Source organism: Nuphar pumila, chromosome 9 (genome assembly GCF_984573655.1).
Source record: "Nuphar pumila chromosome 9, dmNupPumi1.hap1.1, whole genome shotgun sequence".
In the NCBI taxonomy this organism is placed as follows: domain Eukaryota; kingdom Viridiplantae; phylum Streptophyta; class Magnoliopsida; order Nymphaeales; family Nymphaeaceae; genus Nuphar; species Nuphar pumila.
The window spans coordinates 113896785-113968873 of record NC_143257.1 but is presented as its reverse complement, the minus strand read 5'-3'; the positions used below and the strand labels follow the sequence as shown (position 1 = coordinate 113968873).

At 38.3% G+C, this 72089-nt stretch overlaps 2 protein-coding genes across 4 annotated transcripts; both read right to left on the bottom strand.

Annotated features, from left to right (window-relative positions):
- Positions 1 to 30614: 30614 nt before the first annotated feature.
- LOC149828936 (1-acyl-sn-glycerol-3-phosphate acyltransferase PLS1-like) lies at positions 30615 to 67869 on the bottom strand. Of its 2 annotated transcripts, none has more exons than XM_090017808.1 (11): positions 67649 to 67869; positions 67318 to 67440; positions 59253 to 59292; positions 59074 to 59147; positions 58929 to 58988; positions 54520 to 54597; positions 54258 to 54416; positions 53566 to 53691; positions 50965 to 51057; positions 50685 to 50768; positions 30615 to 30806 (listed from the first exon to the last, which is right to left on the bottom strand). In XM_090017808.1, exons 1-11 carry the CDS (start codon positions 67727 to 67729, stop codon positions 30705 to 30707), a joined length of 1020 nt encoding a protein of 339 aa, XP_089873934.1. In that variant the 5' UTR covers positions 67730 to 67869; the 3' UTR covers positions 30615 to 30704. The 2 variants fall into 2 exon arrangements, with proteins under 2 accessions (XP_089873934.1, XP_089873933.1); XM_090017807.1 differs by lacking the exon at positions 30615 to 30806 and adding an exon at positions 49291 to 49696.
- On the bottom strand, positions 34616 to 39716 carry LOC149828937 (uncharacterized). Of its 2 annotated transcripts, none has more exons than XR_016434091.1 (2): positions 39678 to 39716; positions 34616 to 34818 (listed from the first exon to the last, which is right to left on the bottom strand). XR_016434091.1 is itself a non-coding variant. In XM_090017004.1 (2 exons), exons 1-2 carry the CDS (start codon positions 35870 to 35872, stop codon positions 34732 to 34734), a joined length of 309 nt encoding a protein of 102 aa, XP_089873130.1. In that variant the 5' UTR covers positions 35873 to 35877; the 3' UTR covers positions 34616 to 34731. The 2 variants fall into 2 exon arrangements, 1 of the variants encoding a protein (XP_089873130.1); XM_090017004.1 differs by lacking the exon at positions 39678 to 39716 and adding an exon at positions 35651 to 35877.
- Positions 67870 to 72089: the final 4220 nt, after the last annotated feature.

Genomic DNA, 72089 nt, shown 5'->3' with positions numbered 1-72089 from the left:
TTTTGAGTTGTCAGAGGCGGACCTGAACCTTGTTCGAGCCACCCAGACTAAATCAGATCCGTTGAGGCTAAACTCGAGCTTGCTAGGTCATGAGGAGGACTGAGTTGGATTGGTTTTAAAAAAATAAAGGCAAACCGGGTAAGGAACTTGGCTAAAGCTCAACCAAGCCGGTCTCGATTGAGCTCAAGCCGAGCTCAATACCAATCGCTTATAAAGGAGCCTAGCCAAAGGTCTGGGGCCTCTTTTTGAAAAGCTTTGACTGAGTCGGGTTCTGTGTCTCGTATAGGGAGTGAGCCAAACTCAAGTTGGATGAGCCAAGCAAGAGGCAGCACAAGGTTGCATTTGACAGAGTCGGGCTATGACCAAGGGAGAACTAAGCTCGGCTCGATGTTAGCTGAGCTCAGTTGTGCCTATCAAGACAGGCCAAGGGAGGGGGTCAATCATGACCGAGCTAAGCTCGATTTTAGCCAAGCTGGACAATGTCATGCACGCAGCATCAACAGTTGTTGTTGTTGCTGCTCATGCAATTAGAGAGGGAGGAGGAGGGCGGCACGGCAGTGCAGGTGCCATTGTGGCTCCTCTGCCACTATCGAAGGCCCTTGCCCGCCTCTGGTGGCACGATAGGGTGGATGGAACCCAAGTCTAGCTTGGGTTCATGCAGACTGGCGACCACCGCAGGGGTGGTCGAAAAACACTGAGTAAGGGAGGGAAGGGAACCGTCCTTCCCCATTAGTTGGCAGTGGCCAGCAACAGGAGCTCTGACTACTGTTGCAGTGGCAGCCACATGAAAGACAAAGGAAGGGGAGGGTGACGGTGATGTAGGTGGCCTCTGACGATCTTGTCTTCGGCGGCGATAGAGAGAAAGAACAAGATGATGATAAAGAAGAAGAAAAAGAAGGAGAGAGAGGGTCTACCTACAGTGGGGGCACAGGTGCCCCAGTGGTGGTGGTGGTCAGGATTCGGCTCTGGTGGAGGCCCGCTGTAAGTGCTCAAAAGAGGAGGGAGGTTTCGAGGGGTTGAGGAGGCACAGAGAGGGAGGCAGTGAGTGAGTGGAGTGTCAAGTGAGGGGGGTTATAGAGTTGCGTGGGGGCTCGATTGGGGGGTAGTGGATCAGTTTGGGTTGGATTCGGCTGGATCCAACCCTAAACTGATATCCATGGGGGGTGTTTGGGTAAGGATCTAGGTTGGATCCTAAGTGGATCCAACCTAAGATCTTGGTATATAGGGGCGTCGGCTATGGGAGTGGATTGGGTTGTATCCATTTTAGCCCAACTCAATCCATATATATATATATATATATATATATATATATATATAAGCTTATTCATATTGTTTTGGACTGGGTCCGAATGAACCCAAAATCCTAAATCATCTTATGTGAGGCCCATTTGGGCCTTGTTTTGGATTTTGGATCCAATATATATATATATATATATATATATATATATCCTAGCATGTTTGAGAATTGATCCACTTTTCTGGATCTGATTATGGATTTATAATGTTTATCACTATGGTTCTTATTTTGATCCAATTTTGTTTCAAGATTGGATCCATCTAATAGATCCAATCTTAATACTTAAAGGTTTTGAGTGATCCAAATCTCTTCAGAGATCCGTCTCTAAATTATTCTAAACCAAGACCAGGTCCACTAAATGGATATGAGTCCTTATCATGAGGTTACTCAGATTTGGATCATGCACTGGATCCAAATATGTCCAAAACAGAAAATTGAGTGGATGCGTTGTATTTTTAACGTATAGTTGGAACTAGGTTTCAAGGGGGTTGATCCTTGCAGATCTCCTATCAAGATTCAGAGCCATAATGAGTTTATATACACTTGATACCTTTTTAACATCCAAAAGTTCATCGATTTATTCATGGTTGATGAATTTCTCATAAAAATAGCGAGAATAATCCTGTATCATTTTTGAAAAAACCAAAAAATTTGCGGACTTTATATACTACCCCTCTTAAAAAGATTTTGCCTTCGAAAATACAATGGCTGGGACTATTCAAAGAGGTCAGGGTATTTTTCCTTGATGCTTAATTCTAGTTCCCAAGTACATTCTTTGATTTTCTGATGTTGTCATCAAACCTTGACTAGAGGAATGATTTTCGTCCTCAGTTCTTGTCAGTCCATGATTTCCACCGGTCTTTCTTTAATAGTTAGGTCATCACGAACATCTACATCCTCATATTGAATGAAATGTGATGGGTCGTGAATGTATTTTCTTAATATGGATATATGAAAGACGTTGTGAATTTGCACATACTATAGAGGTAATGCCACGTGGTAGGCTGTTTCACATAACCAATCTAAGATTTCAAATGGTCCAACGAATTTGGGACTTAGTTTTCCCTTTTTCCAAAATCGAAAAATACTTTTGGTCGGGGATACTTTGACAAACACTCTATCTTCAATCAAAAAAGTAAGTTTTCTACGCCATTGATCAATATAACTTTTTTGTCGACTCTGGACGGTTTGTAGTCTTTCCCGAATTATCTAAATTTGTTGGGTGTAGTGTTGTGGTATGATTGACGAGCTCATCATTCACTCACCAACTTCATCCCAATAGATAGGCAATCAACAGGGTCTTCCGTATAATGCTTCGTATAGAGTCATCACGATGCTAGCATGATAGCTTTTGTTGTAGGTAAACTCGGCAAGAATTGCATGTAAATCCCAATTGCCTTTTCAGTCTATCATACATGCTCGAAGTGTGTCCTTCAGGGTCTATATCGTTCATTCAGATTATCCATCGGTTTGGAGATGGAAAGCCATACTGAATTTTAACTTGGTACCCATGGCTTTTTGCAATTGTCCTCAGAATTAAGAGGTGAAATGAGGTTCACGATCAAAGATGATTGGGACTAGTACCCCATGTAACCTAACGATTTCTCTCGCATATAGATCTGTCAGACTTTCCAATGATTGATTGATATAAATTGGTAGAAAATGAAAAGATTTAGTGAGTCTGACAATGATCACCCAAATCACATTGTATTACTTTTGAGTTTTTAGTAAACCCACAATGAAGTTTGTGGTGATATACTCTCAATTCCATTGTGGAATTTCCATTTGTTGCATTACTCTGCTAGGATTTGATATTCTATTTTGATATGCTGAGTGGTTAAGCATTTTGCGACAAAAGTTATCACTTTTCGCTTTATATTGTTCCACCAGCACTTTCGTTGAAAGTCCTTGAACATCTTCATTCCTCCTGGATGAATGGTGTACATGGACTTATGAGCTTCTTTCAATATTTTTTCTCTTAACTTTGGGATATTTGGTACCCAAAGTCGATTCTTCAACCAAATGCTTCCACCCTCCTTAAGACAGAAGGAGGTATCCTTCTGTTGGGCTCATGCTTTCAGTTTCTCATATTGCATATCATCTTTCTGACCTGCAATAATCCTGACGAGTATCTCAGGTTGGACAGTTAGATTTGATAATCTGATAGAACCCTGATTGTTTTCAAAATGTCTCCATGTGACAAAGTCTTCAACTAGCTTATATCTTGTACATGTAAGGCTGGTCAAAGTGCCTCGAGCCTTGCAGCTGAGGGCATTAGCTACGACATTCGCCTTCCCCAGATGATAGGAGAGGGTGAAGTCATAATCTTTGAAGAACTCCAGCCAATGTCGTTACCTTATATTCAACTTTTTTTATGAGAATAGGTACTTGAGGCTCTCGTGATCGATAAATGCTTCAAATTGTTTTCCATACAAGTAGTGTCATCATACCTTTAGTGTAAACACTACCGCTGCCAATTCAAAGTAATGAGTAGACTAATTCTTCTCATAAATCTTTAGTTGTCGCGAGGCATAAACAATGACCTTGTCATTTTGCATTAGTACACAACATAAGCATGTTCCTGAGGCATTTGTGTACATCACATAACCACTCTGACCAGATGGTAAGGCTAAAATAGGGGTGGTCATGAATCTTTTCTTCAAAATTTATAAACTTTACTCACACTTGCCATTCCATTTGAACTTAACCCCCTTTTTAGAAGTTTAATCATAGGAAAAACGATCCTTGAAAAATCTTAGATAAATCTTTGATAATATTCGGTCAGACCAAGGAAACTCTGGATATCATGAACATTCTTTGATTACTCGCAAATTAGCATGGTGTCAACCTTGGCAGGATCTATGAATACTCCATCTTTTGAAATCACGTGTCAAAGAAACATAACTTTCTCAAGCAAAAACTCTTACGTAGAGAATTTAGCAAACAATAGCTGCTTTCTCAAGATCTCCAGAACAACTCTCAAGTTCTCTCGATGTTGCTCCATATTCTTGGACTACACCAAGATATCATCGATGAATAATATCATGAAGGTGTTCAAGAATGGATTGAATACCTTGTTTATTATATCCATGAAGGTTGTGGGCGCATTGGTGAGTCTGAAAGGAATTACTACAAACTCATAATGTTCATATCTTGTTCGAAATACCATTTTTGAAATATCATTATCCTTAATTTTGAGTTGATGATACCCAGATCTAAAGTCAATTTTTTAGAACACTATAGCTTTTTGCAGTTGATCGAACAAGCCTTCGATACGAGGTAGCAGGTATTTATTTTTTATGGTGGCTTGGTTGAGCATCTTGTAGTCTATGCACAACTTCAATGATCCATCCTTTTTCTTCACAAACAGAATTGACGCTCCCAACGTTCATATGCTAAGCCAAATGAAGCATTGATCCATCATCTCTTATAATTGCTTCTTGAGCTCTGTAGGCACCATTCGGTAAGGTGCTTTAGAGATTGACGCAATTTCCAGCAATAACTCGATGTTAAATTCTACCTCGCTAAGTGGAGAAAGTTCTGACAATTCTTTCGAGAATACACCTGAAAATTCCTAGACTACTTCTAATTCCTCGATTAGCACAGTTGTTGGTTTGGTTAAGATGACACTGACTAAGAAGGCAGCGCATTCGTTTTGCAGGTACTTCTAAACCGTTAGCATTAATATTACTCGATCCTTTAGGACAGGCCTCGAAAGTTTGAATTCTACTTTAGAGGCATTGGGCTGAGACAAAATAATCTTTCTTTCATATCATAAAACCTTAGCGTAATATTTATATAACCAATCCATATCCAATATGACATCATATTCAGTTGTATCGAGTAGGATCGTATCTACAGGCAGATGTTGCTCTTCTAACACAACGTCAAGGTGGCACCACAATAAAACATTTAAAATTGAATTGTTTTCAACTGGGTTGTACACTTTTAAAACATTTTTTAGAGATTTCATGTGTATACTCAATTATTTAACAAAATTTATAGCGATAAAGGAATAGGTGTCACCATAATAAATAAAAAAAGTACAAAAGTTGCTTGACTAGCGACTAAAACCATACCTTGAACGAGATCTCCTTTGGTTAACTGCTCAATCGAGGTGGCATAGACTTGTCTGACCGACTTCTTTTGGGCAGCCTGTTGCTGCTATAGTGGTTGAGGCAGTTGAGGAGGTTAGGGTTCTCTAGTGTTTCTCTTTAATTCATTGGTCGCCTTCTTGTAGCACTCACGGACATAGTGGCTCATTTTTTGCAGTAAAGGCAACCTCCCGTTTCATGGGGGCATGGTTGCCTGACGTGCGATCAGTTGCAGCTGGGGCACATACTCTTGGACTATTGATGGGATTGGGGACCACCATGTGATCTTTGCCTTTTGGCTGGAGGAACAAACTTTTTCCTCTATGATTCTTCTTTTGAAAAGGTGACCTCTAAACTTGGCCGCCTATGGGTGGTTTCTATAAATTTTCACCAGTTGTAGCTGGCTTTTTACTTAAAACACCCCTAGAGCACTCCCATTCTTTGCTCAAAAGAGTGGTTGTTGTCACAATGATGGGAAAAGTTGAGGGTATACTAGTCAAGACTCTCTAATAGTGTCCTTCCTTGAGCCCTCGAATAAACTTATTCACCCACACACGGCCGTCTACAAAAAGGTTGGAGTAATACTGCTCTAGGTTCTGAAACTTGGTGGTGTAATCTACCAAACTTAGGTTTTTTGGACACAGTACAAGGAACTCTATCTTCTTCTTGTCATGGGCATAGACGAGAAAATAATTCTCCAAGAAAGCTCACTGAAAAGCTTTATAGAGTATAACTCACTTTAGAGAAATGGACTCCTTGAGTCGTGTCCCACCATTTTTTGGCATTATCCTTAAGTCGATAAGTGCCAAAATTTATTTGTTTCTCTTCTGGCACTGACAATGCCCAGAAGGCTCGTTTAATTTCCTCAACCCAACTCTCGACGAGCTTTGAATCGGCCTTGCCTGCGAAGGTCGGGGGTCTAACTTTAGAAACTTTTTGTATGTTACCACATTTTGATGATGGCTTATTTTTGTAGTTGTAGCATGTTCCTGCTGGGCACGTATTTGACTCCTAATGGTTGTGGCCAAGGTGTTAAGAAAATCCATGACGAATCTTCGTTGTTTTGACCATTCGTTAGACGATTCACCATTAGTACGTTGTGTCATCATTTATTTGCATCAAAGGATGATTAAGTCAAGATTAGATAAATCATTTTAGGCATACAGAGAACACAATATTATATTATACAACCAAACATGTTATAAAAACTCAACACTACTGGTTGACCTTTTAGAAACAAAATCCACCCGACAAAAGTTCACTGACTCTAAAAGAAAAACTAAAAGACCTTACATTCCATACTCCTAAGAACGGTTCGAGTACTGCCTAATATAGTCCATCATATTACTCATGAGCCTAAGTTTGCGTAGGGCAGAGAAAGGCAAGGTTGGATTCGTGTACATAATGAGTATGAAAAGATCTCAATAAGTCTGAGTATATAGAGAGAACCTCTAACTAAGGAAGCTTCATTCTCAAGGCCTTGCACGACCAATTGCCTCTTGTCGTGGCCTTGCTTGATATGGCATTTTTCCACAAAATGGCCTACCTCTCTGCAGAAGAGACAATCTTCTAATTCCTAGGGGCACATCTGACCCAGATGAGCTTGGCTACATCAACGACATTTCATTCAGTCACCAGATCATTCTAGGTTGGTATTTTTGTGAACCAACCTATTCACTCGATGATCTATGTTCTAGACAAAAGTATGTAGTTGTTCAAGAGCCCGGTCAAGGCATTCATTGCCCCGGCCAACTCATTGTATATCATCTATTCCAAAAGAAAATTTTCTTATCAAGGACAGATACAAAATAATGATACAAAAATACTTACAGTGCAATGTGGATGTCGAACGATCAAGAGTCACAGTGATCTCTGTCGCTCTGATACCAAAGTTGTAACGCCTCAGAATTTCTAACTAGTAAAATTTTGGAATAATTAAAAAAAAATAGTCAGTCTTTTTTCAAAGTTAAAAATGATAGTTTAGTAGAAATAGTGGTTTGCAAAGACCAAGTCAGCGAACCCTGGGCAGATTACAAGAAAGATTTTTAAATAAATGAATTAGGTCATCAAATGTCTTGGATTTGGATCTGCATTTTCACAAATTTATTAAAATCATGAAAATTCAAAACAAAGCTATATACTGAAACAAAGATATACAAAAGTTCTTTCACAAAAAGTCAAATTGTGCTTAGGAGCTAACAATAAATAATGGATTCTTGATAACGTTATGTCTACACGTCACCTAGATCCAATAAAATAAGTCAGACTCATGAAAGCCTGGTAGGTATAATGATATTAGACAAATAGAACAAGACAAATACAGGTATTTATCATGCTTCAAAACATTGGATCATATGCAATTGAATGAACCATGAATTTGTATAGATGGGGTATCATTTCTATTTTGATTATGCAGGTTATACATTACATCCTTGTTTCGATAATTACCTACCTGTGGATACTCATAGGATAAAATCGTAGAAACAATGGAGACCATTCAGGGGTTTATTATTCTATATGAATTGATAACCCGAATGACTAGTTAAGTCTGATCCAAAGAAAACAGTTTCAGCGACCGAGAGAGAATTCTCTAGAGGCAGGAATAAACAAGAAATGCATCATAACTTTTGCAGAAGTTGTGGGATCTACCATCTAGGATAATAATTAGAAGTCATGTCCCCTAACTCCGATGGCTAGGATGTTGAGTCATTGCCACATGAGAAGCGTAGTTGTTAACAACATGGTCCATCGGAGGTTGTACCTCCTATCCTCTCCCTTGATAGAACTCAAGGAAGAATAGGTGTGTTGGGTCTTCTTTTATCCAACAACCTATTCACCATGCTTTGGTCTTTTAAACTAAACGAAACATCTTTTTTTATGAAAGGGATCCAATTATTTGTATGTGATTTTCTCATAATATTGTATGTTATCGTACAACAAAGTTTGTTATAGACCTCAATTCATTTATCGGCGTACGAGTATATCTGGCATGTCTAATAGTACCACTGTGATGAGAATAATCTTAATTTATCAAAAAGAAGACCAACCAGGAAATCTGAAAATTCAATAATTTTCCATACCTAAAGTTGAAAGCATATATGGGTCATGGAAGGACTTGATGTAAGTACAACCAAAGATTGCATAGTCGAAGTCTCGTGTTTGTTGGTTCGAAGAGAAGACTCGGTTGCAAACATCTGAATCATGACAATCTCATCTTATTTAAAGTTTGAACTTGGTAGGAATAGTATTTTGAAGAACACTCCAATATTTGGACGATGTCTGATGCATATAGACGTGAAACTTTAATGCATTCGAGCACGGGAGTCTTATTTTATTTGCACGATAAGTGGCACATGTAGACATTGATTATCTTACACATGCAGACATAAAACCTTAGTTTTATTTTGCGAAACGTCAAAGGCATAAGGACTTAAACTCTTGCACGTGAGTCATTTTTTAAAAAATTGAATTAAAGCAGAAGTGCATAAAACTGTGACTTTAAATAAATGCTCGTGTAATTTAAAGTAAGCAGGAGTGCACAAATTGTGTATTCCAAATAAATGCATGCCTAATTTAAATAAAATAGGAGTATGCAAAACTGTGTACTCTAAATAATTATATACATATGTATAATTACACATATATCAAAGTAGCATCCTCCAAAAGGCCATCGTAAATCAAGTGAAATTATGTGAAACTACATACTTAAAATAAATGTGTAATTCAAATAAGATAAGAATACACAAAAGTGAAGACTCTGAATAATTATATATGTATATATATAATATATATATATATTAAAGCAGTGTCCCTTAAAAGGCCATTATAAATAAAGTGAAAGTATGAAAAACTGTGTACTTGAAATAAATACGTAATTTAAATATGACAAGAATACACAAACCTGTGTACTCTGAATAATTATATATAATACACATATATTAAGGTAGCATCCGCCAAAGGCCATTGTAAATAAAGCAAAAGTACACAAAACCGCATACTTGAAATAAATATATAATTTAAATAGAATAAAAATACACAAAATTATGTACTTTGAATAATTATATATGTATATATAATACACATATATTAAAGCAACGTCTACCAAAAGGCCATAATAAATAATGCAAAAGTATAAGAAATTGCGTACTTTAAAATAAATGCATAATTTAAAGAAAGCCAAAGTACATAAAAATGTGCACTTGAAATAAGTGCATATATATATATATATATATATATATATATATATATATATATATATATATATATATATATATATATATATATTTATATTTGACATAAATATAAATGCATATATCCATAATGTTCATATGACGTAATCGTATGCAAATCTCCCCTACCTCGAAGATAGACTGAAATCCTTGATGATTCTGAGCATAGGAGTAAGCTTGTTTGTGCCTCGGTATTCATGTCAATGGTTTTTTTATCATCAGAGGTGAACCCGAACCTTGTTCGAGCTGCCCGAATTGAATCAGGTCCGTCGAGGCTAAACTTGAGCTTGTTGGGTCACGGGGAGGACCCAGTTGGCTCAATTTAAAAAAAAATGAAGGCAAACCGGGTAAGGGATTTGGCTAGGGCTCAACCGAGTCGGGCTCGATTGAGCTCGAGCCGAGCCCAATGCCAATGGCTTATAAAGGAGCCTAGCCAGCCCGGGGGCCTCTTTTTTAAAAGCTTTGATCGAGCCCAGCTCAGTTTAATTAAACTGAGCCGGGCTTGGACCAAGGGAGAACCGAGCAGGACTCGGTGTTAGCCGAGCTCAACTGGACTGTGCCTATCAAGGCAAGCCAAGGGAGGGAGTCAAACATGATCAAGTGCCATGCACGCAGTTGTTGTTGTTGTTGCTTGTTCAACCAGAGAGGTTGGAGGACGGCGCCATGGTGGCACAGGTGGCATCATGGCTCTTCCGCCACTGGCGAAGGCCCCTGCTCGCCTCTGGTGGTGCGACGGTATGGATGGAACCTGAGCCTAGCTCAGGTTCATACAGACCAGCCACCACCGCTGGGGTGGCCGAAAAACACCGAGTAAGGGACGGAAGGGCACTGCCCTTCCCCCAGTTGGGCCACTGTCAAAGGCAATGGCCACCAATATCAGCTCTGACTGTTATTGCAATGGCTACCACGAGCAGCCACAAGAAAGACAGAGGAAGGGGAGGGTGACGACGGTGCAGGTAGCGCCACCGTGCCCTCTAACGGAGACAGAGAAAGAAGAAGAAAGAAGAAGAGAGGGTCTGCCTGCAGTGGGGGTGTATGTGCACTGACGCTGATGGTGGTCGAGAGGCAACTCCGATGGAGGCTCGCTGTAAGTGCTCAGAAGAGGAGGGTGGTTCTGAGGGATTGAAGAGGCACAAAGAGGGAGAGGGAGGCGATAAGTGAGGGGAGTGTCGAGTGAGGGGGGTTTATAGAGTTGCGTGGGGGGTCAGTTGGGATAGTGGATCGGTTTGGGTTGGATCCAACCCCCAACAGATATCCATGGGAGGCGTTTAGGTAAGGATCTAGGTTGGATCCTAAGTGGGTCCAACCTAAGATCGTGCTATACGGGGGGTCTATGGGAGTGGATTGGGTTGGGTCCATTTGGGCCCAACTCAATCCAAATATAAATATATATCATATATATAAGCTTATTCATATTGTTTTGGATTGGGTCCAAATGGACCTAAAATCCTAAATCTTATGTAAGGCCCACTTTAGGTCTCGTTTTGGATTTTGGATCCAAAATACAAGTATCTATCTATCTATATATATATATATATTTAAATCCTGGCGTGTTTGAGAATTGATCCACTTTTCTGGATCCGATTTTGGATTTTTAATGTTTATCACTATGGATCTTATTTGAATCCAATTTTGTTTTGAGATTGGATCCATCTAACAGATCCCGTCTTAATACTTAAAGGTTTTGAGTGATCTGAATCTCTTTAGAGATTTGCCTCTAAATTATTCTGAACCCAGACCAGGTTCACTAAATAGATCCGGGTCCTTGTTATGAGGTTACTTAAATTCGGATCATACACTGGATCCAAATCTGTCTAAAACAGGAAGTTCAATGGATGCTTTATATTTTTAACGTATAGTTGGAACTGGGTTTCAAGCGGGGTTGATCCTTGTGGATCCCCAATCTAGATCTAGATTCATAATGAGTTTGTATACGCTAGATACCTTTTTAACATTCAAAAGTTCATCGATTTATCCACGGTTGATGAATTTCTTATAAAAATATCGAGAATAATCCTGTATCATTTTTTGAAAAACCCAAAAAAATTGTGAACTTTACGTATGGCCAAGTGGAAGATGTTGGATCCATATAATAGATCCAATGTGGCAATCGGGTCTCACAACTGGAATCCTAAAAGTTACAAAAGTTGGTGGGCTCGTAACTCACGAGAAACCCAAAAAACATATGCATTGAATTATAAATTAAACATGATCTGAAGGTGAATAAATCTCTCTGCGGATGTTTCCAAATCTCCTTCTCTTCCTCTTCTTTCCTTTATAATTCTTCTCTCTTTCTCTCTCTGCACACCCCGGTCCCAAATCCAACAGTAATCAGTTTCAGATAATGGATATCCGTTAGATACCGTTATGAACATACCAATCAATTTTGTATCCGATTGTTAATGAAATTCAGTTTTCTTAACCGAACCCAAGTAATCAGATTCAGATTCGGGTCAGATATCGGTAAATCCAATCCATTGACATCCCGGCCTATATCAATGGTTATTTCACCAGAAGGGAAATATAGTAACATTGTTTTGGTTAATAACTACTAGAATTACATCAATTGCTATTTTACTAAAAGAGAAGTTCAGAAACGTTATCTAATGTTAACCCACAGTTAAGAAATAATTTCCAGAATTGACTAGCAGAGTGAGCTAGCTGGATGATTAAGGCCACACTATTATAACCAAGGGTCTTAGGTTCGAATCCCACGGAGTATGTCCCCTAGCTTGCCTATCAAATCAGTCATTAAGAAAGTTAACTCACCTAATGCTTTATTTCATTTTTACTAAAAGAAGGTCAATAGCATGAATAAAAAACAGGTGCAGAGGTGTAGGTCAGTTGGAACCGTTCGAGCCAAGTTTCAGCAAACCTGATTTTGAATTGGGCATGGTGGGAGATTTTTTTAAAGAATCTCTCTCTCTGCAAAATTTTCAACGCTGCATATTTTGTAATCTGATAAGATTAATCATACGAAAAAGGCTTTGCTCAAATCATGCCTATAACTTATTAGTCAATATATATATATATATATATATATATATATAGAGAGAGAGAGAGAGAGAGAGTAATGCGCTGGCTCTGCCCACTTTATGGTTCTGCCCCTTCAAAATAGTGACTTTTTGGTATTTTTTCTCACATCTAACACCATAAAGGTGATCTATAGGTTTTGTTTAGTGAGAACAGGCTTTTGGATCACCGGAATCTGACATGTATACAGGTTTTTTCCTGTGATCCAAAATCAATGGCTATGAAGGCATCACTCATAAAAATACATTTTCTTTTAAAAAAAAATATGATCAAAGAGTCGATTCTCATTAAATCGAGCATACTAAACACATCTAACAGTTCAAATCTTTCATAAAACACTTACAACTAATATATATATATATATATATATATATATATATATATATATATATATATATATATATATATATATATATATATATATATATATATATATATATATATGTGTGTGTGTGTGTGTGTCTTTTTCACTAAAAGAAAAACTCTAATTAGCGACAAAAATTTGCGACGGATTAGCTAGAGAAAACTATTTGTCGCTAACATTCAAATTATTTGCGAAATTAGCGATGAAAAAAATTTCGTCGAGAATCTGTTGTGAATTAACGATGGATTCACGATAGAATAATTTTGTCGCAACTTCGCGATGACTCAGCAGCAAAAAAAATTTGTCGCTACTCCGTCGCACATTTGCAATGGCGTTTGCGACGAAATTTTTCCATCACGAATTCATCGCTAAAATTTTCATAAATCCCTAATGTGAGCCTATTTTCCCTTTTTGTTTCATCAGTCGTTCGCCCGCCACCCGTCGACCTTCCATCGCCCACCCGTCGTCTGGTGACATCCCATCTCCCGCCCGACCGGTGACCTCTCGTCGCCCGTCGACCTCCCGGTGCCCGCCCGACTACCTCCTCTCTCTTTCCCCTCTCGTTCTCTCTCTCTTGTTGCTCCCCCTCTAGGTTTTTCGACAAGCCTCGCCCGCAGGTAACCCTCCACCTTTCCCCTATGTTGTAGCCGCCCCCTTCCCCCTATGGTTGTCGGAGGGCCAGCAGAGGCCCTGATCGCCTCTGCCAGACCCTCCCCTGGCCCTGATTTCCGGTAGGACAGAGGGGGGGTTGTCCTCTTGACTTTGCCGCAGGGGGCCCCTGTCCGCTATCGGAGAATGATCGACAAAGGGAGAAGCCCCCTGCCCTTTTGTTTTCCCTAGCAGGGGGTGGCTTCGCCTCCCTGCCCTCGATAATTTCGACAGAGGGCGAAGCTCCCATGCCCCTTGTCTTTTTTGCCCGGTAGGGGGTGGATCCCTCTGCCAGGAAATTTTGCCTCGGTAGGGGGCGAGACCCCCCTGCCTCATGATTGATACGGGAGGGGGCGAGACCTCCCTGCCTTGACCTTACTGTCAGCAGAGGCAGCGCCCCTGTCTGTCTCGCTTTCAGCAGAGGGTTGCGTCTTCCTGTCCAGGCTCGTTTCTGACAGGGGGCGTCGCCCTCCTTGTCATCGGGTAATAAACTTCATTTTAACACAGTGTCTCTTGCAAATTTCTCAACGGATCTCACTTGTGCCCCATGACCCGTGGTAAATAAGTGACAAAAGCAATGCAAATCGGGTAAATACTCGTGGTGAGTAAGTGATGCATGTGCATCACAGGTTATTTAATTTATTAGATGCAACACTTTCTTGTTCACACACTCACTTAGTTGTGGATAACTAGGACTGCTTTGATGGAGTTTGAAGATCATGCTGAGCATGATTTTAATTTATGAAAATAGAAGTGTTCTTATTTTTGGAGTTCGGATTGCATGTTAGTCATGGTAGTAGTTAGCGGAATATTGGAGTGTGTTTGCTGCAGGTATATGTTTGACATTGTTTTGATATGAATAATTTGAATATATTGCAATGTTTGATGTGATTGTATTCATGCTTACATGAAGTTACTTTTAATTTGATTATGACTTCTATGTAAAATTATATCATGAAAACATGCTTCAAATGAATGTATCATGTTATGAATGAGTTTGCACATGAAAATGAATGATAAGTTATCAATGCTTCAAACATGATTTAAATGAATGGTTTTGCACATGAAAATATTAAGTTATCAATACATTCATCATAGTTCTTGTGATTGTATGACATTATATATATATATATATATATATATATATATATATATATATATGTGTGTGTGTGTGTGTGTGTGTGTGATATATATCAAATCATTACATCTACCACAAATGCATGATAAATTTGATATTTTCTTCATCATAGCATTCTAATGATTCTCTTTTAACTAGTCAGGATAATATCTGTAACATCATAGGACAAAATGACTGTAAACCGTGAATTGATGTACCGTAGGATAGTTGACAATGAGGTATTGCTTGAATATATGAATGGTGTTGACAGTTTTATTAAATTCGTAATGGCAAGTGTCAGTACAATGGATCCCACCGGTCGGATCAGATGCTTTTACACGAAGTGTAAGAACAATCGATTTGTAGAACCTCATGGCGATAGACATCACCTATACATAAAGGGTTTTGTGAGTGATTATCAGAATTGGATGTTTCATGGTGAAGAATTTATAAACAATTTTGATGCATGGGTGGATGTGGTGTACGATAATCCATATGTAGATTTGATATTTGATGTTGCAGGACCAGAACTGGGTTCTACTATAGGTCCTAGTGATGTACCAACTGGGGTAGATGAAGAAGTAGCAAACGATGCAGCTAGTAGATTTTATAATTTACTTAGAGATACTCATGAACCACTTTAGAATGATTGTGAGAGTCACACTATCTTGTTTGCAGCTCTTCAACTACTGAATCTAAAGTTTGAGTTTAATTTGAGTCAATCATGTTTTGACCATTTGTGTTCTATTGTGAAGAGTATATTGCCTAAAGATGAGAAATTGCCACAAAATTTCTATCATGCGAAGGTTATGGTTAACGCTCTAGGTATGAGTTATCAAAAGATAGATGTTTATCCAAATCATTGCATGTTGTATTTCAAAGATCAGGAAAATAGCAGATCATGCTCCTTATGTGGGCATCTTCGATTCAAGCCAAAGACAAGAGGCAATGGTAGCACAAGGTCAAAAGAAGTGTCATACAAGTCACTCTGCAACTTCCCTTTCACCCCTAGATTGCAACGATTGTATATGTCTTCGAGGAGAGCTAAACACATGAGATGGCATGCAAATAAAGTTTGACATAATGAAGACAAGATCATGCATCCTGTTGATGTGGAAGCTTGGAAGCACTTTGATCGTACTCATCAGACCTTCACAGTGGAAGTGAGACATGTTAGACTCGGTTTATGTATAGATGGATTTAATCTATTTGGGAGTAGATCAACTCCATACTCGTGTTGTAACGACCTCAATTCATACCTCTTGAAAATACAGAATTTTTTTTTTAAACAGTGCGGAAAACCTCTCAGAGACCTGGGGTCCTCACAGATTTAATTTCAACTAGATAGCCAAACACCACAAAGGAACTTACAATCATCATCCATAAGAACCAAGACAACCTCTTTATTTATGAATCAAAAATCAATCTCAAAGACAGTGTTCTACTCAACCAAAAGTAACGTAACGACTGACTGAAACAAAGAACTGAAAAGAACAGTAAAACTAAAAGACAAAAGAAAGAGTTACTCTATCCACTAGTGAAGCCGTCAAGAACCAAGTGTAACTCTTGTCCCCTCCCAGTAGCTAGTCAAACCTCACTGATCACCGGTTCCTGTGAAAAACCAACAAAGTAGGGTATCATAACTGAAATTCTGAGCATAACTGCTTCTAAAAAAACCAAGTGAGACAAAAAACATGAATAAGATTTTATATAATAATTTGAGTAAGTGCAGATATAACAATTTGCAGTATTTAAGAAATCATACATTCAACAAGTTTCGTATATTCACCAGGAAGGAACAGTAGAGCAGTAGCTATAGCAAGAACTAAGTAACCAACTCTTTCAGCATGCATTTAGAAAGTAAATAACATACACCTACCATCATATCATGATTTAGGGAACAATTCAAATATGCATGACCAAGTGCATAACAGGAAAATGCATGATTTCTTTGCAATGTACGAATTATTTTATTGTCTTACCTTTAAGTTCATTTTCTTTTCTTTTCATATGCATACTCTATTAAATGCATACAACTTTAAGTTTCCTCTTTTTAATTACTATTGCTCGCGGATACACCAAATATGTACAATCTCCGAGGTTAAGTTAAATACTCACGGTAGCTTAGCACATAATTTGTATTTTATTATTGGGTTTCAACTTAACCCTCGACCAAATCACCTTCAGAACATTAGACCTCCACATCTAATGTCGGGGACATAAGGGACACCCCACGCCTATATGTGTCGCATTCTTGGTACCAAAAACAACCACAGTTGTGTCAAACACACCACCCTCAGGTAAAGTGGCGGACTCTCCCTAAAACTGTGGCCAGAAGAAGAAACTTCAATATCGGGTTCAGGGGACCAGAATTTAAGCACACAGAGTTTTTGTATCCTCACAATCTCCTCAAGACTGGATCTCCAAGATCCCTATTCTCCAGATAAAAGATCTCAGAACATATATTACATTATTCTTTTTTACTATATTTTTATTGAAGTCAATTCTTTAAGTTTGCAACACCATATGCAAAAGTAAAGGGAAAACCCGCTTCCTCCCATGTGAGGACTCTTACGGGACTCCAGCCCGTGAGGACAACTAGAACAGTGTAGTAGTGTGCCATATCAACTTATGTGGTTTAAGTGATGCAATCAAAATACACATGAAAAGCAGTCAAACTCACAACTCTCCAGGCTGGTGATGGTCCATTTAGGCCATCGATGCATCACATAACAAAACCAAAGCGGTGTTTCATTCATAACAATAGGCCAAAGTGCCAAATATATGTGCACTCATACAAAAATAAACCCAATCATAAGCATGTCATTTCTCAATCATATGCATCCTTACTATGTGTGTTACCCACATCACATACGTGTATTCACCAATGCCTACCTCTTTTGAGTGTGTGAGTGTGTACATACATTACACATTCTCATCAAGCATACATGCTCACAAAAATATCAATAATTGATCCATGATCACATTCATGATTGCACAACTAGTACAATGAAATGCTAAGATAACATTTTACATATTCACCAGGCAGAAGTATAAGTTTCTACATATGCTAGAGAAGTTGGTCGGGCTTATCAACCCGGGACCTAACATCCTTTGAGCTGAATATCCAACTCAGTCCAGCCGACTGAGCCTGTCAACCAACCCAACTATACACATGTTGTAGGAACAGAACTGAAAAAAAAATCAAGCATAAGCAATATTTCCATTTATTTCACATGAATGGCATTAGTATGATGGACAACACTAATCATGGCAAACGTAGTTAGCTTAATGCTCGTGTATCAACACACATTCCAACTGTCTATCTCATGATTTCAATGTCAGAATAGCCCACACACATATGCAGTTTTATAACAGGAATATTATCTTTTGTTCAGCACTGAAGCACCCCATAGAAGTGGGTACCTGAAACATATTTTCCCAGTCAAAAATTTCAGTTGGGCACCATTCAGATTTCCCTTTTCTTAATTCTGGACAGAAAGGTAGATTCTTTCTAATTTAACTAGGCCATGAACTATACCCAGCATGAATCTCAAACAAAACACGATGCCCAAATTTTATGCAGCAATTTAATCTAAGCAGAACTAAGCCTTCAACCAAAATAATAAAAAAAATAAAATCAACCCCTGTGGATTCCACATGCACAGCGTACCTATTTTTCTTTTTTTTTAAAGAGAATAATAAAAATAGATACATAGGTAAGGAAGCGGGTCATCTAGTTCCTTTGCGGCATGCAGAGATACAACACAACATAGATAGGTTTTTCCATGGACTCTGCTATGACCAAGCAACAACCCTCTGTTTGAATCTTCCAATATATGTACCTAGAAGCAAAACACTCGGTCAAAAAGATGTAACTGAGAAACACCACCAAAATTGGGAAACATCACAGGAAAAACAAATCCTAGGAACCTGAAATTGAAAACCATCAATGAAGTTGGAGTCTACATTATCAACTTGTAACACCATCAGAATGGTTTTAGAGAAAGAGCTGGAAGCAAGGTTTTACCTCAGGAAACGATGATCTAAATTTTGTTTGATGTGATAAAAATAACACAAATATTGAAGCAATAAGATGGAGGTGATGAAATAATAAACCCGACAACCACAACCCTCAACAAAACCAAACCAACCACTTTGCGCCCCCCATCCAGTAGTTGCACAGTTTACGCAACAAAAACTAGAGGAAGCAATGTGTTCTGATTCTCTTATGGTAGACTTATGTCTCCTAGAATCCTAGACAAAGTCCTTTCAAATGCCTTAAATATTTTGAGTAATTTAAAATATGAAGGATTTGAACTTATCCATGTTTACATGAGAAATCAAAAGTTTTAATTGCCCCTTCCCCCTCTTCTTTTGTTTTGCTTTTCTCTTCATTTTTTTTTCACTTTTAGCAATGGCATTCTTGTTATTCTCTCTTCTTCTTTTTTATCAGAAGGGAAAAGGTAGTTCCTGTATTACTCAAAAGGGTTCCCATGGACCCTCATCTCAAAGGATTACACGAGATCGAAACCACATTTGATCCCTCGCCTAGATTCAAGAGAAGCATTGTACCTCTTTCAATGGTTTTTCCAATGATCGGAGACAGCCGTTGCGGGAGAAGGGTCAACTGAGGTCGATCTCTTCGTTGTCGAGCTCGGGTTGAGGGGGAACAATGAGAAGGAGGAAGAAGGATCTTCGCTTGACATGAGTGGCATGTATGCCTGTCGCAGGTGGGAAGTCATTGGTGACAGTGGCTTTGACGATGTGCACGAAAACGAGAAGGAGGTGAGAGATAAGAGGGAGAGAGAACGAGGGTGAAGGAGAAAAAGGGTTCAGAGATCCCTTTTTAGAAGGAGGATGGCCTCCCGAGAATGGTGGAGGTTGTTACCCTCCCTCCGGTGGTTGCGCCCCATTCTCCCCCATTTTCCTTGTGATCGAAGTTAGGGTTCTCTCTGAACCCTAACATCTGCATCTGATATATCGTGTTGCCTTATTACCCCCTCCCCTTTATTTCTTTTAACGTGCGGGTCGGATCCGGGTCTGCGACTTAGGATCCAAATCTGGTCGCGGTTCTGGACCCGCACCTTCCACTCGGTATGGATCCACGAATTGGATCTGAATGGATCCAATCGTGGATCCCATGAAAACACTTGTATAAGGATTATTTTACCTATACACCTAAGGATGCTTTCTAGGTCTCGGATCTGGAATGTGGATCCCAGGCCCAAAACCTCAATTAACAAATAAGGTTATTACATCCCTACCCCCTTAAAAGAATTTCGTCCTCGAAATTTGAATGTACCGAATAAGTGTGGGTAATGTTGATGCATATCCGCCTCAGGTTCCCAAGTGCACTCATCCAGCCCATGATGCTGCTAGCGCACCTTCATGAACGGGATCGTCCTACTACGTAGCACCTTCTCTTGACGTCCCACAATCTCCACGACTTTTCTTTCGTAGTTAAGTGAGGTTGTACCTCGATCGCCTCATAATGAATCACATGCGAGGGGTCTGGTACATACTTTCTTAAAATAGAGACATGGAACACATCGTGAATCTGCGAAAACTGAGGAGGAAGTGTTATCCAGTATGCAGTTTCTCCAACCCGTCCGAGAACTTTGAAAGGTCGCACGTACTTGGGACTCAGCTTCCCTTTCTTTCTAAACTGAAAGATACTTTTCGTAGGTGAGATCCTAACGAATACATGGTCACCAACCTCAAAATTGAGCTCTCTACGTCGTCAATCGGCGTAGCTCTTCTGCCTACTCTGAGCTGCAATCAACCTTTGCCGAATCAAATGCACTTGATCCGCATAGTGCTTGATGATTTCTGGAGACTCCACTGCTCTCACCCCGACTTCATCCCAGCACACAAGAGATCTACAAGGCCGACCGTACAGAGCTTCATATGGTGCCATACCAATACTAGCATGAAAACTATTTTTTTATGAAAACTTCGCAAGCTTCACATGCTTGTCCCAATCACCTACCCAATCTAAGGCACACGCTCTCAACATATCTTCGAGCGTCTGGATCATACGTTTTGACTGCCCGTCTGTTTGTGGATGGAAAGCGGTACTCAAATTCAAAGTAGTGCCAAGGGCCTTCTGAACCTGGTGCTAGAATCGAGATGTGAACCTCGGATCTCGATCTGACACTAGCGAACAAGGCATGCCATGAAGTCTAACAATCTCATCCACGTAGAGATCAACCAAGCTTTCCAAGCTTTAACTGATCCTAATCAGAAGAAAATGAGCACTCTTAGTCAAACGATCTACAATCACCCACATGGCATCTTGCTATCGTCGGGTCTTAGGCAACCCTACGACGAAATCCATTGAGAAGTCATCCCACTTCCACTCTAAAATCTCGAGTGGCTGCAAAAGTCTGCCAGGTCTCTGGTGTTCAATCTTCACCTACTGACAGGTGAGACATCGAAACACGAACTCCGCGACGTCTTGCTTCATCTCATTCCATCAGTACGTCCTCTGAAGGTCCTTGAACATCTTGGTGGAACTAGGGTAAATGGAATATTTAGACCTGTGAGCTTTACTCATTAGCTCCTCTCATAATGCTTTCGAAACCCACCATCTTTCTCCAAACATGATGGTTCCGTCCTCCGCTCGATGAAACTGCACTTTTGGCTTCTTGGCACTTTCGCATAACTTTTCAAAGTCTTGGTCTTCTAACTGGAGTTCCTCAATTTGATCTATTACCTCTATTCGTGCTTGCACCCCAGCATAAAGAATGCGTCTGAAGTCATCAACAAAAGACTGGCACCTGACTAACTCCTCGACCGGGTCCCAACTGCGTCCAATGAAGCTAGCCATTGTGATTGATGCCCTTCTGCTAAGTGTGTCTGCTACCACATTTGCCTTACCTGAATGGTAAGCAATGGAGAAGTCGTAGTCCTTCAAGAACTCCAACCACCTTCGTTGCCTTAAATTCAAGTCCCTATGAGTGAAAATATATTTGAGGCTCTTGTGATCGAACATGACCTTGAATTGTTCCCCATAAAGGTAGTGGCACCAAATTTTCAATACAAAAACTATTGTCGCTAACTCTAAGTCATGTGCAGGATAATTCTTCTCATGCACCTTCAACTGTCGGGAAGCATACGCTATGACCTTTCCATGTTGCATATGAATACAACCCAAATCAGTCCTTGACGCATCACTATATACCACAAATCCACCTGTACTGGAAGGCAATGCCAAAACCGGTGTTGTGGTCAACCTCTTTTTTAGCTCTTGAAAACTATATTTGCATCGAGGGGACCACTCAAACTTCAATCCTTTCTGCAACAACTGAGTCATCGGGCTGCTATACGAGAAAAGTTCTGGATAAATTGACGGTAATATCCTGCCAATCTCAAGAAACTTTTAATGTCTGTCAGCGTCCTCGGTTGTTCCCATGACAACACGGCTTCTACCTTAATTGGATCAACCTCAACACCCCTCTCAGATATCACATGATCGAGAAACATTACCCTATCGATCCAAAACTCACACTTTGAGAACTTAGCGTAAAGATGATGTTCCCTCAGTGTATGTAACATAATTCACAAATGCTCTTGGTGATCCTCTACGCTCTCCGAGTAAATCAGGATGTCATCTATGAACACGATGACAAAAGAATTCAGCCACAACTTAAAAACCCGATTCATCAGGTCCATAAACGTTGTAGGGCCATTGGTAAGTCCAAAAGACATCACCAAGAACTCATAATGCCCATAACTGGACCTGAATGTTGTCTTTAGAATATCCTTCATCTTGATTCTTAATTGATGGTAACCAGAACGAAGGTTGATCTTTGAGAATACTTTTGCTTTTCTCAACTGATCGAAAAAATCATCGATCCTCGACAGAGGGTACTTGTTCTTTACCGTCACTTGATTCAACATGCAGTAATCAATATAAAGCCGCATAGAACCATCTTTCTTCTTAACAAAAAGGACTAGTGCACCCCAAGGGGACACACTTGGTCTAATAAATTCTTTGTCAAGGAGCTCTTGCAATTGCTTCTTTAACTGTCCTAACCCTGCAGGTGCCATGTGATACGGAGCACGAGACACTGGTGTCATACCAGGCATTAGCTCAATCGAGAACTCAATTTCCCGATGCGGCGGCAAGCCCGGTAAGTCTTCTAGAAAAACATCCGAGAACTCGCGAACAACATCTAATTGATTCAAGGGTATTGTCTGACTATCTTGAGCAGACACACTGACCAAGAACACTATGCAACTCTGCTTGTAGTACTTGGAGACCTTCAAGGCTTAGACGATCTTTACCCCATTGGTCGGTCTCGGTGAAAGGAAAAACAGCATAGACAGCTCGGAGCGCTCCAAGATTACTTTCTTGCTCTGACATTAGAGAGTCGCATTATGCTTGGACAACCAGTCCATACCCAAGATGACATAATAAAATGTCATATCCAAAATGACCAAATCGACGAACAACTCGTGGCCTTCTATCACAATGCATACTGTTGTGAAATACTTCTTGCAGGAAGATGATGCACCCATAAGTGACATCACATCTAGAGCCTTTTCGAGGCTAGAAGGAACCAAATTGAGAAACTTTGCAAACGCAGAAGAAATAACTTTGGGTTGCACTCGAGTCAAACATCACACATGCAAAGTGTTCAGCAACTAAAAATATACCTTCGATCGCCTTAAGAGGATGTTGTCACTGCGTAGACTCACCCATTGGTCTTGTGCTGACCCTGCTACTGTTGGGACCTTTGCTGCTGTTGTTGTCCTCCCGGAGCCGCAGGCTTGTTCGGACAGAAGGGGGCAATGTGCTCTGGCTACTGGCACTGATAGCAGACCCCCTTGAACGTTGGACAAAAACCTAGTTGATGGTTCTTGTTGCACCTGCGACATGCCAGCTGGGCCTTCTCCTGCTGTCTCTGCGACTAAAGTTGACCCTGTTGCTCGCTCTACTGTCGCTCGTCACGGGTTTGCTGCTTCTTTTTGCTCTGCACCTTCCCTCTTGCCGGTGGGTTCTTCCTTGTTTCGCCTGAAGAACTCTTTCTGTTGTTGCCTCCCTTCTAGGAGCCACCCCTGGACCGCTCCTAGTCCTCGGTCAGAGTTGTGGCTGACTCTATCGCTTTGGCCAAGGTAGGAGGATGGCTCACAAGCACACGAGTTCGTAACCCATCCTTCAACCTGCGCATATACTTTGTCGCTCTCACCTTCTCACTCTTGAAGAGGTTCAGGCAGTACCTCTCGAGGCTCCAGAACCTAGTAGTGTAATCCATCAGACTCATGGTCCTCTTAGTCAAATTGAGGAACTTTTGTTGCATCTGCTCCTCGACGTAAGAGGGAAAGTATGCATCCAAAAATTTCTCTCTGAACATCTCTCAGGGAATCTCGTTCCAGTCGGCGAATTTCACCCTTCTTAGAATGTCCCACTGCTTCTTGGAATCGCCCTTCAGACGGTATATGCCAAAATGTGTCTTTCTGTCATCGGGGATAGGTAGAACGTCGAACACTCGCTCCATCTCTTCAACCCAACACTTTGTTGCCTCGGGGTCTGCCTTTCTTGGAAAAGTTGGCGGATCCAACTTCAGGAACCTCTCGAATGAAACTACGTCGGTGTTCGGAATGACCTTAATAGGAGGATCATGCGTCGCTGCCTGCACAACTGCTTATGCCGCCTGCGCAACCTGTGTTGTCTGTATGGTCTAAGCCACTTGCATTGCCTGTGTTGTTTGTGTCGCATGAGCCGTCATGGTCTCGATCAGGGTGTGAATAGCTTCCATCATAAAGTCTCCCTGCTCCTGCCAGTTCGCGGGAGCCACAGTAAAAGATAAAGCACTTCTGCGTGAATACGACATCTACAATGCACATATTTTTTACAAAATTAAACCCTCACTGATCTTACCCCCTTGGGGTCGATCCCGTACAAATACCTTTAAAGATCACATATGATAACTAGTGTATTATATAATGAAGTTTACCCATGGATACAAGCAAGCATACAAAATGTTAATGCCTACTTGAAAGTATTTAAATAACCTCACCAGTGAAGAAGACCGCTCTGGAGGACGAGTCACAACTTGTTGACGCTTTAGGACAGGGCTTACATACTAAAATTAAAATTTAATACTCAAGAGATGGTAAAACTGCAAGTCCTTGTGGTGGCTCTAATACCAAACTTGTAACGATTTCAATTCATACACCTTCAAAAAATGCAGAATTTTTTTATTAAACAATGCAAAAAAACTCACAGAGACCCAGGGTCCTCACAGTTTCAATTCCAACTGGATATCCAAACATCATAAAGAAACTTACAATCATCATCCATAAGAACCAAAATAACCTCTTTATTTATGAATCAAAAATCAATCTCAAAGACAGTGTTCTACTCAACAGAAAGTAACGTAACGACTTACTGAAATAAGGAACTGAAAAGAATAGTAGAACTAAAAGATAAAAGAAAGAGTCATGTTGTCCACTAGTAAAGCCATCAAGAACCAAGTGTGACTTTCGTCCCCTCCTAGTAGTTAGTCAAACCTCACTGATCACCGGTTCCTGTGAAAAACCAACAAAGTAGGGTGTCAAAACTGAAATTTTGAGCACAACTGCTTCTAAAGAAACCAAGTGAGACAAAGAACATGAATAAGATTTTATATAATAATTTGAGTAAGTGTAGATATAACAATTTGCAGTATTTAAGAAATCATATATTCAACAGGTTTCATATATTCACTAGGAAGGAACAGTAGAGCAGTAGCATATATCAAGAACTAAGTAACCAACTCTTTCAGCATGCATTTAGAAAGTAAATAACATACACCTACCATCATATCATGATTTAGGGAACAATTCAAATATGCATGACCAAGTGCATAACAGGAAAACGCATGATTTTTTTGCAATGCATGAATTCTTTTATTGTTTTACCTTTAAGTTCTTTTTTTTTTCATATGCATACCCAATTAAATGCATACAACTTTAAGTTTTCTCTTTTTAATTACTATTGCTCGCGGATACACCAAATAGGTACAATCTCCGAGGTTAAGTTAAATACCCAGGGTAGCTTAGCACATAATTTGTATTTTATTATTGAGTTATAACTTAGCTCTCGACTGAATCACCTTCAGAACATTAGACTTCTACATCTAATGTCGAGAACATAAGGGACACCCTACGCCCACATGTGTCACTTTCTTGGTACCAAAAATAATTACAGTTGTGTCAAACACACCACCTTCAGGTAAAGTGGTGGACTCTCTCTAAAACCGTAGCTAGGAGAAGGAACCTCAATATCGGGTTCAAGGGACCAAAATTTAAGCACACGGAGTTTTTGTATCCTCACAGTCTCCCCAAGACCGGATCTCTAAGATCCCCATTCTCCAAATGGAAGATCCCAGAACATATATTGCATTGTTCTTGTTTATTATATTTTTATTGAAGTCAATTCTTTAAGTTTACAACACCATATGCAAAAGTAAAGTGAAAACTTGCATTCTCTCTTGTGAGGACCCTTACGAGACTCCAGCCTGTGAGGACAACTAGAACAGTGTAGTAGTGTGCCATATCAACTTGTGTGGTTTAAGTGATGCAATCAAAATACACATGAAAAGCAGTCAAACCCACAACTCTCGAGGCCGGTGATGGTCCATTTAGGCCATGGATGCATCACATAACAAAACCAAAGCGGTGTTTCATTCATAACACTAGGTCAAAGTGCCAAATATATGTGCACTCATGCAAAAATAAACCCAATCATAAGCATGTCATTTCTCAATCATATGCATCCTTACTATGTGTGTTACCTACTTCACATACTTGTATTCACCAATGCCTACCTCTTTTGAGTGTGTGAGTGTGCACATACATTACACATTCTCATCATGCATACATGCTCACAAAAATATCAATAACTGATCCATGATCACATTCATGATTGCACAATCAGTACAATGAAATGCTAAGAACATTTTACATATTCACCGGGTAGAAGTATAAGTTTTTGCATATGCTAGAGAAGTTGGTTGGGCTTATCAACCTCAGACCTAACATCCTCCCAGCTGAATATCCAACTTAGTCCAGCCGACTGAGTCTGTCAACCAACCCAACTATACACATATGTTATAGGAATAGAACTGGAAAAAAAAATCAAGCATAAGCAATAATTCCATTTATTTCACATGAATGGCATTAGTATGATGGACAACACTAATCATGGCAAACGTGGTTAGGTTAATACTCGTGTATCAATGCGCATTCCAACTATCTATCTCATGATTTCAGTGTCAAAACAGCCCACACACATATGTAGTTTTATAACAAGAATATTATCTTTTGTTCAGCACTGAAGCACCCCATAGAAGTGGGTACCTGAACATATTTTCCCGGTCAAAAATTTCAGTTGGGCACCATTCAGATTTCCCTTTTCTTAATTCTGGACAGAAGGGTTGATTCTTTTTTATTTAACTAGACCATGAACTATACGCAGCATGAATCTCAAACAAAACACGATGCCCAAATTTTATGCAGCAATTTAATCTAAGCAGAACTATGCCTTCAACCAAAATTAAAAAAAATAAAATCAGCCCCTATGGATTCAACATACATAGCGTACCTATTTTTCTTTAAAAAAAAAAAAGAGAACAATAAAAATAGATGCATAGGTAAGCAATTGGGTCATCTAGTTCCTTTGCAGCATGCAGAGATACAACACAACATAGATAGGTTTTTCCATGGACTCTGCTATGACCAAGCAACAACCCTCTGTTTGAATCTTCCAATATATGTACCTAGAAGCAAAACACTCGGTCAAAAAGATGTAACTGAGAAACACCACCAAAATTGGGAAACATCACAGGAAAAACAAATCCTAGGAACCTGAAATTGAAAACCATCAATGAAGTTGGAGTCTACATTATCAACCTGTAACACCATCAGAATGGTTTTAGAGAAAGTGCTGGAAGCAAGGTTTTACCTCAGGAAATGATGATCTAAATTTTGTTTGATGTGATAAAAAAAACACAAATATTGAAGCAATAAGATGGAGGTGATGAAATAATAAACCCGACAACCACAACCCTCAACAAAACCAAACCAACCACTTTGCGCCCCCCATCCAGTAGTTGCACAGTTTACGCAACAAAAACTAGAGGAAGCAATGTGTTCTGATTCTCTTATGGTAGACTTATGTCTCCTAGAATCCTAGACAAAGTCCTTTCAAATGCCTTAAATATTTTGAGTAATTTAAAATATGAAGGATTTGAACTTATCCATGTTTACATGAGAAATCAAAAGTTTTAATTGCCCCTTCCCCCTCTTCTTTTGTTTTGCTTTTCTCTTCATTTTTTTTTCACTTTTAGCAATGGCATTCTTGTTAATCTCTCTTCTTTTTTTTATCAGAAGGGAAAAGGTAGTTCCTGTATTACTCAAAAGGGTTCCCATGGACCCTCATCTCAAAGGATTACACGAGATCGAAACCACATTGGATCCCTCGCCTAGATTCAAGAGAAGCATTGTACCTCTTTCAATGGTTTTTCCAATGATCGGAGACAGCCGTTGCGGGAGAAGGGTCAACTGAGGTCGATCTCTCTGCTTTTGAGCTCAGGTCGAGGGGGAACAGCGACAAGAAGGAAGAAGGAGCTTTGCTTGACAAGAGTGGCATATATGTATGCCATGGGTAGGAAGTCGCTGGCGATGGTGGCTCTGACAATGCATACAAAAATGAGAGGGAGATGAGAGATAAGAGGGAGAGAGAACAAGGGTGAAGGAGAAAAAGGGTTCGGGAATCCCTTTTTAGAAGGAGGATGGCATCCCGAGAATGGTGGAGACCGTTACCCTCCCTCCGGTGGTTGCGCCTCATTCTCCCCTGTTTTCCTTGCGATCGAAGTTAGGGTTCTCTTTAAACCCTAATGTCTGGATCTGATATATCGGGCAACCCATATCGGGTTGCCTTATTACCCCCTCCCCTTTATTTCTTTTAACGTGCGGGCAAGGTTCGAATCTGTGACTTGGGATCCAAATCCGATCACGGTTCTGGACCCGCGCCTCCCACTCGGTATGGATCCACAGATTGGATCTGAATGGATCCAATCGTGAATCCCATGAAAACACTTGTATAAGAATTATTTTACCTATACACCTAAGGATGCTTTCTGGGTCTCGGATCCAGAATATGGATCCCATGCCCAAAACCTCAATTAACAAATAAGGATATTACACGTGTTGACCAGTATTTGTCACACCATACAACCTTCCTCCAAGCTTGTGTATGAAGCATCAAAATCTTTTCTTGTCTTTATTGATCCCTGGTCCGACCTCTCCAAGTCAAAATCTTGATGTATATTTAAGGTCATTGATTGATGAACTGAAAATACTGTAGGATGGCGATGTTCTCACGTACGATGCTCACAAAAAACAAAACTTCAATATGAAGGTTGTTGTTCTATGGACAATCAGTGACTTTCCTGCATATGGTATGCTATCTGGTTGGAGCACACATGGGTGGTTGCATGTTCGTACTGCATGAAGGATACAAAATCTTTTAGATTGACGTATGGAAAAAAACTGTGTTGGTTTGATTGTCACCGTTGATTTCTACCTAGCGACCATCTGTTCTGATGACAAAGGAATGTGTTCTGAGCAGGCATAACTAAAATGGAAGGTTCACCTACAAAGTTGTCTGGCATAGAGATTTTAAGAAGATTGTGATACTTTTTATATGAACTGACAGATGCCCGTAGCTCGATGCCCTTCCTTGGATTTGGGAAGGATCACAATTGGACAAAAAAATCGATATTTTGGGAACTAGCATATTGGCCGACCTTATTGATACGACATAATTTGGATGTGATGCATGTGAAAAAAAATGTGTTTGATAATGTGTTCAATACGGTAATGAATGTCAAAGGGAAAATGAAGGATAATTTGAAGACCTATATGGATTTAAAAGTAATATGTAAAAGACCAGAATTGAAACTCAAAGAGTACAATGGCAAAGTACTGAAACCAAAGGCAAGGTACGTGCTTGGACTAGATCAAGTAAAGCAGGTATGTCAGTGGTTAAGACAGTTGAGATTTCCATATGAATATGTCTCTAACATTGTTCGGGCTATGAAAATAGATTAGGGACAATTATATGGGTTGAAAAGCCATGATTGTCATGTTATTATGCAACGGTTGATACCCCTGGCATTTTATGATATGTTAGACAAACCTATATATAGGTATTGTCTGAGTTTAGTAGATTTTTTAGAACATTGTGCGTATCGGAAGTCATAATATCTGAGGTAAAAAATCTCAAGGATTCTGTCGTCACTACTATTTGTCAGCTAGAGAAGATATTTCTGCCAGCATTTCACTACAAGAAAATGTGTATTAGCGACGAACGTTGTCCATCGCAAAATCCATCGCTAACGTGTTTAGCGACGAATAGTGTCTGTCGCATAATCCTAGTCACTAAACTACGATAGAATTTATTTGTTGCCTATCCATTGCTAATTAGTGATGGCTTAGCGGTGGATCATGTCTATCGCTAAATAGACGGATTTGGTTATGCGACGGAATTTAATCTATCGCTAAACTATAGTGAGGGATATGTATCTGTCGCTAATGTCCATCGCCAATCTGGCGACTAACATTAGCGATGAATTAAATTCCGTTGCAAACCATCGGATGATTTAAATTGGCGACGGATTAGCGATGGATAATATCCGTCGCTAATTTTTAAAAATATTTAAAAAAAATTAAATATGAAACTCGAGAAAATTTCTTGTTATACAATTCATATAACCTACTTATAAAAAATAAAGTACACATAAAAAATACATATACTGGTGAAACAAATTTAACACAAGTTTTAAGTTAAACAACTTTAACAACCAAATACAGTCCTTGCCAAGTTATAATTAGTTACAAATACGTCAAACAAATTAAACACATGAATCTAATCATCGCCAAGATTTGGGGCATCATCCTCTTCATTTTCTCGATCTTCCCCTCCCTCCATGCCTCCATCAGCTCCTCTACATTGATCATCTCCAACATCCTACAAGAGAACCAAAATCTTAGTATTTATAAATAAAATATAATAAAATAAATAATATGCAATGCACCTAATATAATGCAACAAAGTAAATGGTTGAATGACACATATACTAGCAATAAACTGAAGGACATTAACAGAATTCAGATATGTGTTCTAAGACTGAAAAAAAATTATAGTGATTCAATCATGCAGATATGTGTTCTAAGGTTGTCAAAGAATGTCAAAGTGATTCATGCATGCATATATGGTTTATAAGGTTGTCAAATAAATGTGTTATGTATCACAATCATGCATATATGTGTTACAAGGCAGTCAAAAAACTTTCATAGTGATGAAATCATGCTTATATGTGTTCTAAGGTTGTCAAAAAACTTTTATAGTGATTCAATCATGCTCATATGTGTTCTAAGGCAGTCAAAAAACTTTTATATATGCTAATATCATACTCATGTGTTATAAGGTAGTCAAAAAACTTTCATAGTGATTCAATCATGCTCATATGTGTTCTAAGGCAGTCAGAAAACTTTATATGTGATTCAATCATGCATATCATGTTCTAAAGCAGACAAAAAAATTCATAGTGATTTAATCATGCATATATGTGTTATAAGGCATTAAAAAACTTTCATATATGCTAATATCAGGCTCATATGTGTTCTAAGGTTCTCATAGTGATGAAAGCATGTTTGTATGTGTTCTATGGTTGTCAAAAAACTTTCATAGTGATTCAATCATGCATATATGTGTTATAAGGCACTAAAAAAAAATTATAGTGATGAAATCATGCATATATGTGTTATAAGGTTGTAAAAAAACTTTCATAGTGATTTAATCATGCGTATATGTGTTATAAGGGTGTCATAAAAAATGTATAGTGAATCAATCATGTATATATGTGTTCTAAAGGTGTCAAAAAATTTCATAGTGTATTCAATCATGCATGTACTAGCTTGAAATCTAAGAACATGAAACTAATGACATGAATCTTTATACCTAACGAGCACTGAAGCTCATGTTGAATGCAGATGAAGTTCTCCTGTCCCGAAAAAAGTTGCATAACTCGTTATGGACAAAGTTGGGAATGGCTTCATTTAAAAAATACTCATTTTGTCCTCAAGACGCTGACAGACACCATCCCAAGACATAGCAGGGTCAATCGAACGTTGGGAGTTAATGCTGGCGGGAGAACTCTGAGAGTCATGGCTGCATGAGGCAACAACTGCTGTGGTTTTCATGTTACTCCCAAACTCGAACACACAACCCTTTTTGGGTTCACCAGTTGCAGTCATCCATGTTGCAGGATCAAAAGACGAATGCTGAGTGGAGTCATTGTCATATCGCTCTACCATTTGTTGCTCGTATGACTCCTATAAAATAATGATTATAATATGAATTAATAATTAAGAATTACAATATTTATGATAACGTAATTCATAGTAACTTGTATATTATAATGTTTATTAATACAATAAATACATACCGATGTCGCTCTCGCCTTCTCTGATATAAAATCTTTTTTGCTCTTACGTTTATGTGTTTCAACAAACACATCTTTGTAAGACACAATGTCTCCTTTTTTTGCTTCCTGTAATGTTAAATGATAAAAAAATCAATTAACAAGTATGCAGAAATGCTTACAAATTTGACAATATATACATATATATATATATACATATATATATATATATATATTGATGAGTTACCATTTTCTTTTGGTGGCTCTCAAAAGTCCTACATTCAAATGTGTGTAGATGGGCATCAGGCATCTTCGCTCAATTTTGTGCAGCCTTTGCTGAGCAGTTTCAAAATTCATTGCTCGCACACTTGTCGCACATGCCCTCCCAATAATCTCTCCTGATAGTAGAAGGCACATGGACCTTCCACTGTAGTGGATCATCTATCCCACCAGCTGCTTTTTTTACTGCAGTCTTCATATTGTGCAACATGTCGACAAATCAATTGGCATCCACCTTCTGCCACACTATCCTCGTGTCTTTCTCCTTGTTCGCAGTAGCGAAGCGATGGGAAGCCTACAAATACTTTGAGAAAGTTAGCACACATGAGTATAATAAAAAAATAAATATGAAACACATTAGTTATGATAAACGATTGCATACCATGAATGAGGACATTAATTTGTCCAACACCTTCGTCGGGTACTCTTTCCATTACACGATCGGTTCTTAAAGATGCTGCAGTAGTGACTTCCTAATTTCTTGTATTACTTTTTGTTGCTCAAACCTTGCACTGCACATGAATTGATACACATTAACAATTGACTATAGATATACACTATTTATAAGATAAGTATTGGACAAATGACAATGAAATATTTATGGACGACTATTGATATACGCTATTTGAATGAGGCATCGTGTGTCATGCTGAGAAGACTCTGCATCCGGCGTTGTCTCGTGATGTGTATGAGTAGCTAGTGTATGTGGGTCATGTGTAGGTGAAACATCACCTACAGAACAATGAGTTAGAAATTCACATAATGCACATTTAAACAAATCAAGTATACAATTATTTAAATGATATACCTATCAAAGCATTGCGTGAAGACGAAGACGAAGGCTAAGACTGCCTATCACTGAGCTGGGATCGTATAAAGACAAGTAACAATGTTTATATCAACATATAAGCAAAAACATAATGAATGTCTATATTTAAATATAACACAAAGACGTTTACCTAATGATGTCCTACAGTATCCACTTGGTCATCGACCACTATGACCTCCACGAACCATATTCTAACAAATAAAAATGTTATTTTGATCAGTTACATGATATTCAATTTCATGGATACATATTAAAATTGAAAATAACTTCATGCAAGCACGGATACAGTCACATCAAACGTGGCAATATATTCAAATCATTCATAATATATCAATGTCAAACATGTACCTGCAACAAACACACTCCAATATTCTGCTAACTATTACCTCATAACTACTACCTCATCAAACATGGCAATATATTCAAATCATTCATAGCACTCAAACATGTATTTCACTAGATCGAGTATGCTTCCTCATCACTTGTTTCACTTTCATATTCTTCTTCTTCATCCTCCTCTTCGTCATCTTCATCTTCTTCTACATTGGGTGCCCATTCACTTGGTATATCATTTGGATCACATTCTTTCATACATGTGCCATCGGACAATGAAGATATGAATGCAGACCATGTATGATATCGTGATCATAAGAGAAGTCATACATATCATCTCATTGATAGTAATCACTCTCTTCAGTTAACTTGCCTTTGTGTAACTGATCATACTTGGGGTATAGTTTAGATTTCACCTTACAAACTATCCACCATTTATTTCTATCTAACTTCCTTGTACTCCACTACAACAGAGCAGTAGATTAGCGACGACCACCTTCCGTCGCTAATCCGTCGCTAATCCGTCGCTAACATGGTTAGCGACGGATTAGCGACAACGCGGCGACAGTATGCTTACGTCGCGAATATTTCGACGCTAACTGGCGACGGAATAATTCCGTCGCCAAGTCCGTCGCTAATTGCGACGGAATAACGAGCGCTATATTCCGTCGCCAATCCGCCGGTACTAAACGGCGACCACGGCGTGGCGACGGATTTAATTCCGTCGCTAAGCCGTCGCTAGATTAATATGAATAGCGACGGAATCATCCGTCGCTAATCCGTCGCAAAAACGAAAAAAAATAAAAAAAAAATTATTTAAAAATTAATTACGGAGAACTGTACAATTTATATTTCCTGTACAATTTATATTTCCTGTAAATAAAAAACAAACCACACAAAAAAAATCATATAACAAGTATCTATAATAATTAATCGTTCCACCTTAAAACTAAGAAGTTTAATTATTTACAATTCAACAATTACAATTAGGAAAAATAAAAAAAATAGAACTTCTTCAACACAGTCCTCTAATCATCGCCAAGATTTTGTGCGTCTTCTTGTTCATTGTCTTTATCTGTCCCTTCAGCTCCACTACCCTGATTATCGCTAGCAGCCTACACAAGAAAAGAACAGTCAGTATTGATAAACAAAATATAATGAAATAAATTACACACTATATGTGATTCTATCATGTGCTCATGTGTGATCTAAGGCAATAAAAAAACTCTATATGTGATTCTATCATGCTCATATGTGTGCTAAGGCAGTCAAAAAATTGAATATGTGATTATAGCATGTTCATATGTGTTCTAAGGCATATAAAAAAACTCTATATGTGATTCTACCATGCTCAGATGTGCTTTAAGGCAGGCAAAAAACTATATATGTGATTCGATCATGCTCGTATGTGTGCTAAGGCAGTAAAAAAATTGAATATGTGAATATAGCATGCTCATATGTGCTGTAAGGCAGGCAAAGCCAAAAATTTTATATGTGATTCTATCATAAATGATATATAACATGTTCATATGTGTTCTAAGGCAGTTAAAAAACTCTATATGTTATTATAGCATGTTCATATGTGTGCTAAGGCAGTCAAAAAACAGAATATGTGATTATAATATGCTCATATGTGTTCTTAGGCAGTAAAAAAACTGAATATGTGATTATAGCATGCTTATGTGTTCTAATGCAATCAAAAAAACTTTATATGTGATTCTATCATGCTCATATGTGCTCTAAGACAGACAAAAAGTTAAATATATCTATATATATATATATGTGATTCTATCATGCTCATATGTGTGCTAAGGCAGTAAAAAAATTGAATATGTGATTATAGCATGTTCATATGTGTTCTAAGGCATCTAGAAAAACTCTATATGTGATTCTACCATGCTCAGATGTGCTTTAAGATAGTCAAAAAAACTATATATGTGATTATACCTGAGAGGGACCTGGAATCGAATATCCCCTATCCTGAACAGCGGCCTTGATCTCATTTCGGAGAAAGGGGGCGACGGTGTATTGGAAGTAGTTATTCAGTGATTCATTAATGATCTCGCGTACATCATCACCGGAAAGAATAGTCGGCTGCTTGGAGCTTATGTCGGCGCAAGAAGTTGGTGAGCCGTAACTGGAAGAACCAATAACTGGTGAAGTGTTCATATTACTCCCAAACCCGAACACGCGACCTTTTTTGGGTTCACCTGCTGCAGTCACCCATGCTGTAGGATCAAATGATGGATGCTGAGTAGCGTCTTCACCATATCGCTCTACCATTTGTTGCTCATATGCCTCCTACAAAATAATGTTTAAAGTATTCATTAATAATTAATGATAACATTATGATGACTTGCATATATATTGCAATGATTATTAATAGAATTAATACATACCGTTGTCGTTCTCGCCTTCTCTGATACGAAGACTCCCGTGGTCTTCCGTTTATGTGTTTCTACAAACACATCCTTATATGGTACACTGCCTCCTTTTTCTGCTTCCTGCGAAGTTAAATGACAAAAGATTTAGTACACAAATTTGCAACTATACTTATAAAATTAATATTATATATTGATGAGTTACCATTTTCTTTAGGTGGCTCCCAAATGTCTTAGATCCACCTGTGTGTAGATGGGCTTCGGGCATCTTCGATCGATTTTGTGAAGCCTTCGCAGAGCGATTTTTAAATGCATCTCCCGCCCACATATCGCACATTTCATCCCAGTAATCTCTCCTGATAGTAATAGGACCATGGCCCTTCCACAGTAATGGATCATCTATTACGCCAGATGCTTTTTTTGCTGCAGTCTTCATAGTGTGCAGCATGTCTGCAAATCGATTGGCAGACACCTTCTGCCACACCTTCCTTGCATCATTTTCTTCCACCGTAGTTGCAAAGCGATTCGAAGCCTACAAATATTTTCAGAAAGTTAGTAGACATTGCTTAAATAAATTAAATATGAAACACATTAACTATGAGGAACAACTGTATACCATGAATGAGGACCACAATCTGTCTAATACCTCCTTTGGGTACTCTTTCCATTGAGCAACTGGTCCTGGTAGATGTTGAAGAAGTGAATTCCTAATCTCCCGTACTACTTCTTGTGGCTCAAACCTCGTGCTGCACATGAATTGTTACACAGTAAATATCAATATAAAATATTTAAAAGATATGCAATAATTGAAAACAAAATACTTACGGTCGATTATCGATATACATTATTCGAATGAGTCTTCTTGTGCCAGCCTGTGAAGACCCTGTTTCCTGTGTTGGCTGTTGACTTGTGCGATCAACTGGTGTAGGTGGGTCGTGTACAGGCGCAACATCATCTGTAAAAAAATACACACCAAGTTCTCAGAATGTGCATTTGAACTAATCAAGCATCTAATTAGTTATATGATATACCTATCACAGGAGCCCGTGAAGATGAAGGTTGAGCCTGGCTACTACTGGATGAGCGACCACTATAACCTCCACGAACCATATTCTAACAAATAACATATGTCAAATAATTCACATCAAGTATTACAATGCATTCAAGTCATTCACATCAAGCATTGCAATGCATTCAAATAATTCAAATCATTGACATCAAGTATTGCACTAATTCAAATCATTCGTTAATTGCATAAATTATAATACATTCAGATAAATTACAATGCATTCGAATCATTCGTATCAAGTATTACAATACATTGAAATAAAATTTTTAATCATTCACACCAAGTATTGCAATACAACTCACATCAAGTATTACAATGCATTTAAATAGAGGTTTGTAGTATAAGATTTTTTTCACTAGCTTGAGAATTCTTCCTCGTCACTAGTTTGACTTTCTTCTTCTTCTTCTTCTTCTTCTTCTTCTTCTTCTTCTTCTTCTTCATTGTTTGCCCATCCACTTGGTACATCATTTGGATCACATTCCTCTATGAATGTTTCATCAGCCAATGGAGATATGACATGCATATCATGCGCAACATCGTGACCATAAGCGAAGTCACAGACATCATCTGATTGATAGTAATCACTGTCTTCAGCTAACTCATCTTATTGTAACTGATCATACTCGGGGTATAGTTTGGATTTCACCTTGCAAACTGCCCACCATTCATTTCTATCTGACTTTTTTATACTCGGATATGAAGTATAATAAACTTGTTGAGCTTGCGAGGCTAATATGAATGGTTCATATGTTCCAAACCTGGATTTATGATTCACCTCCACAATGCCTGAAGCTTTGTCGAGTCTTGTTGCAGTTGGATCAAACCAATGACACTTGAATACTGGCCAAGCTTGAGTATGGAGTTACAAATACTGGCCAGCATGAGTATGGAGTTGATCTACCCCCAAATGGATTAAATCCATCTGTACATAGACCGAGTCTAACATTTCGCACTTCCATTGCGAAGTTCTGATGAGTACGATCAAAGTGCTTCCAAGCTTCAGCGTCAACAGGATGCGTGATCTTGTTTTCATCGTGTCGAACTTTATTTGCATGCCATCTCATGTGTTTAGTTGTCTTTGAAGACATATACAATCGCTGCAATCTAGGAGTGATAGGAAAGTAGCGGAGCGACTTGTATGAAACTTCCTTTGATCTCGTGCTACCATTGCCTCTTGTCTTTGGCTTGAACCGAGGATGCCCACATGACGGGCATGATATGTCGTTTTCCTGCTCCTTGAAATACAACATGCAGTGATTTGGACAAGCATCAATCTTTTTGTAACCCATACCTAGAGCGTTGACCATAACTTTCGCACGATAGAAGTTTTGTGGCAATTTCTCATCTTTAGGCAACATACTCTTCACAATCATGCACAAACGGTCAAAACATGATTGACTCAAATTATACTCGGACTTCAAATTCATTAGTTGAAGAACTGCAGACAAGATAGTGTGACTCTCACAACCGTTCCAAAGTGGCTCATCAGCATCTTTAAGTAAATCATAAAATCTACTAGCTGCATCGTTTGGTGATTCTTCATCTACGACAGTTCTTACATCACTAGAACTCATAGCAGAACCCAGTTCTGTTCCTGCAGCATCAAATATCAAATTCGTATATGGATTATCGTGCACCACATTCACCCGTGCATCAAAATCGTTTCTAAATTCTTCTCCATGAAACGCTCAGTTCTGATAATCACTCACAAAACCCTTCCTGTATAGGTGATGTCTAACGCCATGAGGTTCTACAAATCGATTATTCTTACAAATCTTGCAGGGACACCTAATCCGACCTGTGGGATCTACCGTACTGACACTCGCCGTTGCAAATTCAATAAAACTATCGACACCATCCATATATTCATGCGATAACTCATTGTCCACTATCCTACGGTACATCCATTCACGGTTTGCAGTCATTCTGTCGTATGATGTTACGAATAGTATCCTAACGAATTAAGAAAAAAACAATCAGAATGCGACGATGAAGAAAATATCAAATTTATCATGCAATATACTATGTCAAACAATAACAAGAATTTTGATGCATGCATTGATAACTTAATATTTTCATGTGCAAACTATTAATGACATGATACAATCATTTGAAGCATGCTTTTATTATAAAATTTCACATGGAAGTCAAAATCAAATTGAAAGTAACTACATGCAAGCATGGATACAATTACATCAAACATTGCAATACATCATAATCATTCATATCAAATAAATGGCAAACATGTACCTGCAGCAAACACACTTCAATATCTCACTAACTACTACCATGCTTAGCATGGACTCCGTACTCCAAAAATAAGAACACTTCCATATTTCTACATTAAAATCATGCTCAGCATGATCTCCGAACTCCAACAAAGCAGTCCTAGATATCAACAACTAAGTGAGTGTGTGAACAATAAAGTGCTGCATTCAATAAATTAAATAACATGTGATACGTTTGCATCACTTACTCACCACGGGTATTTACCCGATTTGCATTGTTTTTGTCATTTACTTACCACAGGTGGCCGAGCACGAGTTGGTTCCGTTGAAAAATCTGCACAAAAACAAAACAAATTAAGTAACAAACTAACTAATCAAGAAAACAAATTGAAGTAAAACTAACTACCAGTAGACATTAACAAACTAACAAATTGAACAACATGGACAACTTGTATATATACATTACAAAAAAAATTTCAACTTAAAATCCATATGGACAACATATATGCAAACTACACTTAAAACCATATGGACATCTTATATACACATATTACAATTTTTTTTTCAAGCTAATCACATGGACAACATAGGGATCACATAATAACTTTTTTTTTTTAAAAAAGAGATCACATGGGCAGCATAGGTATCCATAACAAAAATTCTTTTCAAAACAGATCACATAGGCAACGTAGGTATCTCATAACAAATTTTTGTTAAACCCAGCCGAGTGGAAGAGAAAGAGATAGACTAAGAAGGTTGGAGGCCTTGTGCTCAGCCAAGCTCCCTTCCACAGCCCCTTTTCGCGTTTTTCTCTCAAGGTACGGGTATTTTCTTATGTGAAACGTTTGAGAAATCGGGTAGAGGTAGGATTTCCATGCATGTTTTGATGGAAATCCATGGCGAATCAGTGGATCTACGAATCCACTATGTTATATTGATATTTTTCCTTGTTTTTCATTTTTTTTTTCAAAAAGAAATCCATGGCACGATCGATGTGGTATGGGTGTCGGCTGACAGACCAGCCGAAGTCAAGCCGTGAACCCTCGTTGTTGGCCCAGCCGAGTGATCGGCTGGGTATGATCCCTTTATTTCAAAAAAAAAATCTTTTTATTCACGTTGGTGGCTGTTGGCTGGCTGGCAGCCAGCCGAGTAGCACTCGGCTGACTGCCAGCATGCTGGCAGGTGCGCCAGGCCCAGCACCCAGTCGGCTGGGTGCTAGGCGAGCCTATGACAGGGCCATAGCCGGCCCAGCCGACAAAAATTCTTTTCAAAACAGGGAAGGGGGTTAAACCCCCTGCCGGAAAGGCAGTTCCGGCATGGGGGGTTGACCCCCTGCCGTGCCTTTACGGCAGGGGGGTCGACCCCCCATGCGTTTCCGGCAGGGGGTCGACCCCCCATGCGTTTCCGGCAGGGGGTCGACCCCCCTTGCCGGAAACGCAGGGGGTCGACCCCCCCTGCCGGAAAGCACGGCAGGGGGTTAAACCCCCTCCGTTTCCGGCAGAGAAGGGGCGTACCCCCTGCGTTTAGAAGAAGAAGAAGAAGAAGAAGAAGAATATTACCTGCGCTTCGCCGGACGGTGGCGGGAGGTTGACGGGGAGCGGCAGCTGGCGAGCGCCGGCTGGCGAGCGCCGGCTGGCGAGCGGTGGACGGGGAGCGGCGGCTGGCGAGCGGCGGTGGCCGGACGGTGGCGAGAGCCGACGGGCGGCGGGAGGGAGCAATACAGCGAAACAGGGAAAAGAGAAAGAGGGATGGGATTAGGGATTTACGCGACATTTAGCGACGGCTTAGCGACGGCAAAATTCCGTCGCGAAGCCGTCGCGAAACCCAAATACCAAAAAAGCGACGGAAAATATTCTGTCGCTACTCCGTCGCTAATTAGCGACGGAGTAGCGACGACAGAGTTCCCTCTCTAAATCCGTCGCTAAAATGGTGTTCTTGTAATCAAAAGTAGCGACAAAAACATGCAGTCGCTAATCCGTCGCTAAGTAGGGACAGATTAGCGATAAAAATCATTTCCTCGCTAATCCGTCGCAAATTAGCGACAGATTCTATCTCTAGCTAATCTGTCGCTAAGTAGCGACGGGAAAATTTCCGTCGCTAATTAACAATTTTCTTGTAGTGCTCGGATATGAAGTATAGTAAACTTGTTGAGTTTGCGAGGCTAATATGAATGGTTCATATGTTTCAAACCATGATTTATGATTCACCTCCATAATGTCTGAGGCTTTGTCGACTCTTGTTGTTGTGGGATCAAACCAATAATACTTGAATAAAGTTACACTATTATTTATGCCTAAGTAAGTCAACTCCATTATTTCTTCTATAACACCGTAGTAGTCATGTTTATTTTTACCGTAGCTGCTACCCTTGGCGCACATGCCATTATTCATCATTGATTTGTTGACACTGTAGTCTTTTGTATGGAATCAATAACCATTTATGATGTATATGTTGTAACATTGCACAACTTTGGTGGGACCATTTTGTAAATCACATATTTCTTGATCTTTAACATCACCATGGCGGACCTACAAACATAAACAATGATTGTGATCACGACCAATTAAGTAACTTATTATTGTTTACACAAAAAGAATATATGTCATTGTCCTTACCAACTCTTTCAACTATGCCACAAACTTATTTTCACATTCTTTCTTTACTTCTGCATCAGTGAGATGTGAAAGTTTTCTTTGCAACTACAAATCAAATCGTCTGCACTTAACAAATACTTATATTACTAAACCATATACGCATGTATAGAACTTAGTGTTACATATTAAGTATACTTACTCGATGTATGGGTTGATTGCTGAGCAATTAAAAAGGATATAGATTTGTGATGCGTCTTGCTCTCAATTTTCTAAAAGTCTTGACCGACAACTGCCAATGGCATGCTCAAGTGATTGAAATATCGACAGTTTGTTAGCTACAGTAAATTGTTCTTCATCATCATTATGATGGTGGGCATGTGTAACGCGTTGGAATGTGAGGTTCAAAGTACATAGGTGAGAAATTTGAAATCTCTTCTAAAGTGTACGCCTCACAAATAGAGCCATCTACTCTTTCTTTTTTCCGAACCTTTTTTTTAGGTCAAACATGCATCTATCAACAATATACATCTCGGATTACAATAAATTTCTCAATATCATTGATGAGAAAAATATAAAAAAAATATGCATATCTTTTAAATGGGTACATCCACTAATATTGCATAGGACCACCAACCCTTAGTTCATATGAAAAATGTATGATCACATGTTTCATAACATCAAAAAATGTTGGCAGAAATATCTTCTCTAGCTAACAAATAGTAGTGACGATAGAATCATCGAGATTTTTTACCTCAGATACTACGACTTCTGATGCGCACAATGTTCTAAAAAATCTACTCAACTCAAACAATACCCCCCATATAGGTTTGTCTAATATATCATGGAATGTTAGAGGTATCAACCGTTTGAATAATGACATGACAATCATGGCTCTTCAACCTATATAATTGTCCCTCGTCTATCTTCACAACCCGAGCAATGTTAGAGATGTATCCATCTAAAAATCTCAATTGTCTCAACCATTTACATACATGCTTTACTTGATCTGGTGCAAGCACGTACCTTGCCTTTGGTTTCAGTACTTTTCCATTGTACTCTTTGAGTTTCAATTCTGATCTTTTACATATTACTTTTAAATTCATACAGGCCTTCAGATTATCTTTCATTTTCTTTTTCATATTTATTATCGTATTGAACACATTATCAAACACATTTTTCTTCACATGCATCACATGCAAATTATGTCGTATCAATACGGTCGACCAATATGGTAGTTCTCAAAATATAGATTTCTTTGTCCAATTGTGATCTTTCTCAAATCTAAGGAAGGGCGTTGAGCTATGGGCATCTGTCAGTCCATATGGAAAGTATTGCAATCTTCTTAAAATCTATATGTCAAACAACATTGTGGGTAGACCTTCCATTTCAGTTGTACCTGCTCGAAATATATTCCTTTATCATCAAAACGGATGGTCGCTGGGTAGAAATTGACGGTGACAATCAAATCAGCACGGCTTCCTTCCATGCATCAATCTAAAAGATTTTGTATCCTTCATGCAGTACAAACATGTCAACCTCCTATATGTGCTCCAACCAGATAACATACCATATGCAGGGAAGTCACTGATTGTCCATAGAACAGCAGCCTTCATATTTAAGTTTTATTTTTTGTGTGCATCGTACGTGATTAGCTCAAATTATACTCTAACTTCAAATTCAGTAGTTAAAGAACTGCAGACAAGATAGTATGACTCCTGCAACCATTCCACAATGGCTCATCAGCATCTCTAAGTAAGTCATAAAATCTACTAGCTGCATCGTTTGTTGCTTCTTCCTCTACCCGAGTTGGTGCATTACTATGTCCCAAAACAGAACCCATTTATGGTCCTGCGGTATCAAATATCAAATACACATATGGATTATCGTGCACCACATCTATCGGTGCATCAAAATTATTCCAAAATTCTTCACCATGAAGCGTCTAATTCTGATAACCACTAACAAAACCTTTCTTGTATAGGTGATGTCTAACGCCATGAGGTTCTACAAATCGATTATTCTTACACATCGTGTAGAAACATCTGATCCGACTGGTGAGATCCACTGTACTAACACTTGCCGTTGTGAATTTAATAAAACTATCAACACCATTCATATATTCATGTGATACCTCATTATCAACTATCCTATGGTACATTCATTCACGATTTGCAGTCATTTTGTCCTATAATGTTACGAATATTATCATCACCAGTTAAAAGAGAATCATAATAATGCTATGATGAAAAAATATCTAATTTATCTATTAATTCTTGTTTGGTGATTATTTGTGAACAATTTTTTGTTTCAGTTAATGCATAAATTTTCTTCTCCTCTATACCACAAACATGCTTAACATAAAATGCAATTACATGAACTATTATGCATGCATTGATAATTCAATATTTTCGTGTGTAACATCATCACATCATATCTATACACATCACAAAGATATTTAGAAATATGAAATCACATTCCATAAAATGATACATTTATTTGAAGCATATTTTCATGATACAATTTCACATCAAAGGCATAATCAAATGGAAAATAACTTTATGCAAGAATGGATACAGACACATCAAACATTGCAATACATTCAAATCATTCATATCAAAACAATGTCAAATATGTACCTACAGCAAACACACTCCAATATCACACTAACTACTATATGCCTAGCATGGAATCCGAACTCCAAAAATAAGAATACTTCTATTTTCATACATTAAAATCATGCTCAGCATGATCTTCAAACTTCATCAAAGCAGTCCTAGATATCCACAACTAAGTGAGTGTGTGAACAGAAAAGTGTTGCATCCAAGAAATTAAATAACATGTGACGCATTTGCATCACTTACTCACCACGGGTATTTACCCGATTTGCATTGCTTTTGCCTTTGCATTTTTTTTATTTCTTTTTGCATTGCATTTGTAGCCGCATGCGATGCTTAGCACTAAGCATCGCGCAATTAGCTCAGCAATGTACCTATAAAGTACAATTATACAAAACAATACAGGGAGGAGGATTGACCCCTCTTTGGCGTAAAAGAAAACAAGGAGGGGACATAGTCCCTTCCTCGCATCCTGTAACACAAGGAGGGGGCTCGGCCCCTCCCTGGCGAAAAAAAATAAAGAGGGGGCTCGACCAATCCCTCTTATCTCATAAGACAAGGAGACAGGGAGGGGGCACAACCCCTCCCTAGCGAAAAAAATAACAGGGAGGGGGCTCAGCCCCTCCCTAGCGACAAAAAATAGGGGAAGGGGCCGAGCCACTCCCTCGCATCCGGTAAGATAGAGAGGCAGGGAGGGGGCTCATCCCCTCCCTAGCGAAAAAAATAGGGAAGGGGCTCGACCCCTCCCTGACGAAAAAAAATAGGGGAGGGGGGCAAGCCCCTCCCGCGCATCCCGTAAGACAGGGAGATAGGGGGGGGGGGGGGGGGGGGGGCTCGGCCCCTCCTTGGCAAAAAAAAATAGTGGAGGGGGGCGAGCCCCTCCCGCGCATCCCGTAAGACAAGGAGATAGGGAGGAGGCTCGGCCCGTCCCTGGCAAAAAGAAAAGGGGAGGGGGTCGAGCCTCTCCGGCGCAACCCATAAGACAGGGAGACAGGGAGGGGGCTCGGCCCCTCCCCGACGAAAAAAACACAGGGAGGGGGCTGAACCCCTCCCTCACATCCTGTAAGACAGAGAGATGGGGAGGCTCGGCCCCTCCCTGGCGAAAAATGAAACGGCCGGCAATGCAACGGAAAGAGAGAGAGGAGTTGGGGGTTACCTAAGCCAAAGAAGGAGGTGTCGCCGGAGAAAATAGGTCATCAGCCAAGGGAGCCTCCTGGAGAGTGAGGTCAGAGAGGGACGGCAACGGGGAGATCATCGGCGCAGTCACTGGCGGCTCTAGTCGCCAGTGGACGCTGGGGAAATGAGAGGAGACACGGAGAGGGGGTTCACGGGGTCGTCGGGGTGTCTGCCAGACACAGGGAGGAGGAGGTGCCTGAGGCGGTCGCCAGAGGGTGGGAGGTAGCTGGGGCGGTCGCCGGAGGGTGGTAGGTGGTCGGGCGGTGGTCGGAGAGAGGTAGGTGGCTGGGGCGAGCAGCGCGTGAGAGAGAGAGAGAGAGAGCAGAGTTAATTTTGTGCCCTAGATGGGCGTTTTACATCAAAAATTAGCAACGGGTTCACGATGGAACAATTTTGTCGCCAACACCGACGCTACTTAGCAACAGATTCGCGACAAAAACATTTTGTCGCAAACACTGTTGCTAATCAGCGATGGAGTAGCGACGAGGAAAAGTCATCGCTAATCCGTCGCTAAGTTGTGACATAGTTTGTGATGGATGTAATTTTGTCGCTACTTAGCGACGGAATTGTTTCATCACAAATCCCGTAACTAAATCAAATTTTAGGGGTGGCTCATTTTCTCTCGCTAATCTGTCGCAAAATTGCGACGGATTATTTCCGCCGCTAATTGACATTTTTCTTGTAGTGTTTTTCGATGTTATGGAATATGTGATCATATATTTGCCATATGAACTAAGAGTTGGTGGTCCTGTGTAATATCGGTGGATGTACCCATTTGAAAGGTATATGCTTTTTTATATTTGTCTCTTCAATGCTATTGAGAAATTTATTGTAATCCGAGATATATATTGTTGACAGATGCATGTTTGACCTCAAAAAAATGTTTGATATAAAGCAAGAGTAGAGGGCTCTATTTATGAAGCGTACACTTTAGAAAAGATTTCAAATTTATCATCTATGTACTTTGAACCTCACATTCCAACACATTACACATGCCCACCTCGTAATGATGATGAAGAACAATTTATTGTAGCTGACAAACTATCAATATTTCAACCACTTGGGCATGCCTTTGACAGTTGCCGGTCAAGACACTTGAAAGATCGAGAGCAAGACGTAGCACAAATCTATATCTTTTTTAATTTCTTAGCAATCGACCCATACATCGAGTAAGTATACTTAACATGTAATACTAAGTTTTATACGTGCGTATATGGTTCGGTAATATAAGTATTTGTTAAGTGTAGATGATTTGATTTGGAGGAAAAATAAATGATTCTAAGCAATAAATGAATGAATTAGTTCTCTCACCTTCGGCCTCACACTGGGAGTTGTTCATTTCATGATTTTTCATGGATGTTAACAAGTTCACCTTACCTCTACCCTTAAAGAAGTTTGAGAGAGAGAGAGACGAGTTGTTGATTACTTGTCACCACCATGAACTTTTTACTAATCTTACTCAAAACACTATAAAACATATTTAAAATTTCAAAAATAAGATGAGACACCTCTTGCTTTATAGAATTACTAAAATGTTCATAGTAATATATGTGAGCTAGAGTGTGAACTAAGCATTTCTAACACTTTTTTTTGTAAATTCAACCCTGCATTCAGTGCGATCTATTTGTTAAGAATCTATTGTTGAATCATGTATTTTCGATGAAAAAATATGCTTTTAGGATGCTTGAATATTTATAAAAATTTTGAACGGTTGATTTTTAAGTCTTAAAAGATTCTTCTTATGCATCGTAATTGGATGATCCAAGAGTCCGGTTTTATAAAAACAAGCATCTAGATCATATCCATACAGCTAAAATAAAAATAACTCATGAAAATCTTGGTTTATACTCCAGTTTACATATTTTCACTTAAAATATTCTAGTGGCACTAGAATATGAGAACCAAAATATGAGAACGGGAAATATGGGCATTTTCAACACTTTTTTTGCAAATCCAACCATGTGGATGTGCTTGGCATGATGAATTTGCTAGGAATCAACCATTGGATAATGTATTTTCGATGAAAAAATATGATTTTTGAATGCTTGAATATTTATGAGGAATATGAGCCATTGATTTTAAAACCCTAAAAAATCTCATTTGCACATCAAAACTGGATGATTCAAGAGCGTGTTCTTATAAAACCAAGCATGTAGATCACATCTGTATGGTTAGATTCAAGAGAAAAGAATAAAAAATTCATGAAAATTACTGTTCACACATTAGTTCTCATATTCTAGTGATATATATATATAATGGGTAGGTGCTTATTGATACCTGCTTAATAGGTTTTTCAGGGATTTTTTGTTTTATTTTTAAATTTTGACTGTATAGATGTGATCTATGTACTTGATTTGATAGGGATCAGCTCTTGAAGTGTTTGATTTTGATACATAGGTGGGTTTTTATAAGGTTGGAAAAACCAACCGTCCAAAATCTTTGTAAATTTTTTAGACTCCAAATGTCATTTTTTTTATTGAAAACACATGATCCAGGTGTGTATTCCTCATAAATCGACCATTTAAAAAAAAATATCAAAAGAGCAGAAAAATCCATTAAGCACAAAGCATAAAGCATATTTTATTATGAACCTAACTATCTCATATATATATATATAGTCACTAAAATATGAGAACTAGATATATGTGCATTTTCAACACTTTTTTGCAAGTCCAACCATGTGGATGTGCTTGGCACGGTGAATTTGTTAAGAATCAACCATTGGATCGTGTATTTTCGATGAAAATGTGATTTTTGAATGCTTGAATATCTATGAAGATTATGAGCCATTGATTTTAAAGCCTTAAAAAAATCTCATTTATACATCAAAATTGGATGATTCAAGAGTGGGTTCTTATAAAACCAAGCACGTAGATCACATCCGTACAGTTAGATTCAAGAGAAAAGAACAATAATCCATGAAAATTGAGGTTCACACATTAGTTCTTATATTCTAGTGATTATATATATATATAGTTTGGAAAGGATATAATGTTTTAAATCCTGAAAATGGATGCAAATGAACGCTATGGACATCCACGCTTAGAAAATGTAAGCGCACAAGCCAAGTTAGGAATGGTTGTTGATGGATCATTTGCAGAAATAGCCTCCAAATTCATCGGTTTTACATTTGCTTAACTTACTAGGGTTAGGTTAGTAACATAACCCAATTTATAAGCACTAAGCAGAAAATCTGTTAATTTACTTAAGTTCGATACCGCAACAAACCACTCATAGAGGGTAAAATCTTTTCAACAATTATTATTAACAGGTGCACCTGTTTAATACTGCTCCAGACCCAAAATTCCTTGAAGAGCGGCAATTTCCGATATAAATTTTACGACCCTGTGGAGGGATACAACAATTATCAACTGAGAAAGGTATATATATATATATATATATATATATATATATATATATATATATATATATATATATATAGAGAGAGAGAGAGAGAGAGAGAGAGAGAGAGAGAGAGAGAGAACCCGCTCAAAGCATTTCATACATTCACCTGACAACACAGATACATCAACAGCGATATATTCATTAAAAATCCCACAACGTGCCACACTTTGAAGAGACTCCCCAAAATTTTTATATGGTTATTGTAGGAAAGCAAAAACATATAACCTTCCTGGTTTTTAATAAAATTAGAGATGGATATAGAGTTTACACTTGCATCTGGGCTAAAGCTACTTCTGTTTAATCTGTGTTGGGCACACCACCGTTGCTAGTAGCCCTTGAAGGTGATACTTTTGCAGGTGTGGAGCGCTCAGATTGAGAGAATAGAATGAAGATGTGCATTAAGAGTGCAACTAGAAGTACGACAGCAGTCGTGCATATGATTCCCGTCCAACTGGACAGAATGGATGACCATTTGAAGATTTTGAAAATGCCGAACAACAGAAGAGATAACCAAAAGAGAACCACCTACAAGGTAACAATATAAGTTCAATCTTGACCAATTAACAGAGCAAATATCTATGTGAACATGTGTAATCTAGGCATCGACTAAAAGAAAAGCCAAGACATGGGAAATATTCAGTTGAGAGTCACCTGTACAATGCAAATTACAATTGTTGATCAGAAATTAAACATTGAGTCAACAGTCCAGTAAAAGTGGACCAGGTATCTAAGCAACTAGCCAAGTCAATAAGTGTCACATGGATAGTGAGTCCTAAGAAATACCAACCAGACCCATTCAAGAGCCCGGACACGCAAATGAAATTTGGATCAGCAATTAACAGTCAACACATGAACAAGCTTCTTCACCAGTTGTGCATTTATTGAACACCTGAATTTCTTCAGGGGTTTTAACAAAAATCAAAGCCTCAACAATGTAAACAAGCTACACATAAATCACGAATCCAAAGCAATATTAGAAGCAGATCCACAAAAGTTGGTCCAAAAATGCCTGGATAAAGTGAGCAACGGAGATGGAGGCATATTCAGATAAGCAAATAACAGTGAAAGACAGAAACATCTTAGCTAGTTTTCAGAAATATGCACATGGCTGACTAGCATATGTGCAGAAAAAACTATTGACTCCTCATACCATTTGAAAATCATCATTGTGAATGAAAAGCATCAAGCTTCTAAAATTAGGGATTCTACATCCTTTAGTTTATTCAAGTCAGGTTTGTTAGATGAACTTTGGCCTTGAAACAAGTGAAGTCCAGCAGGCATATGCGTCAATGTGCTGGACAAGCTACCTAGATAGTAGATACACTTCCTAGGTTCATAAATTGATCAAATTTACACCACGTGACTTTCCCAGTCATGGTCTATGCAAGTGTGAAAAGTTCAAAAGGAAACTATCTTTTCTGTGAATTTTAATCTTATCAAAATATTAGATAAGAAGAAATCTACAAATTGTCCTGTCTATCAACAAGTAAAAAGTAATTAAGATGACAATTACCAGCATGGATTTCAGTGGCCGGCCAATCTCCTGGAGTTCATCACCAAAAGTATTCTCAATTAGATGCCTGTCCAATAAAGCATCCTGTATAACAGAGCAAGGAGGAAAAAAGAAAACTTTAGAATGAGTTCTCAAACATGATTATAAGTTAGCAACAAAAGACTAGACCTTTTGAGTGCCCGATATAATTATAACACAAGCGTAGACAGTATCTTATCAAGTTCTCAATTGTGATATGTAGCATCAGGGTAGTTTGTTACAGAAAATAAAATTCACATGCCTTGGCCACAAATATATCCCTACACCATTGTGAAACTCCATCATCTGTTTGCGGCAATTCTTGCATTAGATGTCGTTTTATGTGTACATGTACCTACACAGACAGAAAACAATATGGTGAGCATCTACATACCACTGTACTAAAACTAACGCAAGAGCTCATCATACACAAAGCATATACAGGCTAAAAAGAAAATGATAACCAAGAATATGCTTCGCGTGTGTAGAAACTTTCATTCAGAATCTGCTTCATATATTAGCACTTTGAGACAAGAAGAAACTAATGAAAACCAAGCATTTCCATTTCTCAGGAGCATTTTTTCCAGCACTTTTCAGTGAAGGCCAATATAAGTACTTATCAGTACTTCTCATATGTTTTGTGAAAAATGAAGCCATGAACAACTAATGAGAAGGCTACACTTTGTTTGAAAGCATACCAAATACATACATGAAAGACAGTAACCATTTTTGAAGCATACCTCTACCTTCCCACAAGTAGGAGAAATTACATTACACTAAATTGTTGCCAAGAATAATGAAGGAACTGCTTCTCAAACTGTAAAATGAGCATCCATCATTCCCAACTTCTACATGATATGCACAAATTTATCTACAATGAGAAAATGCTTACACATTTTTATCATTCCAAGGAAATACACTAGAAAAACAGTCTACCAAACAAATAGTTAAAGTTTTTTTTTTTTTGAAAGGCAAGCTGGGGTTAGGTGAACCCCTACCAGAACAACAGCCGCCCCATGTGGCAGAGGGATTCGATCTTGGACCTTCAGCTTGACACAGGACCCCGCTTACCACATGGGATACCACCTCAGTGGTAAATAGTTAAAGTTATATAAGAGCTCATGTTCAGATGGAGAACATTGCAAACTGCAAATCATGTGCAGAGATCTTCAGACAAGAAGATGAAGCCATACAAGTCATGGGACTAATTTCTACAATAGATGAAGAGGAAACAGGGAAAATCAAAGGTGGAACTAGAAACAGAAAACAGCTTATAAGATGTGTCCCATAGTGTACCATGATAAGATGTAATAAACTCGTGCATTTAGGAAGAAAAATGAACTGCAAATAGACAAAGTAGCAGGAGCCAAAGATATTTCCAAGGTATCAAGACAGGTAATAGATGTAACAGAGAGCAAGAGGAAAGAAACTTAACAAAGGAAGCAGAGGGTAGAAGCAAGAGTAAAAGATGCATAAACAGCCCTACGATAAGAAACAAATTTGATCAAGGAGACTGGAAATAGTAGGTGAATTCGCTTTTCAATTAACTTAAGTGAAAAGATTATGCAAAACCAAAACTTTGCTATAAATCCTACAAACAACAGGCCTACAACAAACCTGCATCTAAGTTTTCTTTGCTTTAAAGAAAGAAAAAGGTGTTAGACCAGCCACTACAGGCCTGATGCTCCAAAAAAACACCCAAGTCCAAGATTCAGGTGCAAAAGGATGCATGATACATGGTGGGCATGTCAACTCCACCTAAAACAGGAATTCCTTGTTTGAGAAGAAATCATAAAGGAAGCGACTCTGATCCAAAATCTATTTAATCTTCCTGAAAGACCTCTTAAGCATCGTAACTTGCAGGTATTGAAATGAGTTATAAACTTCTAATACAAAAGTCTAGTACATGAACAACGACATCAATTTAGTCCTTTTGTAAAAAAAATTATCAATAGCAAATTAGTGATACTTAAAGAACAATTACTAATTTAAAGCAAATGGTAACTAATATAGTAGAAAAGTAGAATAGAGAAAGAACACAAGGACTTGGGATCCAAACCTGAATCCCAGGTATAGGAATAAAAATGCTGACTCAAACCTGAACAGGATATTTCATGGGACAGGTTTAAGCAATGATAATGTGAGATATCTGAACCAACCCAGGACCTGAAATCAATGCCCAATATAGCTATTTGAAGATTGAGAGAACCAACATAATACCACCCAGACTTACATGCAAGCATGCACAGACAGATACAAGCACACGCACACACAGGCATGTACATACATGCACACACATATGTGCACAGATGCATACACATGCACACACACTTATATGCACATGCACATGGATGCACACACACACACACACACACACACACACACACACACACACACACACAGAAAGAGAGAGATGTGGAACACTGTTAAAAATTTTAAATACTTAGATTAGGGTGCCATTATGTATGTTGGAAAGATCCTATAAACTCCCCTCAAATGCTCACCAAATTGTATTCCCATTGTCATAAAGCAAGAGATCCATTTGAGAAGGTAAGGAGATATCAACAGCATAACGTGCAGCCATTACTAGATATTCTAGGAGTCGAGAATTTTCCTATAAATTTTAATACTCACAATATCAAAGTAACAAGCATGTCCCTTGATACAAAGATTGCAACATTTATCTTGACAAGAAATTACATTAGAAATACTATTGACACAGCAGTAACCAACTTATTACACATCAACGTATTTCCAATAAGCAGAATACATACACAATAAGCCTTCAAAAGAGAACAACCTAACATTTTTAAAAGCAAACAGATAGATAAGCCAGCAATTTAAGCTGTCCCATAATGTTTACCACAGAAGATTTTCCCCTTAGAATATTCAGCATCGTAGGAGATGGCTGATTTTTTGGAATAGCAACAGTTACATCATAGATGGCTGGAACAAATGAACGCATGGTGGCTACAGCTGAAACAAATCCCTGCATCCAAGTGTGCAGGTGCACAAGATCAGAACCAAAGATACAATTACAACATGCAATACATTTGTTATAGCTTTATAGGCAAATGGCAATCAGTAAAATATTATCCATAACAAGAATGACAAAGTACCTGTGATATTTAACATACAAAAAGAAAAGATGAAAATAGAGTGCTTCTGGGTGAAAATCCAAGAAAAGCTATATCTATAAATAAGATTGAAACATAAATAGAACTGCAACACTTTATAACACAAAGTCCATATCGTCATAATGTGCTCTTTGACAACTAAACCACTAATTAATAGGACAAAACTATAAGATGCAGCAATCAAGGAAAACAAATTTGTTTGGGCTCCTTGCAATGACAATAAGAAAAATGCGAGTGATTGAAAATAGATTCGGCAAAATTTAGGGAAGATCCTGCATATAAATGGGATCAACAAAAGTTTGGGTCATTCTGATCAAATGTCTGAAAATGTAAAAACAATACTAAAGAAACTTCATCAGAAAGAAAGAACAACAGTGCAACTGTCTGATGCTGAAAAACATTCCTAAAAGGGCTCTACCTTCGTACGAGGAATCAAAACATTTCTAGGAACCGGCAATCCAGTTGTTTCTGCATACTCCTGGGCTGCTAAAAGCTTTGCATGTGTAAATCGTGTTCCTTCAACAAAAAGTGCCAACCAAAAAGGCCGAGGAAAGTCCTTTAGCCGCTGTAGGCCAAACTGCAACATCAAATCATAAAAACGCAACTATAATGGTACTGCACTGTAACTCGCAGACATCATTTCCCTATGCTCATATCCATTACAAGTGACAGTTATATACCTTTAATGTGTTCTCATCCTTCACCCAGCTTCTCTCAAGGAACAAGTATTCAGAAAACCACATGGACCAGCCAATGACCTGTCAAGTTCAAATTTTAAAATTTTATGCACAATATTAAATAAAATGCCTCCAACTAGCTATATGCAAGAAGCTTCACAGCCAAAATGCCCAGGAAATATGGATTGTGGGGTAAACTAGAAGGATACATCAATATGTATGAGTTCAGAGACCCTGAGCATCCATAATCTAGATAACTGGTATTATTCTCAAAATGTCTTCCTTAATGTGCCCTAAAGTGGCTTCCATAATCCATACTCTTTTGGTCTTAATTATTCTAGAGAAGGACCAAGTTATTTTGAAGTTTTAATCCATCTCTGGGAAACATTTGCGTGACTATTACAATTTACAATAATATCTCACAATGGCATGCAAAAGCAACCCTACTAGACAACTTCCAGATTTTGTAGTGTGCTTTCTTAAATAGCACAAACTCTGTTGGCATTAATCATTTTATTACAGGAGCTCCAAAAGAGAGAACACTGGATTCAACTTTGAATGATACTCTTATCAGTCTAAAAGCCACAAATTTTCCTCAAAACATGAAGAAGACATAATAAGAGGGAGGACTGAAAACAAATCCAGAAAATAGAAAAAATCTCATAATGTGAATGCACTTAAAGGGTTTCCTTAGCGCCTCAGCATGCAGGCACACACACACAGATAGAGAGAGAGACAGAGAGATGAAAGCAGAAGGCCAAAACTGTGCACTAGTTCGTGTATTACTTCATCTCTCATAATTTTAATGTTTGTAACAGTTTGCACAAGCAGTTTAATGTTTGCTGCACCCCTTTCCCTTTGTAGTATGTAACATCTTACATGTGTATGTGTACGTAAATGGCCCACAGCTACTGTGGGCCAAACATAAATCAAGCTTTCTTGGTAATTAATTTTAGGAAGAACAACAGAGATTACGAAGGCTCGGTTGAAATTGAATGAAACTTAAAACTTTTTTACTGTATAGAGAAGGGCTATGTAACTTCTTCTTTTTTTACTCGGAGAAACCGCCCCAGGTGCAGAGAACTAGCCGCGCTGGCTCAGCCTTCCATACTTACGGTCTCTGTCCATGTCGGCGTAAAACTCCGAGGGCTTACCCCTCGACCCCAGGGAGTCGCCAAGCTTCGGCTTACGCAGGGGGGTGACGCCCAAGGGATTTGAACCTAGTCTGCCCGTCAAACAGTCTAGGCCCCATCCCACTACGCCAAACCCCTTGGCTCTTAAGGGTTCCGTAACTTCTGTTAAACATGAGATCTGTAAGATTTTTATGCATTTCTGTACTGTTCCATATTTCATGTGTTTCAATAATTTCACTTAAAATAATAACAATTCACACGGAAATAGATCTGATGTTATTTATTGAACAAGAAACATCACTTTTAGATTAGCCTAAAAATGTTATCACCGACAACTTGAACTGCAAGCCTTCCATCAGGAACTCTACCTCCTAAAAGTGAATATACCAAGACGTTAGTTGACAATTACACTTCTGAAGACAGATATTTGGATTGCTGATCTGGAAGCAAAGATAGTTTGGCCATGCTGATACCTTTCATTTTATCTTTGTCACATGTGATATTCTCTATGCATATAAAAGTACTGCTTGTATTGTAAATGGCATTTAATGATCAAATAAAGCAGATTCTGTCAGACCTACATTTCCTTTCCACAAGTACATTCAGGCAATGGTCTCCCATCATAGAGTTAACTGAAGCTTTTGATTCACCAAAGTCAATCACCAACATGTAGGGAACTGTAGTATGCATAATACGACATAGGTGCATTTTTATTATATTCCCTTCTTCCTACATGATGTTTGTATTGCAAAAGTGGCATTTCACAAGAAACTAAAGCAAATTCCGTTAGAACCAAGCACATTCAGGCAATAGTTGCCCATCACACAGTTAACCAAAGTTTTTGATTCACCGAAGTCAATCACCAACATGAAGTATGCATAAAACGAAACAGGTGAATTTTCATAATATTCCCTTTTCCTACATGTTGAGGAATACATTTCCATGCATTAAAAAAAAACTTGGTTGATGATGGGTTTGTACCAGGGTTACCGGAAGTGCCATAGTAAATAGGGAAGTGTGCTTCCCTGAAGCGGGTTTCGGAAGCGCGAAACGTGGCACTTCCGAAACGTGCTAAGAAGTGCCAAAAAAAATTTAGGAAGCACACTTCCCATTTAGGGGTGAGAAGCTCACTTCCCTTTATTTTTTCATTTTTTGTATTTTTTTGTATTTTTTATTTTCTTACTTTTTTTGCTTCCCCCTCGCTTCCTAAGTCGCTTCCATTTTGCTTCCTAGGTCGCTTCCGAGACGATTCCTGGTTCGCTTCTATCTTGTGCTTCCCGCTTCCTAAAATTTTGGAAGTGCCTCATTTTCCACTCACGCTTCTCCGACCGGCAACTCTGGTTTGTACTATATCTAGTATGAACACTAGAATCTCACTTGAACCCAAAATGTTTCAAGGGCCTTAAGATGTACAAGGCCTTAACATAGGCATAGTTGGGAACTCTTGATAGATCTGAAGTCTGCTAACCTTTTTGCTTCCTATGGCAGTGTATGTGCTCCTCGCAATTCATGGTCAATAAGATGGTCCCTACAATGGATGTCATTATATGATAAGCTAAGGATGCATTTTGTGAACATTGTAATAATAGAAAAGTATCTCAAAATAGTTTTGCAGGCCATGTGATTCTCTTTGGAGGCAAGAAAAGAATATAACTCAGCAGTAGAGTCCACCTTAACATGGTGAAAGCTATGTCACACGGACTCGGCTAAGGAGGTGCCGCACCCGAGTCGACACGCCCCGACACGGGTGCGGACTCGGGTGCGGCTTCGGACTCGGCCCGGACTCGGTCAACGCCAAGTCGGACTCGGTCAACGAGTCCAGGCCGAGTCCGTCCACATTTTGGACTCGGTCAACTTTGACCGAGTCCAAAAATGTCCCTAAAAAACTAATTTTTTTTATTTTTTATTTAAAAAAATATATATATAAAAAAAGGCACAGTGCAGACTGTGACTGTGCTGCGTGACTGTGACTGTGCACAGTCTTTGCAGTGTGCACACTGCACAGTCACAGACTGTGCACAGTGCACAGTGTTGTGCCTGTGACTGTGCACAGTCACAGTCTGTGACTGTGCACAGACACACAGACTGTGCTGTCAGCTGTGGCATTTTAAAAATAAAATAAATATATATATATATATATATATATAATTTTTTTTTTTTTTTGCCGAGTCCCCGTGTCCAAAAATTTTAAAATTGTTCCGCACTCGTGTCGCACCCGCACCCATGTGACATAGGGTGAAAGTCATTAGTTTGAGCTATAGATTGCTTGCCAAGGCCTTTTTTTATCTTGAATTGACATGCCTTTCCATCGCCTTAAACAGCAGACCTAACCAAATGTTAGCAGACAACCCAATTTTGGTGGGAAGTAAATTACCAACAAAAGCATCAGTACTTATATCCTCCTCGGTCAGGGTTACCGGAAGCACCATAGGATCCAGGGAAGCGTGCTTCCCCGAAGCACGTTTCGGAAGCACGAAACGTGGCACTTTCAAAACGTGCTAGGAAGCACCCAAAAAATTGGGAAGCGTGCTTCCCCATTAATGGGAAGCTCGCTTCCCCTTTTTTTCCTTTTTTTTTTGTTTTTTTCTTGTTTTTCATTCATCTTTCCCTTTTTTTGCTTCCACTTCGCTTTCTAGGTCGCTTCTCTTCTCGCTTCCGAGACAATTCCTAGTTCTCTTCTAAATCGTTTTGCGCTTCCCGCTTCTTAAAATTTTGGAAGTGCCTCACTTCCCGCTCCCACTTCCCCGACCAGCAACTCTGCTCTCAGTATCCATTGGTTGGCTCTGAAGGATTATATTGAGCTTAGGGTGTCATTCCCAGTTCCAAATAAAATTGCAGTTAATGCTTCTTATCTCAGTACCAATAGTCTTTAGTCTTTAGTCTTTACACTTCAGAAACTAAACTAAACCATTTCCAACATTCAACGAAACCACTACATGCAACCATATTCTAGCTTCAATTAATCAAAAAGTGAAGCTAAAAGGAAGTATAATATGACTATTTCAACTACAAATTTATCATCATTCTATTACAAACCAGTGACAAGAGTTCCATATTTATTTCAACTTCATCAATATGCATCATGTTAGCTTGTTAATATTATGATCTTACTGGTAGGACACTTGCATCCCAATGTTCCCCAATTGCGACAAAAGATCAATCACATTATAGATTTCCAATATAAAAAGCAATAAACCATCTGCTGGGCTTCTTGACTATGATGATCATATCTTATCTAAAGAAAACACAAAAAATCAATATATCAAAGGCAATACTCACTGGAAGGAACTTTGACGACTTCTTCATGACAGCAAGGGCACTACCAAGACAGCCTGACCGCTGGAATAAGCAATAAAAAGCAATTATAACAAGAAAGCACCAAAGCCCATACACGCACATTATCACAACAATGTAAAAGGAGTACCTGAGCTAAAACCCATCCGACAAGCCAATCAATGTCACTTTTGTGGTTGCATATAACAAGGGCATGTTCTTGACCTGTTAATGTTTCAATAGACAAAGGAATCAAGATGTTTGGACATGGTAAACAATAACACAAAAAACTAAGCAAATCCAACATTTAATCAGGGAACTGATTCTCACCCATAGACTTGAATGTTTTAGAATCTGCATATACATGAATCTGCAGCCAAAATATCAGATTATAAACATTAAATCAAAACAGAAAGTAAGTGATGCCTAAACCAGTAGAACTACAAAACATAAGTGATCCAGTCTTACACAGAAAAACTCAACGCATACTTGAGAACAAAATGTCATACAACCTAGACACAGATACATACATATATACATATACATACATACATACATATAGGAAAATTAGCCTAAACAGCTTTATCTTTCAACCATCTTAAACACTTCAAAGAAACATAGATGCAGTTATTTTTTGATTAATCTAACTTTAAGAGGTGTCTATCATTGCTTATTCACCAAAAACCATAGTATGGATAAAATCAATTAACTAGAAAATTTTATTTTTCTGATCATCAAGTTTTAGTGCAATATGAGCCATTGATTTTTTATCGCTCCAAAAATACATTTAAACATGAAAGATACCTCATCTAATGCATGTTTTCTATTAAGCTTTATAAGATATATCTGTAAATTCAGACTTGAGTTACCAGAAGTGACATATAAAAGTGGGAATCATGTTTACCTAGAAGTTCGCTTTAGAAGCATGAGATGCATCACTTCCGAAACACAACGAGAATTCTTGCCCCATGCTTCCCCTTCACCATGCTTCCCCCTTTAATATTTCCTCTTGTATTCTCCCCACACTTGTCTTGTGTTTTCTTTCACGCTTCCCTGTGCTTCCACTAAATTGATAACCACGGTTCTTAGATTTTTAAGATCTTAATTCTTACACCAAATTGATAACTCCGCCTGTGTAGTTATACACTGCCGGTCCCAAGCCCGGATAAAGGAGGAGGGTTGCGGTAGGCCTGTGACAGCCAGCATAAAACTTTGTCATATCCTATGAAAATGAACCAATATGAGAATTTCGTTGGGGCGTTCCCTACTGAGCGACGCGTTGTACTCTCTAGGCCCGGAGGCAGTGATAAATGTGCAAGGGTTGCTAGGTCGTCGCCCAGAAGCGACGCGTCACACCGGCGCCCGGGTGTGGTGTCAAATAGGCAAGGGTTCCCTCACTTTGTTGGACGGGTGGGGGTAAAGAAGTTAGTCCAAGACCATAAAATTAGGTTAGCCACTTGGAACATAGGGTCTTTAACTGGTAAGTTGGTAGAGTTAGTAGATGTTATGTGTAGGAGAAAGATTGATATTTTATGTCTTCAAGAGACCAAATGGGTAGGTGAGAAAGCTAAAGTGATAGAACCTTGGGGATATAAGATTTGGTATACAGGAATAAATAGGAATAGGAATGGAGTAGGGATTGTTATGAGTCGTCAGTTTATAGATAATGTAGTTGAGGTCCGTAGGAAGGGTGATAGAATTTTACTTATTAAATTAGTATTAGGTACGGATATTATTAATATTATTAGTGTTTATGCACCTCAAGTAGGTTTAGATGATTCCATTAAGCATCAATTTTGGGAAGATTTAGATGGAGTAGTACAAGAGACATCTTATGGAGAAAAGCTTTTCATCGGCGGTGACCTTAATGGACAGGTAGGCATTAGTAGGGATGGATTTGAGAATATCCATGGAGGCTATGGTATAGGAGAAAGAAATGAAAGTGGAGAAAGGATTTTAGATTTTTGTTTGTCCTATGATATGATCTTAGCAAACACCTGGTTTAGGAAGAGGGAGTCTCACCTAGTAACATTTAAAAGTGGGGTTAATACGAGTCAGATAGATTTTTTCCTACTTAGAAAGAGAGATAGGGGTTGTTGCATCGATTGTAAGGGTATACCAGGAGAAAGTGTAGCTACACAACATAGAGTCTTAATTTTAGATCTTAGAATTAGACAATGCCGCAAAAGGGATAGACATAGGATAGATCCTAGAATTAAGTGGTGGGCACTGAAAGGAGCTAAACAAGGAATGTTTGTAGAGCAGGTAGTTAAGGAAGTTGATTGGTGTCTCGAGGAGGATTCAGAATCAATGTGGAATAAGATAGCGGGTGGTATGAGAAAAGTAGCTAAGGAGGTATTGGGTGAGTCTAAAGGCGGTGCACCACTAGGTAAGGATACATCATGGTGGAACGAGGATGTCAAATTAGCTATTAAGGTTAAAAGAGAGTGTTATAGAAATCTAAGTAAGAGTCGTGATAATGAGAATTTGGAGAAGTATATGATAGCAAAGAAGGAAGCTAAAAAAGTTGTTCGAAACGCGAGGGCTAAGGTATATAAGGAGGTTTATGACAAGTTGGATACCAAAGAAGGCGAGAAGGATATTTATAGGCTTGCAAAGATGAGAGATAGGAAATCGAAGGATTTGGGTATGGTTAGATGTATCAAAGATGAAACGCAAAGGGTTTTAGTCAAAGATGAGGAGATTAAGGAGAGATGGAAAGATTATTTTGATAAGCTATTTAATGATAGTCATGCTCAAGATCTTGGAGACTTCTCCATTCCTTTTCATGAGATAAATCGTGACTTCATGCGCAAGATTCAAAAGAAAGAAATTGCAGAGGCTTTGAAGAAAATGAAATCAAGAAGGGCAGTTGGCCCAGATGGTATGCCTATCGAGGCTTGGAAATGCTTGGGAGAGAAAGGTTTAGAATGGTTGACAAATCTTTTTAACTTGATTTGGCGAACAAATAAGATGCCTAATGAGTGGAGGAAGAGTACTTTGGTGCCTTTATATAAGAATAAGGGTGATATACAAGATTGCACAAACTATCGTGGTATAAAACTCATGAGTCATACTATGAAACTTTGGGAGAGGGTGATTGAGTCTAGGTTGAGGAAGGTTGTCATGATATCGGAGAATCAATTTGGTTTTATGCCTGGAAGATCAACTATGGAAGCTATACATCTTCTTAGACAACTTATTGAAAGATATAGAGAGAGGAACAAAGATTTGCATATGGTTTTTATTGATTTAGAGAAGGCATACGATAGAGTACCTAGGGACGTTCTCTGGTGAACAATGATGAAGAAAGGTGTTTCTCTCAAGTACATTAGTATAATTAAAGATATGTATGGAGTAGTAACCAATGTCCGCACTTGTGGAGGGGTGACAACCAATTTTCCGATAACGGTTGGGTTACATCAAGGATCTGCTTTAAGCCCTTTCCTATTTGCGATAGTGATGGATGAGCTTACGAGATCAATTCAAGAAAATATACTGTGGTGTATGTTGTTTGCTGATGATATTGTTTTGATTGATGAGTCTAGAGCTGGGGTTAATGCTAAGTTAGAATTATGGAGACAGACATTGGAAGCTAGAGGTTTTAAGTTGAGTAAGAGTAAGACTGAATATATGGAATGTCGGTTTAGTAAGCAACGAAGTAGTGATGGGAGTGTAGTGAAGCTTGGTGAGCAAGATATACCGGTGAATGATTATTTCAAATATTTGGGATCCATCATTCAAAAGTATGGAGAAATTGATGGAGATGTAAATCATAGGATAAAGGTTGGGTGGATGAAATGGAAAAGTGCTACTGGAGTGCTGTGCGATCGTAGAATGCCATTACGGTTGAAGGGAAAGTTTTATAAGACGACTATTAGACCCGCTTTACTATATGGTACGGAATGTTGGGCTGCCAAGAGACATCATATTCAAAAAATGAGTGTAGCTAAGATGCGGATGCTTAGATGGATGTGTGGAAATACAATAAAAGATAAGATTTGGAACGAAGAGATACGTAAGAAGGTAGGTGTTGCACCCATTGAAAATAAGATGCGAGAGAATCGTTTACGGTGGTTTGGACATATTCGGCGAAGGCCTAATGATGCTTCAGTTAGAAGGTTGGAGAAATGGGAAAATATATTAGTTAAAAGAGGTCGGGGTAGGCCTAGGAAGACTTGGATGGAGATGATAGGAAAGGATATGAATGCTTTGAACCTCACCGAGGACATGGCGTTGGATAGAAATGATTGGAGGAAAAGGATTCATGTGGAAGACCCAAAATGAATTTATTTTTTGGTTCATATCGCTGACCCCAATTGTTTTGGGATGAAGGCGTAGTTGTTGTTGTTGTTGTTGTAATTCTTACACCAAGATCATGAATTTTCAAGAACAGGCCATTTTATTTTGAGTTTTTTTAAAACAAAAATATTATCATATGGAGCTAAAGCTAGTATAAGGTATTATGGTTTTACATTCTTTCTTCTTTTTTTCATGTCTTCTATAGGCATCCAATAATTTTTGCTTCCATTTTTTATGTAAAATTTCACCAGTGCTGATGGTTAACTTAGTTTCATAAACAAGTAATTAAGACTGGCAATGCAATCAGAGAAAAATGAAACATACCATCAAAGGGATCTTTTGTCATTTAAAGCAATTACAAATGTTATATAGTATTGTAGTTGTATGTACTATTTTGTCTTAAGTTTATTTTAAGATTATAACTGCCCCAAAGGGGTTTGGCGTGGTGGAATGGGACCTACGCCGCTAGGCAGGTGGTCTAGATTCAAATCCCATGGGCATCACCCCTTGCACAAGCCGAAGCGTGGCGACTCCCTGGGGGCAATGGGTAAGCCCACAGAGTTTTATGCTGCCAAGACAACAACAGTAAGTATGACAGGCAAAGCCAGCGCTGCTAGGTCTTTGATCCCTACGGGTAGTTTCTCCGTGTAAATATAAAAAAAAAAAAAGTATGACTTTGTTAATTTCATATCACTAAAGTGATATACAAGGTTAAACAAGCATCCAGACCACGGTTTGATATCTTTAGCAAGGAAACTCGTTCCCTTAGTTTTGTTAGGAGTCAGTATGACTTTCTCTATTTGTGCATTAAAACTTCATTGGAATCAGAGTTAATACTTGCATATGTGGATGACATTGTTATTATGGAAACTAATTTGACCAAGATCCAATAGTTGAAGAACAAACTGCATAAGAGATTTCACATGAAGGGTGTAGGTCTACTAAGATACTTCCTAGGAATTCAGGTTGATCAGCAAGCAAATGCTCCAGTTCTCATACAGTGCAAGTATGCTATGGATATTCTGAATAGATTTGGAATGAAAGATTACAAGCCCATAGGGATGCCACTAGACTTGAGCAAGATCGAGAAATTGATGCCATTGTTGAAGTACCAAAAAGATACAAGAGTCTCACTGGAGCACTTCAATACTTGGCATTCACCAATACAGATTTGGTGGATTCGGTTAATTTGATATCTCAATTCACACGGAATTGAAACAAGAGTCACTTGGAAGTTGCAAAGAGAATATTAAGATACATTAAAGGAAATCTTGGAGATGGGTTGGTATACAGAAAACCAAGACATTGTGAGACAAAGCTCCAACTACAGTAATGGCATATTAAGTTGTTGATTGGAAAGGAAATCTAAATACAAGGAGGTCAATAACGAGGTATGTAGTGTACCTGAAGCCACATCTAGTCTCATGGTCAAGCAAGAGGCAAAGAATTGTAGCCAATCGAGCACAGAAACCGAGTATCGGGCCCATGGCTGAAGTTATAACAAATTATAACAAAAGTTTGATTAAGCACCTGCTTACTTCTCTACCTAGGAAGATCACTCCTTTACTGTGACAATCGAAGTATTGTTGCTATAGCTACAAATCCCATTCAACATGGAAAGATGAAGTATGCCAAGTTAGATCAACACTTTATCAGGAAAAAGGATGAAGATCAAGAAATACAACCCAAATTTATTCAAGGAAAAGATCAAGTGGTCAATATCTTCATCAAGCCCTTGTCTTGAAGCACAAATTGTCCATGATGCCTAGCCATATACAGTTTAAGGGGGTGCATTAAGAGTAGGTCCAAGATATTAAGTGTTTTTCTTGTGTTTTATGTATTTTGTATGTCTAGTTTGGTTATGTTATGTACATATAAATTCTTTTGTGATGGTTAGTGCAACTGTAATGTTCTAGTGTTGTTAGTATAAGGGTGTAATGGTCTTTCAAATTAAGAGAATCTTTGTTGTATTAATTGTTTTTAGTACTTAGAATAAGGTTATAATGGTCCGTCAAGTTAAAAGAGTCATTGTTGTTTTAAGTGCCTATGTAAAGAGGCACTTTGGTCAATGTTTGTAATATATCAAGGGTTAATAAAAGATCTCCAGCCCTAATGCTCATTGTGGTTGGATCCAAGAAACTTCTATCTCTAATTCTCTCTCATTCTTTCCTATCTCTATTCTCCTTCTTCTTGATTTCTTGCAAGGCACAAATCCCAATGGATGGCATGCATTTTCAGGCTAAAATTAACAGTGTCTTTGATCGACACAAAATAGTTTTTTTCTGCTTTGTTTATTACATTTTTATGCTTTCTGTTTTTTGCATTATTAAAAACACCAATGATTGTATTTTTCCTTTTTTATGTAATCTAAATTTTCTTCAAAAATGGTGGATATTTCTTCAGGATTTCCCAATAAAGAAGATATTTTTAAGTTCTCATGTGCAGACACATGCGCACATGCCAAATGACTACAACACCATCATTCAAAAGATTGTCAAGCAGAATAAACAAAAATGGATGTGTTTATCATCATCCATTCACCATAAGTCAGGCATGCCACTTGCACTCACCAGGATCTGAGTGGCACTTAAGAACCATAGGCATATAGTTTTGCACACTCAAGTACAAACCTGTTAATATAAATGATATGTAGACAGGTCAAACCAGAGTTACTGGAAGCTTCTTAGGTAGGTGGGAAGCTCGCTTCCCGAAAACTCACTTTGGAAGCGCGATACTCCTTGCTTCCGAAACTTCATGGGAATCTCGATTCCCCCACACTTCTTTTATGCTTCCCATACCCATGGTCTATGCTTCCTATATGCTTTTATCATGTTTCTTTTCATGTTTTTCAGGTATTTCCTCTCATGCTTTCACTCACTTTCCATGTAATTTCTCTAAATTGGTAACCATCATTGTTAGATTTTAACAAAAATGTAATTCTTTTACTGAAAAATCATGAAATATAAGAATGATCAATTATATTTTAATTTTTATTTGTTTCCTGTTCGATTCCTATTCAGTTACCATATTGCTTCATTTTTTATTCATATTTTGCTTTCGAATTGATACTTCGTTTCTCACTTCCTATAAATTTTAAAATGCCTTGCTTCTCGCTTGCTCTTCCCGTATGGTTTCCCGCTTCCGCTTCCTAGTTTGGCAACCTTGGGTCAAACACCGAGTTTAAGAATTGGTGGTCCTTGAAAATAAGTACAACCAAAAAGATGAACATGGGAATGGAATTTAAATATCATCCACTGGGATATGCATTTAGAGAGCTCATTCTTGGCCATGGCCAAACCTCCCCAGCTTTTAGCTGTTCAAGCAGAATGGTTTAACTTTCTTATCCAAAAGAAAGTTGCAGGAGGCCTTGTGTGTGCCCATCTTTTCACATGACTTCAGTACCAGCTGCAGACCCTAAGCATAATTGACATGAGAAGAGGATATTTACAAAGTAACAAATAAATCTGGCGATCATCTCTTCAGGTTATATGATTTAATGAGAAGATAAAATCTATCGGTACTCCTAACAAGTGAACATTCGTGCATCGCTTTCCTGATCAAATATTTAACAACCAGATCTGCACTCCAATCCTGAAATCAGTAGTGGTCTTCTGGAATCAGATTTACTGAACTGGAACCACACTGCATTTTCAGATTTGATGCACCGGATCACAGCTCAAACAGAGACCTCAAAAAAATCAAGCACAACAGATTGCAATCAGCCCGTGTAATGCAGGATCTAGCGCGAGCCGGTCCACATCGCAACTAGAGTGACTTCTCAGTGCGCTTAAGTACAGTCAGCATCTCGTTGGTGATGTTCTGATCCCTTTTTCTTCCTTGTTTTTTACTCAATTCATCATGTACATACTAATTAACGAACAGTACCAACTCCAGACTTTTCCATATAGAACCCGAACATGCCCCAACATCCAATCAAGCACCAACCAAACAAAAATGGAAACATTTCCCACTTATTTTTCATTCCACTTCTTTCACATCTCCACTATCACACAGTCTTACTAAAACTGAATGGTTACAGAGATAGCAACAATACCAACAATATTAGCAAGAATAATCGTAAGAGAGAAAGAACCTTAAGACCCGCCCACCAATCGACAAGCCAAATGAATTCCAGCCATATGAGCTCCACGACGAACCTGTTGCACCTCCTGAACAAACTCTTCGAAACGGGGCGAACCAACACGAACAGAACGGCCTTCAACCCACACAAGAAAATCACACCAATCACTCGAATCACCCACCAAAACCAGATCCCCCACAAAACCGCGAAACCAACTGAGAAAAACTCGATTACACCCCAAAAACCCGACCACCCACAAAAACATATTGCAACAAAACCATCGAATTCCCTCCGAACCAACAAATTCGATGGAAAAAAACGCGTATTTTCGAGATGGGATTACCTGGATGAGGTTGACGACGAGGCCGGAGAAGAAGAAGAGAAGCCCAATCGGCACAATGACCCCTGCAACTGGTAACCCCATCGCCACACGCTCGGAGTGCAGAGTGTACAGAGAGAGAGAGAGAGAGAGAGAGACGGGTTGATTTTAAGGGAGGGCGGGCCCCATGCTTCGTTTATGAGAGTTCGGGACAGCCTCTTTCACGCTTTTGGTCTGACGCAGAGTCTCTGTTCAGAGAGAAAGTAGGGATGGATTTTCTTCCCCTATTTCTTTTCCTTTTGTTTTATTGTTTTTTTACTTTTATTTTTATTAATTTATTTGTTTTATTTGAGATCCGGTGGACTGGTGATTAGGGTGAAGCAGAAATGTAAACGGTTCGGGTTTGGGTTCGGGTTCGGGTTTGGGTTCGGATGGGATGTGGTTAATACCAGGTTCGGCTAATAGGATGTTGGCCAAACGGATTTGAATTTGGATTTGGATTCAGATTCGGATGGTGAAAAGCTCATGCCATATTTCGGTTTTTATATGTAATCAAATTCGGAAATTAATCAAATCCTAATATTTGTCAGAATCGATAGCAACAAATCAAAACCATATTCACATTCGATTATTTTCTGATATTGTTTTGGCTCACTAAATCTTACTCAGTCGGAGTCCAATTATCCCAGATATCAGGCAAAATCCCATCTATTGATATCCCTAGGGTGAACTCTAAGTCCGGTCTTTTAGGGATTAATGAAAAGGTACATGTCATCTTGGGGAGGCTTTGATAGCCTTTGATCTTGGCAACGTACCTTTTGATTGGCCTGATGTTTAGCTTTTTTTCTTGTACTATTTTTAACTAAATTATCGCTATTCTTTTTTTTTTGACATTTTTTGGCATTATATTGTTATAAATTAGTTAGGGCTGGACTTAACTACCGGAATAAGTAGTCGAGGACTAAAGAGAGGTTCCAAAAGTCAACAAAGTGGGTGAACTAACTCATTGAGTTTCCCTTAAATTCGTACAACTAATTGGAGGACAAAGGCTCCACACACTTGGCTAGGTATGTCGGCTTAAGGTCTTTAAGTAGAAGGGTGTTATGAGTTCAATACCTATGGTTAGGGATGCACAACGAGCCAAGCTAGCTCGAGCTTGACCTTTTTAAGTTCGGCTCGAGCTCGTTTGTGAAAGTAAATGAGTCAAGCTTGTATACAAGTCCAGGCTTGATCTACATAAACAAGTCGAGCTTGTACACAAGTCCAGGCTCGATCTACATAAACGAGCCGAGCTTGATCAAGCCACTAAACTCGATAAAGCTTAAAAAGCTCGATTAGGCTCGTAAAAATAGTATGTATAAAATATATTTGCAAAAGTATAAACAACAGGTTTTTGACTTTTATTAGAAAGGCCACGATATCAAATTTGTTGCTAGTATAACTTAACGGTGAGACATTTGTACACATTTTAGAGAGGTTGGGGATCGAATCTCACCTCTTCAAAAGCAAAAAAAAAAAAAATTAACTCGAGTAAAGCTCAGCTCAGCTCGAGCTCAGAATCAAGCAGACCTAGTCTAAACAAGGTTGTTTCAGCTTGGCTTTGAGCTCGAGCCAAGCTTGAACAAGGGTTTTTCTGAGTGAGCCGAGTTTGAACAGCCTAGGCTCGGCTCATGTGCACGCCTACCTAGGGTGTGTGTTTTTTATTAGATCAAAGCCAATAAAAAACTATCCCTAGTATATAGAGAGAGTACTCGCAAAGTTTTACACCGCAAACACCAAAATAGCAATGCAGTCAACGTGGCACCTCTCGCCTATAACGATATACACTACACGAAAAAATACCTTTACCGGTATGTGCTTGTTGACATGCCACTAAAAGATAAATTTTATTGGCACTATTTTGCTTAGCGCCAGTGAAAATGAGACTTATACTGATGACAACTATTCTGCGCCAGTATACTAAATTTCTTCTGGCACACATAAAAAGTGTGCCAAAAGAAAAAAATTGGGTGCAACAAAGAGTTGCGCCAGTAAAACCACACATATTTCAAAAAATATCGAATCAATAGAAGTTTTGCGAGCCTTTCCTCCCCCCCCCCCCCCCTCTCCTTATCTCTTTGTGTTCACCAGCCACCACTAGTATAGCGACCATCAATCATCACCACTAGCATGATGACCACCCGTCTCTCCCTTTCTATCTGCTTTGCTTTGTGTGTCTCTCTCTCTCTCTTTTTCTCTCTTATCTCCCTCTCTATCTCCTTCTCTTTGTATTCATCAGCCAACACTCTCTCCCTCTCTCTCTCTTTGTATCTCTTTGCTCTCTCTGTCTCTCTCCTATATATCACCTGCCACTATCGATGCAATGCCCTACCACCACCACCATGCCAAGGTAAGTTTTTCATTTTTTTTCTATTTTTTAATTTTAGGAGTTTTTTCTTTTAATTCCTAACTTAAAATTTATTTAGTAAATTCATGCTTAATCCAATTTTTTTCCAGGTATGATTTAGATTTTTGGTGCTTTGTATTTTAATTGCTAATTTTGTAACTTATTTAGTGAATGCATACTAAATCTGTTTTTATTTCAAGTATGATTTAGATTTTAAGAGTTTTGTATTTTAATTGCTAATTTTAAAATTTATTTAGTGAATGGATGCTTAATCCAATTTTTTTTCCAACTATGGTTTAGATTTTAAAGGTTTTGTATTTTAATTGCTAATTTAAAATTTTATTTAGTGAATGCATGCTTAATCCAATTTTTTTTTCAAGTATGATTTAGATTTCTAGGGGTTTTGCATTTTAATTGCTAATTTTATAATTTATTTAGTGAATGCATGCTTAATTCGACTTTTTTCTTAGCGATATTTAGATTTTAAGGGTTTTATATTTTAATTGTTAACTTAAAAATTTATTTATTGAATGCATGCTTAATCTAATAATTTTTTTAAGTATGATTTAAATTTTAGGAATTTTGTATTTGAATTGATAATTTTATACTTTATTTAGTAGATGCATCCTAAATCACATTTTTTTTTCTCATGTATGATTTTAATTTTAGTAGTTTTGCATTTTAATTACTGATTTTATAATTTATTTAGTAAATGCATTGTAAATTTGATTTTTTTCAAGTATAATTTCGATGTTAGGGTTTTGCATTTTAATTATTAATTTTGGAATTTATTTATTGAATGCATGCTTAATTTATTTTTTTTTCAAGTATGAATTAGATTTTTGGGGTTTTGCATTTTAATTACTATTTTTTAAATGTATTTACTGAGTGCATGCTAAATCTTTTTTTATTATTATGATTTAGATTTTAAGGGTTTTATATTTTAATTGCTAAATTTATAATTTATTTAGTGAATGCATGCTAAATCTAAATTTTTTCAAGTATAATTTAGATTTTAGGGGTTTTATATATTTATTGCAAATTTATAAATTTATTTAGCGAATACATGATTAATCCATTTTTTTTCAAGTCAGATTTAAATTTTAAGGGTTTTATATTTGAATTGATAATTTTGTACTTTATTTAGTAAATGCATCCTAAATCAGTTTTTTTTTCTCATATATGATTTATATTTTAGGGGTTTTATATTATTGTATGAATGAAATGAATGAGAAGTATGATTTAGAATAAATGAAATGAATGAATGTATGAATTACTTAAAGTTAAATGAATGAATTAATGCATGTATGAGCAATTTCATTTTTCAATTTAATGTATATATAAGTATGTTCATTTGATGATAAATGAATGCTTGTAAGAGTTAGTTCATATTGAAGGCAAAAAAATGAATTTAAGCATGAAAATGTTTATTTTAGAATAATGAAATAAATGAGCAAGTTCATTTTGAATGAATGTATGAACTAATTTAAAATAATGAAATGAATGAGCAAGTTCAGTTTGAATGAATGTATGAACTAATTCATTTTTAAATGAATGAATGAATATATAAATTGATTCATTTTTAAATAAATGAATGAACATACATATGAGCATATTTATTTCTAAATAAATGATTGAATGTACGTATGAGCAAGTTTATTTTTTAATAAATAGATGAATGTATGTATGTATGGGCAGGTTTGTTTTTAATAAATGAATGTATATATGAGAAAGTTTATTTTTTAGTATATATATAAGCATGCTCTGTTGCAACCGCTATCCGCAACCCCAAAATCTATGTTGTGATACATCTCATCAATTTTGGAGGTAAAAAAAAAAAGGTTCAAGTGGAAGAAATAAGACAAAACGGCTAAATCGGGTAGGTGCAGTTTAGGTTCGATAAATGTTTCAAGTGTAGTTTTGGTCTAGAACTGAGATACTTTTGTCCAGGGGGTCTAGGGACACCTAGGAATGTGAGTGAGGGTATGGGATAAGACCTAAACTTAGGGAGAGGTAGCTGGCGATCTGGGTTTATTAGTTGAGAGAATCTAGGCATTTTAGGCACTTGACAGGATGTAA

What these genes read in the sequence shown, in the direction of transcription:
- LOC149828937 (XM_090017004.1), bottom strand. Translation starts at nt 35,872, where the DNA reads ATGAACACTTCACCAGTTATTGGTTCTTCCAGTTACGGCTCACCAACT. An exon ending in CGATTCCAGGTCCCTCTCAG is followed by an intron (nt 34,819 to 35,650) that starts GTATAATCACAT and finishes TTTCTTGTGTAG; the next exon opens with GCTGCTAGCGATAATCAGGG.
- LOC149828936 (XM_090017807.1), bottom strand. Translation starts at nt 67,729, where the DNA reads ATGGGGTTACCAGTTGCAGGGGTCATTGTGCCGATTGGGCTTCTCTTC. An exon ending in AGTCGTCAAAGTTCCTTCCA is followed by an intron (nt 54,598 to 58,928) that starts GTGAGTATTGCC and finishes TGAACTTGACAG; the next exon opens with GTCATTGGCTGGTCCATGTG. An exon ending in GGGATATATTTGTGGCCAAG is followed by an intron (nt 50,769 to 50,964) that starts GCATGTGAATTT and finishes TCTGTTATACAG; the next exon opens with GATGCTTTATTGGACAGGCA.